The sequence below is a fragment of the Cherax quadricarinatus genome, chromosome 27 (genome assembly GCF_038502225.1).
Source record: "Cherax quadricarinatus isolate ZL_2023a chromosome 27, ASM3850222v1, whole genome shotgun sequence".
Taxonomy (NCBI): Eukaryota; Metazoa; Arthropoda; class Malacostraca; order Decapoda; family Parastacidae; genus Cherax; species Cherax quadricarinatus.
This window is the reverse complement of record NC_091318.1, coordinates 16,506,068-16,578,156: the sequence shown is the minus strand read 5'-3', so window position 1 is coordinate 16,578,156 and position 72,089 is coordinate 16,506,068. Positions and strand designations below refer to the sequence as shown.

General features: G+C 42.2%; 1 protein-coding gene across 1 annotated transcript; it reads left to right on the top strand.

Moving 5' to 3' along the window:
• The first annotated feature begins 12,094 nt into the window (after nucleotides 1–12,094).
• Nucleotides 12,095–56,961, top strand: LOC128691201 (U5 small nuclear ribonucleoprotein 40 kDa protein). The gene is made up of 9 exons (XM_070089040.1): nucleotides 12,095–12,111; nucleotides 12,235–12,511; nucleotides 13,473–13,602; nucleotides 20,048–20,221; nucleotides 23,578–23,717; nucleotides 35,080–35,148; nucleotides 40,444–40,647; nucleotides 45,708–45,873; nucleotides 56,326–56,961. The coding sequence occupies exons 2-9, from the start codon at nucleotides 12,404–12,406 to the stop codon at nucleotides 56,373–56,375; spliced, it is 1,041 nt and encodes a 346-aa protein (XP_069945141.1). The 5' UTR covers nucleotides 12,095–12,111; nucleotides 12,235–12,403; the 3' UTR covers nucleotides 56,376–56,961.
• The last annotated feature ends 15,128 nt before the right edge of the window (nucleotides 56,962–72,089 follow it).

Below are 72,089 nucleotides of genomic sequence, written 5' to 3'. Positions count from 1 at the left end.
TCCTTTTCTGTTACAATAGGTACATTTAACTTTCTTCTTCTCGATATCAGATTTCTGTCTAACCACAGAGACAGATTCAGGATTGTGAGTTTTCCTGGTAAAGGTATGAGAAGTTACAGTAGCAGGTACATCAGGCCGGCAATGAGCAGCTGATTTAGGTTGCCAACTTCTAGGACAATTTTTAGTTACCTTGTTTTTCTGTTTTTAGTACGTACAAGTTTGTGAGAAATCTCGTAATTGTCTGCTAATGCTGCAGTTTCCAGAATATCCGAGGTAGTATGATCGATCAGATATTCTTGTATGTCAGCAGGCATACAGTTAAACTCTTCGTGTAGTAACAACTGAACAAGGCTGTCGTAGTTGTTACACTTGGCAGCTCTAGACCATCTCTCAAATGCAACTTTTTTCTCACGAGCAAACTCTACACAAGTCTGATCTTGTTGTCGTTGTAACATACGAAATGCTCTTTGATAACTTACAGGTAACAAGTTATATGTCTCTAGAATAGTTTGCTTGACAGCGTCATAACTAATGTACTTAGCAAATGGTAAAGCAGCAGAACAAGTTTGAGCTCTTTCTGTCAAAGCTGTATGCAACAAGGTTGCCCAGTGCTTACGTGGCCAGTTCATAGCATGTGCCTGGTTCTCAAACACATCAAAATAGGCGTCTAAGTCACTCTCAAAAAACTTAGGAACCATGGATGCAGCTTTCTGCACATTAAATGGGTCCTGTGATCTATCAGTCTGTTGTCTTCCCAGACGAACATTTTCTCTTTGGAAATCATCTTCGTTCAATTTCCTCTGTGCCTCTATTTGTGCAGTCTGCAACATAATGAGGCGTTCCAACCTCTCAAACTGTTCCTGAGAGATAGGACCAGTGGGTAATGGAGGAGTAAGGAAATTAACATGTCTTTCTGGACTGTCCTTTGGTCGGAAACTTCGTCCAGCCGTCCCTAGAGAGTCTAGATCTGGTCTAGGATAAGTAGATACAGGTGTAGCATACATTGTACTAGTATGTGGCTGCGTCAAGCTAACAGGAGGGAAGGCGTGAGCGAGAACTGAGCTACACTAGGCTCAGACACAGGCTCACTTCTGCCTTAGTTGCTCTTTCTTCATCAAATAGTCATACTTCCTAATTGTGACACTAGGCTTTCTGAATCTGAATCATATCAGACATTTCTGTATGAGCAGGAAACAATATTAACGCTCTTGACAGTTTCTGTGGTGTAATTCCTGTTATACGTCACACCGAGATATTTGGCTACTCGCCAACACGTCTGAAGTTTTAATGTACTCATCAACTCAGACAAAGTCAGAGTATCAATTAACTGTTTCACTTTGGCATACATCACGAAAATAAATGTACTACGAGAGAGTGATTATTGGAAACTATAATCCTAATAGGAATTTTAGTGTTGGTTGTCTTAGAGCTAGAACTCATAAACAGTATTTCCATCTCCTTGGATCAAGAGACTCAGGTACATACATCCACCTGGCATGTTGTACAAGACTAAACTCAAAGTCTTCAGATTAGGAAAGTACTCAGAGTGTTTGATCATAGAGTTACTAGTATGTCAAACTGGACAATTTCTCCAACACCTTGGATCAAGAGCCTCCTGGACAGTTTCTCCAACACCTTGGATCCAGAGCCTCCCGGACAGGCCCCCATTTGTTACAAAAAATGCGATTCTAAAATCTTAGAGATCTCCAGTGAATACTAGAAAGGACTGCCCTTCTAGCATCCAGCCTGTTACTGGGTTTTCATAACAAGTAGTCAGTATCCTTGTCCAATTATCCATTAGAATTCAGTATGATTCAATAGTGCTTCAGGATTACAACTGGTAGGCTACTAACTAGAGAAATTAAAATTTAATAAATTTATTAAGTCTAGAGGTATATTATCAAATTAAATTAATCACAGTAATCAAAATAATATCACTTCTCTCGTTTACAATATTATTGAGCTGAAGGCACATATCACATTTATAATTCTTAAGTACCGTCTGGTACATTAACATTTAAAAAGATATTACAAATATGTACAAGTGTGTGTATGCGTGTAAGTGCTCCAAGTAGTTCGCTATGTCTTATGACTCGACTAGACTTAAACAAGTGACTGACAAAGTCCTCTAATAAACTAACTTCTTGACCGACTGGCAACCAGAACAGTCTGCTTGAACAACAAAAAGAATGCTAAACCCAATAGCAATACAACAAGCAACTGCGACACAGAATCAGGAACAAGGAGATAATATAACGACACTAAGTAGGGACCATCAGCAGATCCTCCACGAAAGTTACAAAACTCCCATACTTCTGAATCTAAGTTCAGCATAAGAAAATCCCCGACTGTGATAATACACAGAAACCAGTACAAATTAGATCAGAAGCTATAGCTCAGGACCTGAGATGCTCAGAGTGTCTATGAGAGACACAACCTCAGTACAACGTCGAAAATCACTAAGTCTATACAATGTTCTGTGAACAGAGTTCTACAGAACTAACAAGAATAATGAGACAGACAATCTGTCCAACCACCAAGCGAGTCTAGAGCAGACTGAATACTTCAGGCGAGGTGAGGACACCCCCCCCTCGATCACGTGATAGCTCCGTGGACAACTGCAGCTCAGAAGCCGGCAGAGTAACGAGCAAGGAGCGATAATTACAGTAGTTAGACAATCAAGACTTGAACTGAGCACATAATATGTTACATCCTACCTAACAAAGGAAGCTACGTCAAATAACAATATAAAGCAATACATTTACGATTTAGCTATTATCGCAAATATAAGCAATATAAAATTAAATGAAAAGGTAATAATTATATACATAATCATTGCAACCCATTCAGGGGTTGCAACAAGGGTGCATCTGGTCAATGCGATCAGCAGGCGGCACTAAACGAGCCCCCATCGGCCATAGCACAATGCAGGCACTCCTTATTCGGCACAGGCGCTTTGCAGGCTCAACTGGCACCTCGCCAGCAGATCCCGGCTACCCAACCTGGTATGCAGCAACAGACCACGGTGCATACAATAAAGAAATCCAACCCTCAGCAGTCCCTACAGACCACAACAGCCCAGATAATATCCACTGTTTCGAACCCAACTCCAAAGCAGGCCCTCACCAGGGAGGATCTCGTAGCACTCATCAAGGTGTTCACGGATCTTATTTGCAACACAATCAACTCCACGGAACAACAGAGCGCATTCCGGCAGATGGTCAGTACGCTCCTGAGAGTGTGCTTTCTGACCGAAGAGGAGACAGTGGATGCCATGAATTTGCAGGTTCTCAGAGCGGGCAGGATTCAGTCTCCAGCTCAGGAAACAACAGCGATGGAATAACCTCAGTACCAAATCACACCCTCAAGGTCCTACAATGGAACATTCAGGGCCTGAGAGGCAAACAGCACCTCTTGCTGGAGGCAGTAATTCGGGATCGGGTTGACATCATCTTGCTACAAGAAACTCTGACTGTCCCGACTATGTGCCCAAGACTACCCGGTTTTGCTGGGTATTTTCGGCACGTGGACCCGGGCGTTCACTGCAGAGGCACAGCTGTATTTGTATCCAATACAATACCTCACGAGGTTATAGCCAACCCTGTGGACTGTGGGGAGGATGTCGAGGTACAGGCCATCCTTGTGCACATACCTGGGGCGCCCATTACCATCTATAACATCTACAAGAGCCCAAGACACACCCTCGACATTGCAGAGCTCCTTGCACTAGCACGCACTGAGTGTTTTATTGTGGGTGGAGATTTCAATGCACATCACCCAATGCTGCACTCTCTCTCAGCAACCAATGCTGCTGGCAGACACATAGCAATGCTCCTACACGATATTCCAGAGGTAAAGTTGCTAAACAATGGAGACCCCACACACCTGTTGGGTGGCTGCCTCGACCTTACCTTCGGGTCAAGACAACTCGCAGCAGGAGCCACATGGGAAACTCATCCTCACCTTGTCAGTGACCACTTTGCAGTGATCACCACCTTCAACATCAACAGGCCTCCCACAGTTGTGCTGCCTCCTAGATGGGACGTAAAGAGGGCCAACTGGAAGGTGTTCCAGGATTATCTTCATGACTGGTGGTCCACATACTATCTGAAGACTGTGATAGGGCTGAACAGGAGCTAATCACTGTTCTCATCCAGGCAGCAGAGTGCGCAATTCCAAAGAAGTCCGCAGGACACTCACAAAAGAGACTGGTGGCTCTACAATGACAAGGTGTGGGAGCAGAACCACCGCATCAACTCTTTTAGGAAGCTATACAGGCGTAACCCTATGGCAGAGAACAGGAATACTCTGAGAGCCATTGTGCAGCATGCCCACAGAGTCTCTCTCAGAATAAAAACTGAGAAATGGCTGGAGTGGTGCTCAACATTCGGGCATCACACCACCTTATCTGAGATATGGGGCAAGCTCAACATAGCAACTGGCAAGAGCAAGCCGAGGCCACCAGCACACCCAAACCCATCCCAGGAAGCTGAGTGGAGCTTTTCACTTCCAGGGGAGCCTCCACTCAGCTCCCACAGGACATCCAGAATATACAGACTGATCTTCTGCCACAGCACCAGCTAACAATACAAGCTGCATGTGAGTCGGAAGATGTGACTGATGAAGACCTCACGGACTTGGAACTCCGACGTGCCATTAAGTAAGTTTATTCAGGTATACACAAATACAGTTACATAGAATTATCATACATAGGCTGGGCAGAGTGGATGGGAGGCCATACTAGACGTCATTAACAAGTCGTGGAGGGCCGGGACACTCCCAGCAGCATGGAAGAAAGCTACCATCGTACCAATTCCAAAGCCCAAGGACCCAGGCAGTATGAGACCCATATCACTGACCAGCTGCTTAGCCAAGACTGCTGAGAGGATGGTGTTAAACCGCCTCCTATGGAAACTTGGACCCTCTCATCATCACATATTTGGCTTCACCAAAGGAGTGGGTACAGCAGAGTGCATAACCACTCTACTAAGCCATTGCTGATAGTAACAAAAAACCTAGTATCGTCGTCTACCTCGACCTTGAGAAGACATTTGAGCTAGCCAGCCCCACAGCAATTCTAGCAATACTAGCTCGGAAGGGAATCAAAGGATGCCTCCTGGCCTGGATAGAGTCCTACCTTAGGGGCAGGCAGGCCTGTGTCAGCTTTCAGGGACACTACTCTTCCTTTAAAACCCTGGAAAACGGCACCCCACAAGGAGGTGTGCTCAGTCCTACCCTGTTTAACGTCCTTATGCAGGAACTTATGAGCCTTCCCTTTCATAGTGGTACACAGCTCCTCAGCTATGCTGATGATCTTGCACTCGTAGTGAATGGGAAAGGCAATTTAGAGTGACAGGCTCAGAGAGCTTTGGACCTAATTACGCAGTCTTGCAAGGAACTAGGCCTCAAGATCTCTGCCGAGAAATCTCTTGCAATGATGTTCAAGGGACGAGATCCTGTGAATAGATTACGTATTCAGGATATAGAACTTGAGTGGACAGGCTCCTACCTGTACTTGGGAATCTACATTGATAAAAAGCTGACCTTTCAGAAACAGGCCGAGTATGTCAGGTCACGTGCTCTACTCAGACTCAACGCCATGAGAGCCATGACGAGGCACCTTGCAGGGGCAAGCAAAAATGTACTTCGCTTGTACTATATACAAGCTACATGCTTGCTCATTGACTACGGTGCACCGGCGTTAGCTCATCTCTTCCCGCAGAGTAGGCAAAGGGTGGAGGTCGTACAAAATCAGGCGATAAGAACTATGCTTGGGGCCCCCATCTGGACCAACACAGTATGTCTCAGATCTGAGGCCCGGCTTCCTTCCTTGGCTGACAGAGTAAGTTACATAAACGCCTGCAAAGTGGCCACGATTCTGCACAGGCAGCAAGGTACCCCACTAAGGAGACGGATATTGACAACCATGGCACAAGATCCCACACTCTTCACGGACGACTACTGGATTCGTTCGTTTTGTGCTGCTGGGCGGAAGCTGCTGCCTATACAACTACTACTTGAGAAGAGTTGTGACCTTCCTGTTGCTGGGTACCATCCACCACCTCCCTGGCGCCCAGATCCAGCCGATGTTTGCATCATGCAGCTACCCATCTCTAAGCGTCTCTGCAGTCAAGACACTCTCAGCAATCATGCTGAGACAAGCATGGCACTGGCAGAGGGAGGCACATGTGCAGTGTATTTCACAGATGGTTCTGTCGACCCTGACAGGAAGAGAGCAGCAGCTGGACTGTACCACAATGGTCACACACAAGGCTGGCGACTTCCTGACCACTGCACGATCCTTCAAGCTGAGCTGGTGGCGATTCAGCAGGCATTGTCACATGCCCTACGACATCGACTCCGACCTGTCATACATGTTGATTCCACCTCTGCAATCAATGCCCTCTCCCATCCTCAACCACAGGACAATATTCACCTCATCACATCGATCCTGAGCATAATGACAGCCTTAGAAGTTCAGGGTTGCAGCCAAGGCAGCAACAGACTATCCACATGTTGGGATTACTGTCCCAATCAGCCTACAACAGACCAAACTGGTGGCTGCCAGAGCCATGAAACTTATGGGGGAGGTCTTAGGTGATACCCCATCTCAACAGTGGAACCGAGCAGCGACTCAGGGAGAATCCCCTCCATATGATAGAAGCTGGTCCAGAGCGCAGTGTACCACCATCCATCGGCTTCGTTTGGGCTTTCCCACAGCCAAGATGATGGTAGACAAGGCTGAGGAGGAGATGTGCCAGTACTGTCAGCACGTTGTCCAGCGGCCCCTAACACACCATCTTCTGGAGTGCGAAGTTACTGAGACACTCTGCAGGCAACTAGGAGTGATATTCCCTCCCAAAGAGGAACCAGGATGACTGCGGCCACACTAGTGTACCATGGAGTCAACGAACCAGACAAGCTGTTACCTGTGATAACGACATATCCTCCTCCTCGCTAGTGTCCATAGTTAGGAGTACATACGGTGTTGTCGCTTATGAGATGCACCAGTTGAACTGACCAGAAGAGTGCTTGAACAGCATATGTCGCATCATTGTAGAAACCTTTCTCCCTCGGGAGCCAGAGACGGGTCATCGCAAGATTGAGACCCGTGCCAGGACTACGGTCTTGGCGAACATTATACACATACACGCCTCTGCTTCACAACATTGCACTGCTAACCTTGCTACTGGCAAGACACAGTCACTCCTCAAGAAGTATTCCTTCGATCCCCGTCGGGGAGGGGAACCTATAACCATCGTATCATCGTCTGTTACTCCACGATGTCAGCTAATCGTGTAAGGATTGAACCTAATAGTGGAGTAATAAACGACTCTACTAAACTTGCCCTTGCTGTTGCTGTAAGGACCTGCCTGCAGGTCAAATTTACATCGATACTCTCGACAAATGACTCATTCATCGTCGTCTGTACAGACGATTATGAAGCCTCCAAAGTAATGGCCGACACCTCTACCAAAACTCTCAATGACCGACAGTTCACCATCACCCCTTCACCTTCCCTGCTGGCGAAATGTTCCGTTTTCGTTAAACGGCTGGACAAACTCATCACTTCTCTATCGAATGAAGATCTCAAAACCTCAATCGAAGAACAAAATACCTGGGCAACGATTGAACACATCACCCGAATCCCAAACGCCTCAACCATGATCAAGATAGCCTTCACAAACATCGATATGGCCACTAGAGCACTGTCAGATGGTCTGGCAATCTCATACTATCATATCCACCCCAGCCACGTAGAACCGGAACGTTTCACCCACATCTCGCCATGCTGGACTTGCTACTCCTACCACCACTCAACACCTGACTGTCCCATGAAAGGGAAAAAATATTGCACAAACTGTTGTAAAGACAGGCATAACTACAAGGAATGTTCCACCACCAATACCTCTCCTACCTGCCTCAACTGCAAAGGTTCTCACCACACCCTTGCAGCCAAGTGCCCTCTTCGTAAAGAAGTCCTGTCCAAGAAAATTATCGCTGAAACCAAGAAAAACAACTACAAATCACCATCATATGCAGCTATTGCCAAAATTCAGTCTGGCACAACAAAAATCCTTCAAGCTACAGGGGAGTAGGAAATGAATGGTTGTCTAGGGCAATTGATGTAAATTGCTGGCTAGACAGATACTGCAAGGAACTTGCAATCCCATTCATTGACAACTGGAACAACTTTTATGGCAAACATGATATGTATGCAAGGGATGGGGTACATCTCTCTGGGGCTGGGGTGGTAGCACTTGCAGACTCGATTGAGAAGGCCATTGGTGAAATGCCTATGATTTTAAACTGATGGAAGATAGAGGTATGGGTGTGTGTGGGAAACAAGCAGGTTGCAACACTAGGGTTGGAAACAGTAAATGTATAAAAGGCATTCAGCATGAAGTTATAAATAAAAACAATAGATCAGGTCAGCAAACAGAGGGGGACAGCAGAGGGCAGCAAGGGACTAGCTCCCTTAAGGTTTACTATACTAATAGCAGGAGTGTAAGAAATAAGATAGATGAGCTAAGATTAATTGCAAGTACAAGAAACATAGATATTATTGCTATAACAGAGACCTGGCTCAATCTGAAAGATAGAGAGATGCCCTCTGAATGTCACATACAAGGCTATAAATTATTCCACACTGACAGGGTCAACAAGAAAGGTGGTGGAGTAGCGATGTATGTCAGAGACAATTTAAATTGTTGTGTTAGACAAGACATTAAATTAGAAGCGTCAGCCACTGAATCTGTTTGGTTACAGCTTCTCGAGGGCCGAGAAAAACTAATTTTGGGTGTGATTTACAGGGCCCCAAATCTTGATAGGGAGTGCAGTAAACTTCTATGGGACGCAATTCGTAAGGCATCTACATACGAAAATGTTGTGCTAATGGGAGATTTCAACTATAGACAGATTGACTGGAGCAATTTGACAGGAAATTTAGAGTCAGGTGACTTTCTTGATACGATCCAGGATTGTTTTTTAAAACAGTTTGTGACAGAGCCAACTAGGGGAAATAACCTCCTTGACTTGGTTCTTGCCAGTAAGGAAACACTAATTAATAATCTTGAGGTTAATGATGAGCTTGGGGAAAGTGATCACAAATCACTCAGTTTTAATATATCATGGAATTCCCCTAATAATGGCAATCAAGTCTCTGTCCCTGACTTCCGCTTGGCTGATTTCATAGGACTGAAAAATTACTTAGGTGGGCTGAACTGGAATGACCTAACTAAGGGTCAGGTAGGTGGTGATGGTTGCTGATATGACGCTTTCCAGGGCATAGTTCTAGCTGCTCAGTCAAATTATGTTCCAAATCAGATGAAACAAAAATGATCCTAAATGGATGAACAATAGATTAAAATATCTAATTGGTCAAAAGAGAGGCATATATAGGCAAATCAAAAGAGGAGAGGGGCAATTAAGAAATCGATATATTCAGTTAAAGAGAAAAATAAAAAAAGGAATTAGAAAAGCAAAAAGAGATTATGAGGTTAAAGTTGCAAGAGATTCGAAGACTAACCCGAAAGGATTCTTTCAGGTATACAGAAGTAAGATTCAAAGTTTATTCTCTATAAAGATTACAATGTTGAATTTACAGAATTTGATTGTTGTGTGGTTTACATGTAGTTAAATAATGATTACAGAGTGTACCACTAGAACGCCTAGCATGGCTAGGCATTTCGGGCAGACTTAGTTTAATTCTTTATTTTAAAATATTACAAATTATGAGGTAAGTTGGTATTATGGCTAAGTGACTAAATACTAGTTTGTGAGTTTAGCAATGTGAATGCTTTTGTTTTGGCACAGTACATAGTTTCAGTATTGGAGTATCACAGGATTCATTATTTTAAGATTGAGATTAATATTTCTGTTTATGGTCAAATGGGTGAGTGAGTGTAAGTGTGAACCACCAGGTGGTATTCGTGTAGTTAGTTGATGGGGTGTATCAGGGAGATAAGATGTTTTCTAATGGTAGTTTTGAAGGTGATGAATGTGTCTGCAGTTCTAGAGTTCTCAGGTAGGGTGTTCCAGATTTTAGGGCCTTTGACATACATTGAATTTTTGTAAAGGTTTAGTCGGACACGGGGAATGTCATAGAGATGTTTGTGTCTGGTGTTATGCCTGTGGGTTCTGTCACAACTATCAAGAAAGCGTTTTAGGTCAAGGTTGATATTGGAGTTTAAGGTCCTGTAGATGTAGATTGCACAGTAGTAAGTGTGGATGTTCTGAACAGGGAGTAAGTTTAGATCTATGAAGAGTGGGGGGGGGTGTTGCCAGGGATGGGATTTAGTGATTATTCTTACTGCAGCTTTTTGTTGGGTTATTATTGGCTTTAGGTGTGTTGCTGCAGTTGATCCCCAAGCACAAATAGCATAGGTGAGGTATGGATAAATAAGTGAGTGGTATAGTGTGAGAAGGGCATTTTGCGGCACGTAGTATCGTATCTTGGAGAGGATCCCAACCGTTTTGGATACTTTTTTGGTTATGTGTTGGATATGGGTGCTGAAATTCAGGTTGTTGTCAAGGTATAGGCCTAGGAATTTGCCCTCATTATGTCTGGTAATTAGAGTGTTGTCGATCTTAATGTTAATTTGTGCATCTCCTGCTCTGCTACCAAACATAATATAGTAGGTTTTGTCAGTGTTAAGCGTAAGTTTATTGGCTGTCATCCAAGTCGATATTTTGATCAGCTCCTCGTTAACAATGGTGTTGAGGGTGGCAAGATTAGGGTGACAGATGACATAAGTCGTGTCGTCAGCAAAGAGAATGGGTTTCAGGTGCTGGGATACGTTTGGAAGATCATTGATGTATATGAGGAAGACTATGGAACTGAACTTCTCCAGGCTGAGGGACTGACAACCTCAAGTCTACGATTTCAAGTGTGAGGGACTGATTACATCGTCTTCACATCTCTACTGTTCCTGCCTACTTTCTGTACTCGATTGAAGAAGCCTACTGTGTAGGCGAAACGTTTCGGAATAAAGTTGCCTAACTGTTGCCTATGTGTCTTACCTACCAACTAATGAGGGGAGACATGATCGAAGTGTGTAAGTTGAAGACGTAGCTTATATACCATAGGTAGGAGAGGTGCAGCAGTTGTAGGTGGTATCACATTTGTCCAATGTGGAAGTAGGTGATGCCCAAAGGTTAGACATCGACTCAAGGCTGAGGTACTGATTACTTCAAACTCCAGACGTTTGATAAAAACAGAACGTTTCGCCAGCAAGGAAGGTGAAGGAGAGACGGTGAGCTGTCACTAAGAGTCCTCATATCGGTGTCGTCATTAAGTTTGGAGGTTTCAAGATTGTCATTACAGACGATAATGAAGGAGTCTTTCAATGAGAGTATGGCTGTAAATTTAACCTGTAGGCAGGTCTTTACAGCGGCGGCAAGGGCAAGTTTGGTGGAGACATATTGAACATAAGAATGGAGGAACGCTGCAGAAGGTCTACTGGCCTCGATAACCCCACTGGCTCCCTTGCCGTCGCTCTTCTGTTGTGATTTGTTAAATGGTTCAAAATGGACCTAATCACTGTCATAAGCTTCTTTCTCCTATGTACAAGTTTGTGTGTGTTGTCGCGGTCACGGTATTGTGCTTTTTTTTTATTCTTTAAAAGAAGAAAATGCGGCGTACGACTTCTGCGCCAGCCTTCGTCGAGTGTGGACAAATTTCCCCCGCTCTCTGGGATGCTTGTTTTAATCTCCTTTGCCGGCTGGGCACGTTACAGGAGGGACATCTCTCATCGGCTTAATTTTAGCCAACTCCATTTTTTTCCGTTCTGAGGATAATTCTTCAACGGTTTTGGTGGGGAGCCGGTTGGTGAACTTAGGTGGTGGTGTGGGCGTCCCACTCTGCTGGGGGCTAGGCAAGGGGGTCCACCTGATATAATTGGGAACTTCTAGTTTCTATTTTTATTTATAAAGGAACTCTTATTCTTTTTTCTTTCATCACCCGGCTTTGGGCTGGGTACCATCACCGTATATCAGGAAGTCAGGATCGATCCTGCATAAGCTGTTAGTGGCCCTGATATACCCAACAAGAAGAATTCGGTGTACAAACTTCACCGGTGTTGGCGGAGTGAAGATGTGTTTGTTCAGGGAGTAAGGCGCTTGGCTCTGCAGGTGTTTAGACCTGTGGTCCACTTTATATAAGTTAGAAATTTCATATTTCCACTTCTTTTTCCTCAGAAAGGAAACTTTGTTAACATTTTCATTCCCATACAGATTTGGGCAATATTTTTTTTTTTTCACGGACTCCTGGGAGGTAGGACTCATTAAAGCGTCAGCTTTGGTTGCCTTGAATGACACCAACACCACCAAGAATTACTATCAAGAAAACGTTTAACTGTCAGTGGACACAAACTCTAAGAAGGAAAAGAAAAACGTGTATAGGATGGACGGAAAGCGGAAAGCAGAATACTTAACCGTGGCTGTCCAGGCCAAGAAACCTAGACATGAAATGGTCATACACTCCGGAGATAAAGGGAGTCTCGTTCAAAGTGTAAGTCAGTACAAGCAAAAAAATATATTTCTTTGTGCAATATAAAAATGTAGTTTAGATGTAATAAAACATTGTTAAGCACAAAAGAAAGCCACTAGCATGCATGTGCATTTCGGGCAGACTAATCCTAATGCTTACAGACTACCCAAGACGGTATTTTTTATTATAATATTAATGGGTATTGTGTGGCATAATAATAAGTATGCATTATTGCAAAAAAGAGGTAGCAAAAAAGTGCAGATTTAAGTGTATATTAATACTTTACAATGATTCAGTGATCTTGTGTTAATTGGGATTTCTTAAGCAGTTTTTAACGCATTAATGTCAACGACGTCTATATAAGGTTGAATATTAAATTGGTATAAAATACCGACAGGTTGTTAGATAAGACACATATGCAACAGTTAGGTATCTTTATTTCGAAACGTTTCGCCTACACACCCTCAAGGAAGGTTCCTTGATGTTGGTGAGGGGCTCTTGATTTAGGGAATTGGATCTGTGCTCCAGTTCCCCGAATTAAGCCTGAATGCCTTCCACATCCCCCCCCCCAGGCGCTGTATAATCCTCCGGGTTTAGCGCTTCCCCCTTGATTATAATAATAATAATTCGCCTACACAGTAGGCTTCTTCAGTTGAGTACAGAAAAGTTGATAGAAGAGTTTTGAAGAGGATGTAATCAGTCCATCACCCTTTGTTTCATGCTATGGAACAATATTCTTCTCTGTGTTGTGTACTTTGTGGTTTTGACAAGCAATTTTTCGTACATTTTGCATTGTTCAATGCTGAACATATTAAGTTGAATCTTATTATTTATTTGAAACTTAGAGCTTCCCTTGGTCAACATCAATGAAGTTTTTTCTTATATCTTTTTATCTGGCAAAAAATAGCTTGGTAGGTTTATTAGAATGCAAGTGATATCATAGTGATCACTAGTATTCATCTTTTACTTGTGTTTGTCACAGGGACCTCCAAGAACTAGTGGACTTATGTCTCCCATCATGCAGCTTTCTGGCCACCAGGGAGACATTTTGTGTGGTAAATTCCATCCTGAAGGAGAGGTTGTTGCTACTGCTGGCATGGACAGGCAAATACGTAAGTATGGATCATGAATTTAAGCCTAATAAAAAATAATATTGCTTGGTTGCTCTAACAAGATTTTTCTATACCCAGATGTTTTTAATTCTTCATTGCTAACCTGGCATACATCCATGCACTCCTTGCCAGTACATTAGTTGGCTACATATATAACATGTATCCTTCCTTCTTGCAAACTCTTAGGCCTACATATAAACAACAAACTAAACATACAACACACAAAATTTCTAAAAGAGTAGGCAACCAGTGACGATCTGAAATTTTTTGCCAGTGCCAGTACTGATACTTAATTTAAGCGTGTTACTACCATCAAAAGTAACCAGCACCCACTGATACTGATGTGATCAAAATTAGCTCCAGCCTGAAACCTGTTCTCAGTGTCCAAAAAATTAAGTAAAAAAAACTATTTGAGTCCTATCTTGGGCCAATTCCATTGCTCCAGTCGACCATATTGTTAGCTATTTCACTAGGATGCATTCCATTCTGTTGATTGAGCACAAGAAACTGCCCATTCAATTATTTCAGCTACCCTATGAAGTAATCATAATTTGGTAATTTAGCCAGTTTCACACAAAATTCAAAACATGGCAATTTATTAAAGTAGTCCACAATAAACAGTGTAGACATTCCTGGTACTAAAACATTTCCTCAGGCCTGTCCTACATTACATTTGTTTTCCATTTTGAATTCTTATTCACACACAAATAGAATCAACATCTAGTTGTGAGTTAATAATATCTTTATTTACTACAAGTAGGGAGTCACTGGTCAGAGAAATAGCAAACATCGAACTTAAGCTAAAGGAATCTTATAGGAGTCAGGAATCGCGGGAAGAACTAAAAGCCATAAATGAAATAGAAAGAAACCCAAAGTATTTCTTTTCCTATGCCAAATCAAAGTCGAGAATAACGTCCAGTATTGGGCCCCTACTTAAACAAGATGGGTCCTACACAGATGACAGCAAGGAAATGAGTGAGCTACTCAAGTCCCAATATGACTCAGTTTTTAGCAAGCCGCTAACCAGATTGAGAGTCGAAGATCAAAATGAATTTATGAGAGAGCCACAGAATTTGGTTAACACAAGCCTATCTGATGTTATCCTGATGCCAAATGACTTCAGACAGGCGATAAATGACATGCCCATGCACTCTGTCCCAGGGCCAGAACTCATGGAACTCTGTGCTCATCAAGAACTGCAAGAAGCCTCTATCACGAGCTTTTACCATCTTATGGAGAGGTAGCATGGACATGGGGGTCGTCCCACAGCTACTAAAAACAACAGACATAGCCCCACTCCACAAAGGGGGCAGTAAAGCAATAGCAAAGAACTACAGACCGATAGCACTAACATCCCATATCATAAAAATCTTTGAAAGGGTCGTAAGAAGCAAGATCGCCACCCATCTAGAAACTCATCAATTACACAACCCAGGGCAACATGGGTTTAGAGCAGGTCGCTCCTGTCTGTCTCAACTATTAGATCACTACGACAAGGTCCTAGAAGCACTAGAAGACAAAAAGAATGCAGATGTGATATATACAGACTTTGCAAAAGCCTTCGACAAGTGTGACCATGGCGTAATAGCGCACAAAATGCATGCTAAAGGAATAACAGGAAAAGTTGGTAGATGGATCTATAATTTCCTCACAAACAGAACACAGAGTAGTCAACAAAGTCAAGTCCGAGGCGGCTACGGTGAAAAGCTCTGTTCCACAAGGCACAGTACTTGCTCCCATCTTGTTTCTCATCCTTATATCTGACTTAGACAAGGATGTCAGCCACAGCACCGTGTCTTCCTTTGCAGATGACACCCGAATCTGCATGACAGTGTCTTCCATTGCAGACACTGCAAGGCTCCAGGCGGACATCAACCAAATCTTTCAATGGGCTGCAGAAAACAATATGAAATTCAATGATGAGAAATTTCAATTACTCCGATATGGTAGACACTAGGAAATCAAAACTTCATCAGAGTACAAAACAAATTCCGGCCACAAAATAGAGCGAAAAACAAACGTCAAAGACCTGGGAGTGATCATGTCGGAGGATCTCACCTTCAAGGACCATAACATTATATCAATTGCAGTTGCTAGAAAAATGACAGGATGGATAATGAGAACCTTCAAAACTAGGGATGCCAAGCCCATGATGACACTTTTCAAGTCGCTTGTTCTATCTAGGCTGGAATATTGCTGCACACTAAAAGCACCTTTCAAGGCAGGTGAAATTGCTGACCTAGAAAATGTACAGAGAACCTTCACAGCGCGCATAACGGAGATAAAACACCTCAATTACCGGGAGCGCTTGAAGTTCCTGAACCTGTATTCCCTGGAACACAGGCGGGAGAGATACATGATTATATACACCTGGAAAATCCTAGAGGGGCTAGTACCGAACTTGCACGCGAAAATCACTCACAACGAAAGCAAAAGACGCTGCAGACGATGCAACATCCCCCAATGAAAAGCAGGGGTGTCACTAGCACGTTAAGAGACAATACAATAAGTGTCAAGGGCCCAAGACTGTTCAACTGCCTCCCAGCATACATAAAGGGGATTACCAGTAGACCCCTGGCAGTCTTCAAGCAGGCACTGGACAAGCACCTAAAGTTGGTACCTGAGCAGCCGGGCTGTGGCTCGTACGTTGGATTGCGTGCAGCCAGCAGTAACAGCCTGGTTGATCAGGCTCTGATCCACCAGGAGGCCTGGTCACAGACCGGGCCACGGGGGCGTTGACCTCCGGAACTCTCTCCAGCTAAACTCCAGGTACATGTACATGGTATACAGGCCTAGCTGACATCATTGACATACTACTACAATAGGACCCCTGCTTTATGGCATTTCGCTTTACGGCGTTCTGCTAATACAGACACTTCAAATTATGACCAAAACTCACTGTACGGCTCCTCCCACCTGACTTTCTAATACGGTCACTGTGCCCCACCTGCTTTGTTTGCATTCTTCATGAGCTCCGTGAGCACCATGTCTCTACAGTATGTCTGGAAACTTTCCAAAATTTCAAGTGTTTTAAAAGTTATTTCATATTTTATATATATGTACAGTACTCTGATAATTATACTTATGTGTACCTATACCTAAATAAACTTACACACTGTGCTGGCTTGCAGGTACACATTAAAATCAGTAAGAGTGCCTTATGTCTTAAGATGCCATATTAATAATGATAATAATAATCACTGAGGCACATTAAATGTCCTATATTATGTTAACTCTTAAACTGTTTAAACATAGATCTACGCTCTCTCTATCTCTCTCTATCTCTCTCTCTCTCTATATATATATATATATATTATCTATCTATCTATCTATCTATCTATCTATCTATCTCTCTCTCTATCTATCTATCTATCTATCTATCTATCTATCTATCTATCTATCTATCTCTCTCTCTCTCTCTCTCTCTCTCTCTCTCTCTCTCTCTCTCTCTCTCTCTCTCTCTCTATCTCTCTATCTCTCTATCTCTCTCTCTCTATCTCTCTCTCTCTCTCTCTCTATCTCTATCTATCTATCTATCTATCTATCTATCTATCTATCTATCTCTCTATCTATCTCTCTATCTCTCTATCTCTCTATCTATCTCTCTATCTCTCTCTCTATCTCTCTCTCTATCTCTCTATCTCTCTCTCTATCTCTCTATCTCTCTCTCTATCTCTCTCTCTATCTCTCTCTCTATCTCTCTCTCTATCTCTCTATCTCTCTCTCTATCTCTCTCTCTCTATCTCTCTCTCTCTATCTCTCTCTCTCTATCTCTCTCTATCTCTCTCTCTATCTCTCTCTATCTCTCTCTCTCTATCTCTCTCTCTCTATCTCTCTCTCTCTATCTCTCTCTCTCTATCTCTCTCTCTCTCTCTCTCTCTCTCTCTCTCTCTCTCTCTCTCTCTCTCTCTCTCTCTCTCTCTCTCTCTCTCTCTTTCTTTTTTTTTACACAGGGTTTGACAAGGTTAGGTTAAGGATCCCTAGCTTTATTGACAAGCTATTTACAGGTTAAGGATTCCTAACTTTATTGGCAAGCTAAAAGCTGTTACCTACATCAGCTCATCTGAAAGCATTTTTGTTGTTATGAGACATACAAGTAGGGAACAGGATGAAGTTGGAGCCATCTGTGGGCCAGCATTTTCATTTGATCAACTGACTTTATCTCATTGACATCATTATGCTGTACGAATGTGTTCCATACTCGAGTCATCCTGGGTATATATGATCTCAGATGGAGTGATGTTCTGGAGAAGGGTACAGCCAGAGTGAAGTTGCTGCTTTCTGCCCGTCTTGTGGCATAAAAGCTTGTTTCACGCTGTCCTCGAAGTGGATCCAAGTGTGGTACTTTGACAGTATTGGCCTTGTACATAACAGTAAGGCCAACCACTTCCCTCCTGTGTTGAAGGCTCTGCTGAAATTACAGATCTATCCAGGATGGGTCCAGGCAAGAGATGAGACTTCTTGCTCTATTCTCTACTCTGTCAAGCAGTCGCAGATGAGAGGGGGGGGGGGGCAGGCAACCCAAGAAAGTGGAGCATACTCAAGGTGTGAGTGTATTTGTGCCTCATACAGAATCTTGCAACCCCTACTGTCAAGCAGATGGGAGATACGGCGAAGTGCTGTAAGCTTCCTGGCTGCCTTGTTTGCAAGATTTACAACATGGTTCTTCATAGTTAGTTTGGAGTCAAATTTCACCCCAAGGATATCAACTTCTTCTCCAGGTGCCAACACCCTCCCATTCATCCTTACTACTGCACCAGCATTACCATCATGGTGCCTAGAGACCATCATCATTTGCATTTTCTTAGGTGCAAATGTTACTTACCATCTATTTCCCCAAGCTGATATAGTTCTTAGCTGGTGATTGATGTAGCTTAGAGCAGCTGGCATTTCTTCTCTTGGATAAGTGAATGTCAGTGTACAGTCGTCTGCATATGCATGGGATTCTGGGATGAGATGAAGGTCGTTGAAGTAGACATTGCATAACAATGGTCCCAGCACGCTTCCTTGTGGAACACTTTCAAAGTTTATTCTCTATAAGGATAACAATGCTGAGTTTACAGAAATTTGGTCATTGTTTGGTTTACATGTAGTAAAATTGTGATTACAGAGTGTACCACTAGAATGCTTAGCATGGCTAGGCATTTCGGGCATAGGATGTCTCTCTGATTCCGTTCCATTGAGAACTACCCTTAGAGATCTACCATGAAGGTAATCACTGAGGAGACATAGCATAGAGCCTGCAATTCCCAGTGCTTGAAGTTTTGTTAAGAGGCCCTGGTGCCACACCCGGTCGAAAGCACCAGGAATGTCCAGTGCTGCCACACAGCTGACTTTGGATTCATCCAGTGACTGGTGCCACTTAGTGGAGAGGTTTAACAACAGATCAGCAGCAGAGTAACCTTTCCTGAAGCCATATTGACGATCACAAAGTAGTGAGTGGTAGTCAAAAAACTCTGTCATTTGTCTTGAGATTATTGTCTCAATGATCTTACCAGTGATTGACAGGAGTGACACTGGTCTGTAGTTGCTGATTTCTGCTCTGCTCTTCTTTTTGTGAACAGGGACTACATTTGCCTCTTTCCACAGAGGGGGCCATTTACACTGTACTAGGCAGTACTGAAAGATGCGAGTTAGAGATGCTGCTAGCTGGTCTGCACATCTTCTCAGCAATCTTGGGCTCAACTTGTCTGGGCCCACAGCCTTTTCTTGGTCAAGTGATTTAAGAAGAAAATGTGCCTCCTCCTGCCTTATTGTCACCACTGACAGTTTTGACACAGTTCTTGCAGCTAGCCAAGGAGGGTCCCTTGCTGGATCAAGATGTGACCCACACCAGTCAACTAACACCCAGGTACCCATTTTATACTGATGGGTGAACATGGATGGCAGGTGTCTTACAGAAACATGTCCCTAATGTTTTCCAGCTGTACTTGAGGAGATTCGAACTCCGGACCACAGTGTGTGAGCTGGGTGCGCTAGCAATTGAGCTATGGGACACCTTAATCAAATTGTTCTGTGAATTAGTCAGATTTGCCAGTTAATAAGTGGCTACCATGGCTTTGCTCATTCTTTTCTCAATGTATCCTTGTTTTCTTTATTTTCCTTATCACGTGAGCAACTATTTATAGTATAATATTTCAGCTTGTATCAGATTTTTTAGGCATTACTTATACAGGTCCACAACCTTTTATCCAAAATTCTGAAATTAGAAAAGTTCCAAAAACCGAAGTTTTTTCGTGGAGTGTGGAGTGTCAGTCATCTCAATACTGGCCCCAAGGGTTTCGGATAAAGGGATGTGGACCTGTATCATCTTTCTGGACAGTCTAGTACCAAAGCTAATGCTCTAAGTATCTGACAGGAATGCAAGGTCATATGTCACCTTTCACCCAAATTAGCATTGAGAATCTTGTAAAAAGTAATTTACTAATATTTAAGGTCTTTACAGTTTTTTGGAATGTGTATGGAGACTGTGATAATTTTGGAATGCTGACGGGCCACACAAATGCCATCACAGATATGCATTTCTCTACTGATGGAACAGTTCTGTACACAGCATCAGCAGACAAAACAGTCATGTGCTGGGATACTACTAGTGGCACACGAGTTAAGAAGCTGAAAGGTATAGTGTTCATTTTAGTTTTGTCTATACAAATGTTTAGAGATTGGTATTCATTTTTAAATCAAATAATTACTAGAAGAAAAAGTTTTCTTAAGTGACACGGCATCTTTTTTTTTTTTTTCAATCCCTAGGTACCTTCCCCTCTTTCATACATTTATCTTTCTTCTAGAATTGCTCCCAGGTTCAACTGGGTAAGACAGGTATTTTATATATTCATTTAGCATTTTTTGATAGTGTGTTGGGCATATTTTACATACTCTTTTAAACATAGTAATTACTAGTACCATACAGTGGAACCCCGGTTTTCGTATTTAATCGTTCCAGAAGGTCAACCGAAAACCGATTTGTATGAAAAATGAAGTAATGTTTCCCATGATAAATAATGTAAATCCAGTTAATCCGTTCCAGACACCCAAAAATATTAACAAAAGATACATTTTATAGAGAATAACTATAAAAAACAATGAAATAAATATAAAGCCCTAATGAAATGGATAAATAAACATTTAACCCCTTGACTGTCGCAACCCCAAATCTTGAGGTGTCTCCTGGTGTTGCAAATTCCCCCCCCCCTTCCCCCCAAAATTATTTTTTTTCTTATGAAATGATAGAGAATCTTTTCCCGATTGTAATGACACCAAAAGAACAAAATTTGATGGAAAACTGATGGAATTACGCTCTCGCGAAGTTAGTGACGTTGGCGATATTTACAAATTGGCGATTTCGCCCACTTTGAGCCCTATTTTTGGCTAATTCCATTGTTCCAGTCGACCAAACTCATAGCTATTTCTTTAGAACTCCATTTTTTCTATCGATTGAGTACAAGAAACTGCCCATTTACGAATCTCAACTACCCAATAACGTGGTCAGAAATTTGCAAATTGCCCAATTTCATGAAAATTAAAAAATAAGATAATTTCAGATAGGGTCCAGAATGAACAATGCAGACATTCCTGGCTCTAAAATAACATTTTCTTTATTCATCAGTCACGTCTCCAGGGGCCTCTGATATTACTCTTGCTTTCTATTTTTAATTTTTATTCAAACAAAAAAATAGAAGATTTACTGTTATGCAGACTACTGCAATATTGTAATAATTGTATAAATAATGTTAACCCATTCATGACTGCATATTAGAATGGCTACTTGGACATTTATTGGAAAATGACATCATTTGTTTACTTTTGAACTTTGGCAAAAATCAAACATTTCCCCTACTCTTAGCTCCATTTCAAGGTTCTTTTCATAGTAAAACCAATCTAAATCAACTCTATTTCTATAATATGTATTCCATTCTATCAAATGAGACCAAGAGAATGAGAATACAACCATAAACTACCTGAAACAATCCATTAGCTAGTAAGATAAATATGTTTAGCTTCATAATATTAAGTACAATATAATACTTTGTTCAAAAGTCTAGTTGTAGAATCACACACAATCATATGATAACAGGCATTGATCCTGATATCACCCATTTATTAAATGACAAACAGCAACTGTAATTATTATACAGCAGACCAAACAAATACATTACTCAGAGCCAACAATAACATAACTATCTTTAATTACAATGTCAGATCTTTGAGCAAACATTACAATGACATCACAGCATTACTCAATTCCCTGCATAACAGTATGTCAGTCATCACACTCACTGAAACCTGGCTAAAGCCTGGTGCTACAGATGTCTATGTCATTCCTGGTTATACAGCCATACACAATTGTAGGACAGATCAGCAAGGGGGTGAAACAGCCATAAACTACTAAGATCAACTTGAATGTATCAATAATTCTTGCAAAAGGGACGAATATGGAGAATATATTATGGCTAAATTTAAATCAAAAGACCTGCAAAAACCCCTCACAGTCATAAACATCTACAGAATACCACAGTCAAACATTTACCATTTTAGTGAAAAATTAGGAAACATTATAACTGATGCACACATGAACAAATGCCATTTGCTGCTCACAGGAGATTTCAACATAAATCTCCTACATGACCAGGACCCACAAGTAATCGAATTCACAAACACTATGAGCAACTGCTTGTTCCTACCAACAATAACGAAACCTACAAGAATCTCCGAGACCAGTGTCTCCTTATTAGACCACATCTGGACTAACACCATATCCTCTTTAAAATCAGGCATAATCACAGACAACACCACAGACCACTACCCTACGTTTCTCATAACCAACCTAGGTAATTTGCCCCAAGACACTACTAAAGTTGCCTTCAAACTACATAATGAGACAGCAGTTAGTACCTTTATAACAGCTATGATTAACATCGACTGGAATAATGAGCTAGAAACATATACAGATGCTGATGAATGTATTGATAATTTTCTAAAAAAAAAAAAAAAATTACCTCTGTAACAAGCATTGCCCTAAAAAACTAAACAGATCACAGATAAGAGACTGAAGAGTCAATGGCTAACACCCAGCATCCTTAAATCCATTAACACAAAGCAGCTATATGAAAAACAGTATAGAATGGGCCAAATAACCAGAGACTATTCTACATGTTACTCGTCAATCCTTACCAGCCTGATAAGAAGGTCAAAAAAAAATTATTATGAGAACAGATTACATAACATAAAAGGTGATATGAAAAAGACCTGGAAAACCCTATCTGAAATTCTAGGAACTAAAATGATACCCAAAAACAAAACACTCAAATTGACAAAATCAGATGAACCCCTACCCTAGCCGTAGAGTTGATAATAGCGCCATATTTAAGCCTCGACGTTTTGCATACGCCAACAAGATTCTTCAATAAAGACAGAAGTGATATAAATGTTCATTTATCCATTTCATTAGTCATTTAGTTCTTATTGTTTTCTGTATGTAAAACTTTAGTTAATCTTGAAAAAATGTATTTTTTGTTAATATTTTTGGGTGCCTGAAACAGATTACATGTAATTGGATTTACATTAATTCTCATGGGAAATATTTTTTTGATTATTAGCCATTTCACTTTTAGGCCAACCTGGAATGGATTACGGCCAATAACTGAGGGTCCACTGTACTAAAAATTTTATAAATGGTGCAAAGGTGACATTAAAACAATATCTAAAGATGGTTGACACAAACCCACCACCAGTATAGTATGCTTGAAATATCGCTTAATGACCAATTCGCTTACCGACCTACTCTTAGTAATGGATCTCGGTCATTAAGTGAGGAATACCAGTATGTGTTTTGTACAAATCATTAGAAAAATGTAGATTTATAAATTAGTTTTGAGACAACCCGAATATTTACAGTTGATTTTTTGTTATCCAGTGAATTATAGATAGTATTTTATATATGTTTATTTTACACATGTGTTTTTTCAAATCTTTCAGGACACAGCAGTTTTGTTAATTGTGTGCATAGTGCACGACGTGGTCCAAGTCTTGTTGTGAGTGGTGGAGATGACTGTACTGTCTTAATCTGGGATGTGCGAAAAAAACGACCTGCTACAACACTTCAGAACACATTCCAGGTTTGAGCATTTGAAATTTACATTTATTTTGTATTTCATGAGGTTATGACTCTTGGAGGTGGGAAATACACTGCCTGCACTCTGAAGGAAGGGGTTAAAACACATTGTTATTTTCACTTGCCTTTCATACAGATATTCAAATTTATGAAGGGTTTTTACGAGGATAGTGAGGCTCAGATTAGAGTTTATTGGAGAGAGGGAGATTATTTTCCATTCAGGCCAAGATGCTTCTCAGTACCAACAGTAATATAACAGTATTCAATTATAATTCAGGTCATTGAGTAAACACTTTGATGACCTCCTAGCATTACTCAGTTCTCTGCATGCCAGTATGTCATTCGTAACGCTCACTGAAACCTGGCTCAAATGTGACATTGCAAGCATCTTTGATATACAGTAGGGCCCCGCTTTATGGCACTTCACCTTATGGGATTCCACTAATACAGCGATTTCAAATTATGACCAAAATTTGCTATACGGTGAGCGGTCTTTCAGATACGGCATGCCCCACCCGGTTTGTTTACATTCTCTGTGAGCACAACTCTATTATGTCTGGAATTTTTGCAAAATTTCAAGTGTTTTAAAGTTAATGTATATTTTATATGTACTCTGTACCTAAATATGCTTACACACTGTGTTGGCATGCAGGTACACATCAAAATCACCAAGTCTCTGTACTCGACGCCATGTAATCTCTTGGGTTCATTAAATGTCGTATATTACGTTAATATAGACATTTCCATTAGTCCATCTATGATATTTTTTTTTGAATATAGAATAAAGATGCTGCATAACATATAAACATGATACATACACCCAGAGTATAAAAAATTGACATAAATATGAGATTTGTTTACCAAGCGTTTGGTAGGAGAGTTGAAGAATTACACTTTCTCTAGTCAAACACCAGTAACTTAACTAGAAATTTATTCCTTTCTTATTCTTTCACTTTGTCTATAGTGCTAAACCCACAACCCTTGTGGGTTTAGCACTTCTTTTTTATTATGATTATAATAATAATAACTTGTAATAATAATAATATCTTGTAATAATAATTTTTCTTTTCAACAAACCAGCCATATCCCACCAAGGCAGGGTGGCCCAAAAAGAAAAACAAAAGTTTCTCTTTTTAAATTTAGTAATTTATACAGGAGAAGGGGTTACTAGCCCCTTGTACCCGGCATTTAGTCGCGGCTTACAGAGGAAGAATTCTGTTCCACTTCCCCATGGAGGTAAGAGGAAATAAACAAGAACAAGAACTAGAAAGAAAATAGAAGAAAACCCAGAGGGGTGTGTATATATATGCTTGTACATGTATGTGTAGTGTGACCTAAGTGTAAGTAGAAGTAGCAAGACTTACCTGAAAATCTTGCATGTTTATGAGACAGAAAAAAGGACACCAGCAATCCTACCATCATGTAAAACAATTACAGGGTTTCGTTTTACACTCGCTTGGCAGGACGGTAGTACCTCCCTGGGCAGTTGCTGTCTACCAACCTACTACCTAGAATAATAATAATATCTTGTAATAATAATAACAACTTGTAATAATAAATAATAATAATAATAACTTGTAATAATAAATAATAATAATAATAATAATAATAATAATAATAATAATAATAATAATAATAATAATAATTTGTCAAAGCTTCATTCCTTGTAAAAATTACGTGAGAATGGTAGTGTTGGTCTTTATTTATTTGCCTTGTTCTTTAGCAAAAACACAAATGATTCAGTTATACACGTGCTCGAGCTACTATATACGGCGCTGGAGAAAAAAGGAAATTCCACTGGGCCTCTTCATAGACCTATGGAAAGCATTTGATACAGCTGACCACGATCTCTTGCACTTAAAACTTGAACATTACGGGGTCAGAGGACACTCGATTACCTTAAATAATTTCTTAGCCATAGTCACCAGTATGTATACACAAATATTGTTGCCTCCACCACACAACCTGTTCTAGTTGGAGTCTCCCAGGGCAGTGTCCTTGGACCACTTCTCTTTCTTATTTACATCATTGACCTCTCTAATGCCTCCAAACTACCTAAACCTGTTCTTTTTGCAGATGACACTACCTATATCTTCTCTCACCCCAACCAAACCATACATAAAAACACTGTAAACAATGAGCTGCTAAAAATATCCACTTGGATGACCGCCAACAAACTTATTCTATCGACAAAACCTACTACATACTGTTTGATAACAGAGCTGCAAATATTCAGCTAAACATATCGATAAATAGTTCCTCCATTTCAAGACACATTGATGGAAAATTTCCAGGGCTTCACATTGACAGCTGTCTTAAATTTCAGATCCTCTCTAAGATACGGTACTATGTACCTCAAACGGCACTTCTTGCTCTTTACCACTCTCTCATCTACCCTTACCTCACCTATGGAATTTGTGCATGAGGTTTAACCACAGCAAATCACCTTAAACCTTTAATTATACCACAGAAAGCTGCTGTGAGAATGGTTACAAACTCCTGCGCCAGGCAATACACCCCACCACTATTTAAGAGCTTGAGCCTGCTTAACATACAATTTTTTTTTTTTTAACAAGTCAGCCGTCTCCCACCGAGGCAGGGTGACCCAAAAAGAAAGAAAATCCCCAAAAAGAAAATACTTTCATCATCATTCAACACTTTCACCTCACTCACACATAATCACTGTTTTTGCAGAGGTGCTCAGAACACAACAGTTTAGAAGCATATACGTATAAAGATAAACAACATATCCCTCCAAACTGCCAATATCCCGCACCCCTCCTTTAGAGTGCAGGCATTGTACTTCCCATTTCCAGGACTCAAGTCTGGCTATATAAAAATAACCGGTTTCCCTGAATCCCTTCACTAAATATTACCCTGCTTGCACTCCAACAGATTATCAGGTCCCAAATACCATTCGTCTCCATTCACTCCTATCAAACACGCTCATGCACGCCTGCTGGAAGTCCAAGCCCCTCGCCCACAAAACCTCCCTCACCCCTTCCTTCCAACCTTTTCAAGGACGACCCCTACCCCGCCTTCCTTCTCCTACAGATTTAAATGCTCTCCATGTCATTCTACTTTGATCCATTCTCTCTAAATGACCAAACCACCACAGCAACTCCTCTTCAGCCCTCTGACTAATACTTTTATTAACTCCACACCTTCTCCTAATTTCTACACTCCGAATTTTCTGCATAATATTTACACCACACATTGCCATTAGACAGGACATCTCCACTGCCTCCAACCACCCCTTCCTTCCAACCTTTTCAAGGACGACCCCTACCCCGCCTTCCTTCTCCTACAGATTTAAATGCTCTCCATGTCATTCTACTTTGATCCATTCTCTCTAAATGACCAAACCACCACAGCAACTCCTCTTCAGCCCTCTGACTAATACTTTTATTAACTCCACACCTTCTCCTAATTTCTACACTCCGAATTTTCTGCATAATATTTACACCACACATTGCCATTAGACAGGACATCTCCACTGCCTCCAACCACCTCCTCGCTGCTGCATTCACAACCCAAGCTTCACACCCATATAAGAGTGTTGGTACTACTATACTTTCATACATTCCCTTCTTTGCCTCCATAGATAACGTTTTTTGACTCTACATATATCTCAACACACCACTCATCCTTTTTCCTTCATCAATTCTATGATTAACCTCATCCTTCATAAATCCATCTGCCGACACGTCAACTCCCAAGTATCTGATAACATTCACTTCTTCCATACTCCTCCTCCCCAATTTGATATCCAATTTTTCTTTATCTAAATCATTTGATACCCTCATCACCTTACTCTTTTCTATGTTCACTTTCAACTTTCTACCTTTACACACTCCCAAACTCATCCACTAACCTTTGTAATTTTTCTTTAGAATCTCCCATAAGCACAGTATCATCAGCAAAAAGTAACTGTGTCAATTCCCATTTTGTATTTGATTCCTCATAATTTAATCCCACTCCTCTCCCGAACACCCTAGCATTTACTTCTTTTACGACCCCATCTATAAATATATTAAACAACCATGGTGACATTACACATCCCTGTCTAAGACCTACTTTTACTGGGAAGTAGTCTCCCTCTCTTCTACACACCCTAACCTGAGCCTCACTATCCTCATAAAAACTCTTTACAGCATTTAGTAATTTACCACCTATTCCATATACTTGCAACATCTGCCACATTGCTCCCTATCCACTCTATCATATGCCTTTTCTAAATCCATAAATGCAATAAAAACTTCCCTACCTTTATCTAAATACTGTTCACATATATGCTTCAATGTAAACACTTGATCTACACATCCCCTGCCCACTCTGAAACCTCCTTGCTCATCCGCAATCCTACATTCTGTCTTACCCCTAATTCTTTCAATAATAACCCTACCATACACTTTTCCTGGTATGCTCAATAAACTTATTCCTCTGTAATTTTTACAATCGCTTTTGTCCCCCTTCCCTTTATATAAAGGGACTATACATGCTCTCTGCCAATCCCTAGGTACCTTCCCCTCTTTCATACATTTATTAAACAAAAGTACCAACCACTCCAACACTAAAGCTCCCCTGCTTTTAACATTCCTGTCATGATCCCATCAGTTCCAGCTGCTTTACCCCCTTTCATTCTACGTAATGCCTCACGTACCTCCCCCACACTTACATTCTACTCTTCTTCACTCCTAAAAGATGGTATACCTCCCTGGCCAGTGCATGAAATTACCGCCTCTCTTTCTTCCTCAACATTTAAAAGTTCCTCAAAATATTCTCGCCATCTACTTAATACCTCCCTCTTTCCACCTACTAACTCCCCTACTTTGTTTTTAACTGACAAATCCATACGTTCCCTAGGCTTTCTTAACTTGTTCAATTCACTCCAAAATTTTTTCTTATTTTCATTAAAATTTCTTGACAGTGCCTCTCCCACTCTATCATCTTCTCTCCTTTTGCACTCTCTTCACCTTTCTTTTACTCTCCATATACTCTGCTCTTCTTATAACACTTTTGCTTTGTAAAAACCTCTCATAAGCTAACTTTTTCTCTCTTATCACACCCTTTACTTCATCATTCCACCAATCACTCCTCTTTCCTCCTGCCCCCACTCTCCTATAACCACAAACTTCTGCCCCACATTCTAATACTGCATTTTTAAAACTCATCCAACCCTCTTCAACCCCCCCACTACTCATCTTTGCACTAGCCCACCTTTCTGCCAATAGTCACTTATACCTCACCCGAACTTCCTCCTCCCTTAGTTTATACACTTTCACTTCCCTCCTACTTGTTGTTGCCACCTTCCTCTTTTCCCATCTACCTCTTACTCTAACTGTAGCTATAACTAAATAATGATCCGATATATCAGTTGCCCCTCTATAAACATGTACATCCTGGAGCCTGCCCATTAACCTTTTATCCACCAATACATAATCTAACAAACTACTTTCATTACGTGCTACTTCATACCTTGTATATTTATTTATCCTCTTTTTCATAAAATATGTATTACTTATTACCAAATCTCTTTCTACACATAGCTCAATTAAAAGCTCCCCATTTACATTTACCCCTGGCACCCAAATTTACCTACTACTCCCTCCACAACATTTTTACCCACTTTAGCATTGAAATCCCCAATCACAAGTACTCTCACACTTGGTTCAAAACTCCCCATGCATTCACTCAACATTTCCCAAAATCTCTCTCTCTCCTCTACACTTCTCTCTTCTCCAGGTGCATATACACTTACTATAACCCACTTTTCACATCCAACCTTTATTTTACTCCACATAATCCTTGAATTAATACATTTATAGTCCCTCTTTTCCTGCCATATCTTATCCTTCAATGTTATTGCTACTTCTTCTTTAGCTCTAACTCTATTTGAAACCCCTGACCTAATCCCATTTATTCCTCTCCACTGAAACTCTCCCACCCCCTTCAGCTTTGTTTCACTTAAAGCCAGGACATCCAGCTTCTTCTCATTCATAACATCCACAATCATCTCTTTCTTATCATTTGCACAACATCCACGCACATTTAGACTTCCCACTTTGACAATTTTCTTCTTCTTATTCTTTTTAGTAATCTTTACGGGAAAAGGGGTTACTAGCCCATTGTTCCCGGCATTTTAGTTGACTTTTACAACACGCATGGCTTACGGAGGAGAGATTCTTATTCCACTTCCCCATGGATATTAAAGGAAAAGTAATAAGACCAAGAACTATTAAGATAAAATTAAAGAAAACTCAGATGAGTGTGTATAAATAAACGTGTACATGTATGTGTAGTGTGACCTAAGTGTAAGTAGAAGTAGTAAGACATGCCTGTAATCTTGCATATTTATGAGACAGACAAAAAAAAACACCAGCAATCCTACCATCATGTAAAACAATTACAGGCTTTTGTTTTACTTTCACTTGGCAGGACGGTAGTACCTCCCTGGGTGATTGCTGTCTACCAACCTACTACCTATTATTGTGCCTGCTACATACACAGAACATTATTCTCCAGTATAAACCCTCCTCTCAAACTCTTTGAGAATTACAATAGAACACACTTTCATAACACAGGACACAACACACTCCTTGATATCACTCATGTCCATCTCTTCCTGTGCAAAAATGCAGTGCATATAAAGGGCCCTAAGATATGGAATTCATTGCCTGAATATACAAAAGGGCCCCTGCTTGCACACCAATTCAAGGCACTACTTAGAACTCACCTCATCTCCCAAAACTAACAACACAAACGCTATATATTATCGCCACCATCAACCTTAAAGTTGTCAAATTTTATAAGATTATTTCAAAACTAAATTGGTCTCAATCTCATTATGTATAATGTGCTAAAATATTATACTGTAACTTATTATTCAACTGCTTGTTAATTTAATTACTGCTAAACCACTTCTACCTCTGTTGATATATTAAAAACAATGTTCAGTTCAAACCAACTATGTTATATCTGTCTAGTATTAAATAGTCTGTAAAGCATTAGGTTTAGTCTGCCCGAAATGCCTCGGCATGATAGTGGCTTTCTTTGCACTTAGCAAATCAGTATTGTAATTACACATTGTAAACTATGCATGGAAATAAACTCCTTATAACACATCAGTCACACATTTTAAACCATGCAAAGAAATAAAAGTTTGAATTTGAAAAGTAGGCCTTAGACAGGGATGTTTGATGTCACCATTGTTGTTCAATATATTTATAGATGGGGTTGTAAGAGAAGTCAGTGCTTGGATGTTGACAAGAGGCATGAGATGAAAGGATAAGGAATCAAACACAAAGTGGGAACTCACAGTTGCTTTTTGCTGATGACACTGCTTTTAGGAGATTCTGAAGAGAAGTTGCAGATGTTAGTGGATGAGTTTGGTAGGGTATGTAGAAGAAGGAAATTAAAAGTGAACAAAGGAAAGAGTAAGGTGATGAGGATAACAAAAAATTTAAGTAATGAAAGTTTGGATATCAGATTGGAGGGAGGGAGTATGGAGGCAGTGAATGTATTCAGATATTTACGAGTGGACTTGTCAGCAGATGGGTCTATGAAAGACAAGGTGAATCAGAATTGATGAGGGGGAAGAAAGTGAGTGGCGCACTGAGGAGTCTATGGAGACAAAGAACGTTATCCATGGAAGCAAAAATGGAAATGTATGAGAGTATAGTCATTCCATTGCTCTTTTATGGGTGTGAAGCATAGGTGGTGAATGTTGCAGCGAGAAGAAGGCTGGAGGCAGTGGAGTTGTCGTGTCTGAGGGCAGTGTGTGGTGTGAATTTAATGCAAAGAATTCGTTGTTTGGAAATTAGGAGGAGGTACGGGGTTACTAAAAGTATTATCCAGAGGGCTGAGGAGGGGTTGTTGAGGTAATTTGGACATTTAGAGAGGATGGAATGAAATAAAATGTCCTGGAGAGCATATAAATCTATAGTGGAAGGAAGGTGGGGTAGGGGTCGGCCTAGGAAAGGTTGAAGGGAAGGGGTAAAGGATGTTTTGTGTGCGAGGGGCTTGGACTTCCACAAGCATGTGTGAGTGTGTGAGGAGCAAGTGGAGACGAGTGCTTTTTAGGACTTGACGTGCTGTTGGAGTGTCAGCAAGGTAACATTTATGAAAGGATTTAGGGAAACCGGCGGCTAGCAGGACTCGAGTCCTGGAAGTGGGAAGTACAGTGCCTGCACTCTGAAGGAAGGGTGTTGATAAGTTGCAGTTTTATAACTGTAGTGTAGGCACGCCTCTAGCAAGACAGTGATGGAGTGAATGATGATGAGAGTGTTTCTTCTTTTCCAAGTCACCCTGCCTTGGTGGGAAACAGCCGTTTTGTTAATAAAAAAATATCCATAATTACTTTTGTTTTGCGTAAATGTAAATGGGGAGCCTTTAATTGAGCTATGTGTAGAAAGAAATTTGGTAATAAGTAATACATATTTTATGAAAAAGAGGATAAATAAATATACAAGGTATGATGTAGCACGTAATGAAAGTAGTTTATTAGATTATGTATTGGTGGATAAAAGGATGATGGGTAGGCTCCAGGATGTACATGTTTATAGAGGGGCAACTGATATATCGGATCATTATTTAGTTGTAGCTACAGTTAGAGTAAGAGGTAGATGGGAAAAGAGGAAGGTGGCAACAACAAGTAAGAGGGAGGTGAAAGTGTATAAACTAAGGGAGGAGGAAGTTCGGGTGAGATATAAGCGACTATTGGCAGAAAGGTGGGCTAGTGCAAAGATGAGTAGTGGGGGGGTTGAAGAGGGTTGGAATAGTTTTAAAAATGCAGTATTAGAATGTGGGGCAGAAGTTTGTGGTTATAGGAGGGTGGGAGCAGGAGGAAAGAGGAGTGATTGGTGGAATGATGAAGTAAAGGGTGTGATAAAAGAGAAAAAGGTAGCTTATGAGAGGTTTTTACAAAGCAGAAGTGTTATAAGAAGAGCAGAGTATATGGAGAGTAAAAGAAAGGTAAAGAGAGTGGTGAGAGAGTGCAAAAGGAGAGCAGATGATAGAGTGGGAGAGGCACTGTCAAGAAATTTTAATGAAAATAAGAAAAAATTTTGGAGTGAGTTAAACAAGTTAAGAAAGCCTAGGGAAAATATGGATTTGTCAGTTAAAAACAGAGTAGGGGAGTTAGTAGATGGGGAGACGGAGGTATTGGGTAGATGGCGAGAATATTTTGAGGAACTTTTAAATGTTAAGGAAGAAACAGAAGCAGTAATTTCATGCACTGGTCAGGGAGGTATACCATCTTTTAGGAGTGAAGAAGAACAGAATGTAAGTGTGGGGGAGGTACGTGAGGCATTACGTAAAATGAAAGGGGGTAAAGCAGCTGGAACTGATGGGATCATGACAGAAATGTTAAAAGCAGGGGGGGATATAGTGTTGGAGTGGTTGGTACTTTTGTTTCATAAATGTATGAAAGAGGGGAAGGTACCTAGGGATTGGCGGAGAGCATGTATAGTCCCTTTATATAAAGGGAAAGGGGACAAAAGACTGTAAAAATTATAGAGGAATAAGCTTACTGAGTATACCAGGAAAAGTGTACGGTAGGGTTATAATTGAAAGAATTAGAGGTAAGACAGAATGTAGGATTGCGGATGAGCAAGGAGGTTTCAGAGTGGGTAGGGGATGTGTAGATCAAGTGTTTACATTGAAGCATATATGTGAACAGTATTTAGATAAAGGTAGGGAAGTTTTTATTGCATTTATGGATTTAGAAAAGGCATATGATAGAGTGGATAGAGGAGCAATGTGGCAGATGTTGCAAGTATATGGAATAGGTGGTAAGTTATTAAATGCTGTAAAGAGTTTTTATGAGGATAGTGAGGCACAGGTTAGGGTGTGTAGAAGAGAGGGAGACTACTTCCCAGTAAAAGTAGGTCTTAGACAGGGATGTGTAATGTCACCATGGTTGTTTAATATATTTATAGATGGGGTTGTAAAGGAAGTAAATGCTAGGGTGTTCGGGAGAGGGGTGGGATTAAATTTTGGGGAATCAAATTCAAAATGGGAATTGACACAGTTACTTTTTGCTGATGATACTGTGCTTATGGGAGATTCTAAAGAAAAATTGCAAAGGTGTAAAGGTAGAAAGTTGAAAGTGAACATAGAAAAGAGTAAGGTGATGAGGGTATCAAATGATTTAGATAAAGAAAAATTGGATATCAAATTGGGGAGGAGGAGTATGGAAGAAGTGAATGTTTTCAGATACTTGGGAGTTGACGTGTCGGCGGATGGATTTATGAAGGATGAGGTTAATCATAGAATTGATGAGGGATAAAAGGTGAGTGGTGCGTTGAGGTATATGTGGAGTCAAAAAACGTTATCTATGGAGGCAAAGAAGGGAATGTATGAAAGTATAGTAGTACCAACACTCTTATATGGGTGTGAAGCTTGGGTGGTAAATGCAGCAGCGAGGAGACGGTTGGAGGCAGTGGAGATGTCCTGTTTAAGGGCAATGTGTGGTGTAAATGTTATGCAGAAAATTCGGAGTGTGGAAATTAGGAGAAGGTGTGGAGTTAATAAAAGTATTAGTCAGAGGGCAGAAGAGGGGTTGTTGAGGTGGTTTGGTCATTTAGAGAGAATGGATCAAAGTAGAATGACATGGAAAGCATATAAATCTATAGGGGAAGGAAGGCGGGATAGGGGTCGTCCTCGAAAGGGTTGGAGAGAGGGGGTAAAGGAGGTTTTGTGGGCAAGGGGCTTGGACTTCCAGCAAGCGTGCGTGAGCGTGTTAGATAGGAGTGAATGGAGACGAATGGTACTTGGGACCTGACGATCTGTTGGAGTGTGAGCAGGGTAATATTTAGTGAAGGGATTCAGGGAAACCGGTTATTTTCATATAGTCGGACTTGAGTCCTGGAAATGGGAAGTACAATGCCTGCACTTTAAAGGAGGGGTTTGGGATATTGGCAGTTTGGAGGGATATGTTGTGTATCTTTATATGTGTATGCTTCTAGACTGTTGTTTTCTGAGCACCTCTGCAAAAACAGTGATAATGTGCGAGTGTGGTGAAAGTGTTGAATGATGAAAGTATTTTCTTTTTGGGGATTTTCTTTCTTTTTTGGGTCACCCTGCCTCGGTGGGAGACGGCCGACTTGTTGAAAAAAAAAAAAAATTACTTATAACACACACAAATAATCCACACACAGGAGAATGAAACTTATGATAATGTTTCAGTCCAACTTGGACTATTAACTAGTCACATTAGTTAATGGTCCAAGTCAGACCGAAATGTCATAAGTTTCATTCTCTTACGTGCGGGTTATTTGTGTATTGTTCCATTCACGGTAATGTGTTTTTTTTTTTTTCTCCATTACCTATAATTTTGTGATTTAAAGGAGGCAAATTTATTACAGGTAACAGCTGTGACTTTCAATGACACATCAGAGCAAGTCATCTCTGGAGGTATTGATAATGATATGAAGGTGAGTTATTCTTGCCCAGTTTTCAATATTTTACAAATTGCTTCACAAAAGGAAAATATTGTATTTAGAATATACTACATATAAAACCACTTGATTGTGCCTATTTACTCTTCCTGAATTTATATTTTTTCCACTCTTCTTTATTTTAATACATTGATGTGTCAGTAAAAAGTAAGCTAGTGGTAGTGATGAGGCGTGAAAATTTTATCTGAAATTAGGGGAATGAAAAAACACTGGAATCTGTTGGAGAGTTTAAAAATCTGAAATATGACTTGAGTTTTGTGATTAATAAAAGAGGAATTAGTAAGTGAAAAGAATAGAGTAGGGAAGAACAGTGTACAAATGCCCTTAATTGGGAAACATAAGATAGGAAGAAATATAGCAAGAAATGTACATAGTGACTTGATTGTTGTGCTCCTAGTACAGTGTTGTGAAATATTGGCCCAGCAGGAATAAGAGCTATGTGTAGAGATAAAAAAAACATGCTTTCAGAATGCTTTCAGAAAGGGAGGGCAGACACAAAATTATCTAAATTTTCCAGTTAAACAACCTCAAAAATTAAGAAATTTCCAAAGCAGTTAATATAATTATATATATTTCACAGATACAGAAGGGAAACATTAAACATCAATACACTGATGAAACAATAAGTAAGCACAGAATATATATACTGTGAAGGGTATGTCTCTTTGTGTGTGTGAGAGAGAGAGAGAGAGACAGATATCTTGGGGTAAGCATTATAATGAACATGTCCCCTGAGGCACACATCAATCACATAACTGCTGCAGCATATAGGCTCTTGGCAAACTTGAGAATAGCATTTCAACATCTGAGTAAGGAATCATTCATGACATTGTACACCGTGTATGTCAGATCCATACTGGAGTATGCAGCACCATTATGGAACCCACACTTAGTCAAACACATCAAGAAACTGGAGAAAGTGCAAAAGTTTGCAACATGAGATTTCAGGAAGTATTTACAGTGGAGGCAGAAGGAACACTGGGAAGACAAAACAGTGGGGTACACCAACAAGGGATATACCAACAAGTGTTGGATGAAATATACACAACCAAGGAGGAGGTAAAGAAGCTCCTAAGTGACCTTGATACCTTAAAGGCGGTGGAACAACCTCTCTCCATGGGTCCTTAGAGAGGGAGCAGAGACACTATGTGTGCCACTAACCACAATCTTCAACACATCCCTTGAAACTGGGCAACTACCTGAGGTATGGAAGACGGCAAATGTAGTCCCCATCTTCAAAAAAAGGAGACAGAAACGAAGCACTAAACTATAGACCTGTGTCACTGACGTGTATAGTATGCAAAGTCATAGAGAAGATTATCAGGAGGAGAGTCGTGGAGCACCTGGAATGGAACAAGGTTATAAACGGCAGCCAGCACAGATTCATGGAAGGCAAATCCTGTGTCACAAACCTACTGAAGTTTTATGACAAGGTAACTGAAGTAAGACATGAGAGGGAGTGGTGGGTTGATTGCATTTTCTTGGACTGCAAGAAGGCCTTTGACACAGTTCCTTACAAGAGATTAATGCAGAAGCTAGAGGATCAGGCACATATAACAGGAAGGGCACTGCACTGGATCAGATAATACCAGACAGGGAGTCAACAGTGAGTCATGGTACGTGATGAGGTATCACAGTGGGCGCCAGTGACGAGCAGGGTTCCACATGGGTCAGTCCTGGGACCAGTGCTATTCTTGGTATATGTGAATGACATGATGGAAGGGATAGACTCAGAAGTGTCCCTGTTTGCAGATGATGTGAAGTTAACGAGGAGAATTAAATCAGATGCAGATCAGACAGGTCTACAAAGAAAACTGGACAGGCTGGACACATGGTCCAGCAACTGGCTTCTAGAATTTAACCCTGCCAAATGCAAAGTCATGAAGATCGGCGAAGGGCAAAGAAGACTGCAGACAGAGTATAGGCTAGGAGGTCAAAGACTGCAAACTTCACTCATGGAGAAAGATCTAGGGGTGAGTATAATACTGAGCATGTCGCCGAAAGCACACATTAACCAGAAAACTGCTGTGGCATATAGGCGCCTGGCAAACCTGAGAATAGCGTTCCAATACATCAGTAAGGAATTGTTCAAGACTCTATACACTGTGTACGTCAGGCCCATACTGGAGTATGTGGCACCAGTTTCTAACTCACACCTGGTCAAGCACATCAAGAAATTGGAGAAAGTGCAAATGTTTGCAACAAGGCTGGTTCCAGAGCTAAGGGGAATGTCCTACAAAGAAAGGTTAAGGGAAATCGGTCTAACGACACTGGAGGACAGGAGGGTCAGGGGTGACATGATAATGACATACAAAATACTGCGTGGAATAGATAAGGTGGACAGAGAGAGGATGTTCCAGAGATGGGACACAGAACCAAGGGGTCACAGTTGGAAGTTGACTCAGATGAGTCAAAGGGATGTTATGAAGTATTTCTTCAGCCACAGAGTTGTTAGGAAATGGAATAGTCTGGCAAGTGATGTAATGGAAGCAGGAACCATACATAGTTTCAAGACAAGGTATGATAAAGCTCATGAAGCAGGGAGAGGGAGGACCCAGTTGCGGTCAGTGAAGAGAAAGGGCCAGGAGCTGAGTCTTGACCCCTGCAACCACAATTAGGTGAGTACATGCACACACACATGTGCACACATGCATGTGCACACATGCACACATGCACACACATGCACACATGCACACATGCACACACATGCACACACACCTATGTGCACACACACGTGCACACACACCCATGTGCACACACATGCGCACACACAGGCCTAGTGTCTAATCGACATGTGCCTAGGACAAAATGGTAACTAACATGCGCGCACACACACACATACTCATATACAACAGGCCTAGTGTCTAATCGACATGTGCCTAGGACAAAATGGTAACTAACACACACACACACACACACACACACACACACACACACACACACACACACACACACACACACACACACACACACACACACACACACACACACACACACATACAACAGGCCTCGTGTCTAATCGACACTGCCGTCAACATGACTCAAGAAATCGTAATGACACGATTGCAAATAAACCATACCCCCGGCCGGGGTATGGTTTATTCGTCTGTAAAAACTTGCATTTGTGGTCACAGAGGTGCCTGTGCTAACTTTCCTATGGTGTAGAAATATACCTAGTTGGATGAATCTTATTGTGGCTAGCTGGTCTAGTGGCTAATGCGACGGGCTGGAGTTTTGAGACTATGACCGCGGGTTCAATCCCGGCCGGGGGTATGGTTTATTTGCAATCGTGTCATTACGATTTCTTGAGACACAGTTGGAAGCTGAAGACACAGATGAATCACAGGGATGTTATGAAGTATTTCTTCAGCCACAGAGTAGTCAGTAAGTGGAATAGTTTGGGAAGCGATGTAGTGGAGGCAGGATCCATACATAGCAATAAGCAGAGGTACGATAAAGCTCATGGTTCAGGGAGAGTGACCTAGTAGCGACCAGTGAAGAGGCTGGGCCAGGAGCTTGGACTCGACCCCTGCAACCTCAACTAGGTGAGTACGTACACACACACACACACACACACATGCACACACATGCACACACATGCACACACATGCACACACATGCACCCTCACAGGCCCCCCAAACCACAGTGTTGGAAAGGAAACTGAAGGTATGGCACACAAACGCTGATGGAATAACAAATAAGTGGGAGGAGTGGCACGAAAGAGGCAAAGAGGCGTCACCGGACATCATAGCTCTCACAGAAACCAAGCTCATCAAGAAGTTGATGAGAAGAATTCATTCGATCGAAGACCAGGCAGAACTACAAAGGTATCTGGACAGGCTGCAGACCTGGTCCAGCAATTGGCTCCTGGAGTTCAGTCCCACCAAGTGCAAAGTCATGAAGATTGGGGAAGGGCAAAGAAGACCGCAGGCGGAGTAGAGTCTACAGAGACTACAAACCTCACTCAAGGAAAAAGATCTTGGGGTGAGTATAACACCAGGCACATCTCCTGAAGCGCACATCAACCAAATAACTGCTGCAGCATATGGGCGCCTGGCAAACCTCAGAACAGCATTCCGACATCTTAATAAGGAATCGTTCAGGACCCTGTACACCGTGTACATTAGGCTCGTATTGGAATATGCAGCACCAGTTTGGAACCCACACCTAGCCAAGCATGTAAAGAAACTAGAGAAAGTGCAAAGGTTTGCAACAAGACTAGTTCCAGAGCTAAGAGGTATGTCCTACGAGGAGAGGTTAAGGGAAATCAACCTGACGACACTGGAGGACAGGAGAGATGGGGGGACATAATAATGACAAAAAATACTGAGAGGAATTGACAAGGTGGACAAAGACAAGATGTTCCAGAGATGGGACACAACAACAAGGGAACACAGTTGGAAGTTGAAGACACAGATGAATCACAGGGATGTTAGGAAGTATTTCTTCAGCCACACAGTAGTCAGGAAGTGGAATAGTTTGGGAAGCGATGTAGTGGAGGCAAGATCTATACATAGCTTTAAGCAGAGGTATGATAAAGCTCATGGTTCAGGGGAGTGTGACCTAGTAGCGACCAGTGAAGAGGCGGGGCCAGAAGCTTGGACTCGACCCCTGCAACCTCAACTAGGTGAATACACACACAAGAAATTACTTTGATCTCCACTTCAGGACTAAAATATGCTTGACTAGAGGCCAACAAGTTACATACAGCCTTAATGACGCTCATTAATGGGCTTTAGCCCCAGTGATCAGTCAAAAAGATAATATGCATCTACAAGTGTATGTATACTGAGACTTTTATTTTAATCCCTGTATTAAGTATCAAAGGATTCTTTACTAGTGATGAACAGGTGACATACAGCCTTTAACACCCAAAACTTTCAGTTGTTTTCATAAAATGGGAAATCAGATCACCAGTTCTTTATTTAGTGATAATGCTCTATAAAGCATATGTCAACAGAGAGATGTTGGTACAGTATATTATTTATAAAGTATAATTTTTGTTGTAACCCACGTTTACAAAAAATAGAGCATTAAAAAATTTTAGTTTCATTCTTGCCCAAAATGATGATCTGCAAGGAGCTTCTCAGTTGTCATTACTGTACTTTAAATAATTTACTCATGTAGAACTTCACCATTCTTAAATGAATTTTTAATAATTATATGCAGTTTGTGATTTTTGTGTATTATTACACTGTATATTGATTTTATATTTGAATGTAATACTACTGAGTTGTTTTTAATCTTCTAATATATAATTCTGTTCTTAGGTGTGGGATTTGCGGAAAAATGGTTTGCTATACCGGATGCGTGGACATAATGATACTGTGACTGGGCTCAGTCTTTCTCCAGATGGCTCTTATGTTCTTTCTAATGCCATGGACAATACTGTCAGAATATGGGATGTACGGCCATTTGCTCCACAGGAACGCTGTGTCAAGATCTTTCAAGGGCACCAGCACAACTTTGAAAATGTAAGATACTTTGTCTTTATGATTGTTATCAATTTGGTAAGAGTCTTTTTGAGTGTAATGGTTTCATGTACATACCACAGTGCTTGTATCTTTTGAAGTGCCACAGTGGTTATACTGTTCAGTTTAGTACTTAATTCCATGTATACTGGAATAAAAATTGACCTTTTCTAGCTTCTTAAAATGCACCCCATGTTATGCCCTTGGACTTATAATTGAGATAAAATATTGTCAGCAGGTTACTGGATTAGCAATTTCTTTGAGAATTAAACAACTAGTTGTCAAAGGCACCACAGTAACAATGGCAACCAACAGTTGCCATTGTTACTGTGGTGGTACACTGCAGTGGGTGGTGGTACACTCCAGAAAGATATTGATGTGCAGTAGACCGTCAGATAACATGGTAGTCACATTCCTGAAAATAGTGTGTAATCAAAAATATGCATATAAACTGAACTGAAGAACAAACGGGAAAAATAGGGTTATTTTCAATAAACTCCCAAAAAGCCAACTGATTTTTTTTATAGATCTCAGAATTGTAAAATACAAAGATAATAATGTAATTGTGGGTCAGTGTGGTGATGTGCATTAGTCAAAGATCCCACAGCCACATCTCTGCTAGCAGACAGAGATACCTTATTCTTTTGTTATCCTACTTGTTGCAACTATACTTGGGTTTTAAAGAAGGGGTTAGAATGGTTGGGGTGTACACAGAAAGGGTTAGAGCAGTTGGGGTGAATGGGTTTGGTGTAGGGGTGGGGGGACTGCTCTTGTGGGAGGTTAAGACTGAAGGGTGGAGGGGGGGCAGGAGCTGGAGGCTGGTTTGGGGAGGCAGAGGATACTGGGCAGTGGAGAGTTGTGAGGGGTGGAGGCTGGAAACAACTCTGTAGTTTAACCCTTTGACTGTCGCAACCCCCAATCCTGAGGTCTCCTGGTGTCGCAAAATTTCAAAAAAAAAAAAGAAAATATTTTTTCTTATGAAATGATAGAGAATCTTTTCCCGATTGTAATGACACCAAAAAAACGAAATTTGATGGAAAACTGACGTAATTATGCTCTCGCGAAGTTAGCGACCTCGGCGCTGTTTACAAATCGGCGATTTCGCCCACTTTGAGCCCTATTTTCGGCTAATTCCATTGTTCCAGTCGCCCAAACTCATAGCTATTTCTTTAGAACTCCATTTTTTCTATCGATTGAGTACAAGAAACTGCCCATTTACCAATTTCAACTGCCTAATAATGTGGTCAGAAATTTGCAATTTGGCCAATATCACAAAAACTAAAAAATATGACAATTTCAAAATAAGATCCAGAATGAACAATGCAGACATTCCTGTCTCTAAAATAACATTTTCTTTGCTCATCAGTCATGTCTCCAGGCCCCTCTGATATTACTCTTGCTTTCTATTTTGAATTTTTATTCAAACAAAAAATAGAAGACCTACTATTAAGCAGACTACTGCAATACTGTAATAACTGTATAAATAACATCAACCCATTCATGACTGCATATTAGAATGGCTAGTTGGACATTTATTGGGCAATGGCATCATTTGTTTACTTTTGAACATTGGCAAAAATCAAACATTTCCCCTACTTTGAGCTCCATTTCTAGGCTCTTTTTATAGTAAAATCAATCAAAATCACCTCTACTTCTATGGTATGTTTTTCATTCTATCAAATGAGACCAAGAAAACGAGAATACAACCATAAATACTATACGAAAATAGACCACAAAGTCGGCATTTTAATTAAAAAAAATGGTCGGAGTTTTTTTTTTCTCATTATGCACTGCATGCTCCAGGATTTTTTTTATATGGTGCACACTGACCACACAGACCCATTCTCTCACATGTGGGCCTACCAGCTTTCTCCTGCTTGATTTGAAGCCGCTAGAATTTATGAGTATATATATACGTCAAACATGGTACCTCGTAAGACGTATATATACGGCCGCGACAGTCAAAGGGTTAATGGTGACTGTGTGGGTGGCAGTGTTGGTGACATGGTGGGGAGAGGAGTACAGGTGGTGAGAAGGGGACAGATGGTGGTGTAGGTGCTGAGTGTGCAGTTGGTGATGTAGGTGGTGAGCGAGTGAGTGTGCAATTGATGGTGTAGGTGGTAATGAGGGTGGTGGGTGGCCCTGTGACAAGGTGTGTGGGGCATAAAAATATGGGTAAGGTGTGGAAGTGGGGCCATGTGGGCTTGAAGCTGTGAGGGAGTGGTGTGAGTGAAAGCATGGGTCAGGTATGGAAGTGGGGCCATGTGGGCTTGAATCTGTGGGAGCAATGAATGAAATCATGGGTAAGGTGCAGGAGTGGGGTCATGTGGGCTTGAAGCTGTGGGGGAGTGGTGTGAGTGAAAGGCGTGGTTATCAGTGGCCTGGTGTGAAAGGTGACTGGATGATGTAGATGAGCACAGTTGGCAATACAGGCAGTAATTAAGGTGGTGGGTGACTGAGTGATTATTTGGAGGGCATTGTTAGGGTGAAAGTCAGGTAAGGTTTTTGCATGAGATCATGGGGAAATTGTATGTGTGAGGATGTGGAGCTGGGCAACATGTAGTCTTGTGGTAGTGGGGAAATATGGCCCTGGGGGAATGGTGTAGGTGTAGGCATGTGGCCATGGGGAGAATTGTATGAGGTTGTGTGGGTGTAGATTGTTGGTCAGGATGGCATGGGTGAAGGCATGTGGCCTTGGGGAGTTGTATGGGTGAAGGTGTGTGGCCTTGGGGATTTGTGTGGGTGGTGGTATGGATGGGAGGAGGTATGGGTGGGTTTGAGGCATGGTATGGGTGAAAGTGTGTAGTCATGGGGGGTTCATAGGGGCAGGTAGTATAGTTAGGGGTTGTGGGCAGTATGGGCAGATTTGCTGGGTTTGCAGTGAGGTTGCTGGGTGTACAGCGAGGGCATGCGGTAAGAGGGAGGAGGGGGTAGAATGAGCAGTTGTGTGAGCTTTGTGGTGTGTGACTGAGGTATGGTACTGGACACATTAATGGTGCATGAGGTATGGTATTAGGTGCATATGAATGGAGCCCAGAGCCTCAGTGCATAGCCTCACTCTCAGATAGAAGAAAAACTGACAGGCACCCTAAACTTCATCCACCACACCCACCATACCCACCATAACCCATTTTTCACACCCCTCTGCCCATACATTCTAGTTCTCATCCATCCACCTTCACCCATCCCCTCACCTACTTTCATCCATCCCTTCACCCACCTTCAGAGGTCCTCTCACCCACCTTTACCCATCCCTTAAACACATGCCCTCAACTTCCTACCCATATGTTGGAGGGCAGGGTGGCTGTGGACCAATGCCTTCATCCAACATCAGGCCCCCACCTTCACCCATCTCCCACAGTGTCTGAATGATTGACAGTGAAACTGTTTTCTTCTTTGTTGGGTCACCTTACCTCAGTTGGAGAAGGTAGGAGTGCTAAAAAAATAAAACTCTAAAAGAAAGATATTAAAAGTGAATGTTGAAAAGAGAAAGAGTGATGAGGGTAGCATAAAATCTAGGGAATTAAAGATTGAATATCAGATTGGAAGTAGGGAGTATGGATGAAGTGGCTGTATTTAGACATTTGGGAGTGGACATGGCATTAGGTGAGTCTGTAAAAGATAAGGTGGTGTGTTGAGGTATCTGTGGAAAGACAGAAGTTTATCTATGGAGGCAATAAAGGGAATGTACAAGAGTATAGTGGTACCAACATTTATATGGGTATGAGGCATGAGCTCTGAACCTTGCAGTGAGGAGGCTAAAGGCAGTGGAGATGTTATGTTTGAGAGCAATTTTTTTTTTTAACAAGTCGGCTATCTCCCACCGAGACAGGATGACCCAAAAAAGAAAGAAAATCCCCAAAAAGAAAATACTTCCATCATCATTCAACACTTTCACCTCACTCACACATAATCACTGTTTTTGCATAGGTGCTCAGAATACAACAGTTTAGAAGCATATATGTATAAAGATACACAACATATCCCTCCAAATTGCCAATATCCCAAACCCTTCCTTTAAAGTGCAGGCATTGTACTTCCCATTTCTAAGACTCAAGTCCAGCTATATAAAAATAACTGGTTTCCCTGAATCCCTTCACTAAATATTACCATGCTCACACTCCAACAGCTCATCAGGTCCCAAATACCATTTGCCTCCATTCACTCCTATCTAACACACTCACGCATGCTTGCTGGAAGTCCAAGCCCCTCACCCACAAAACCACCCAGGGAGGTACTACCGTCCTGCCAAGTGAATGTAAAATGAAAGCCTGTAATTGTTTTACATGATGATAGGATTGCTGGTGTCTTTTGTCTGTCTCATAAATATGCAAGATTACAGATACGTCTTGCTACTTCTACTTACACTTAGGTCACACTACACATACATGTACACGTTTATTTATACACACTCATCTGAGTTTTCTTTGATTTTATCTTAATAGTTCTTGTTCTTATTACTTTTCCTTTTATATCCATGGGGCAGTGGAATAAGAATCTTTCCTTCGTAAGCCATGCGTGTTGTAAAAGTCAACTAAAATGCCAGGAATAGTGGGCTAGTAACCCCTTTTCCTGTAATAATTACTAAAAAAATAAGAAGAAAATTGTCAATTGAAAGCAATGTGTGGTGTGAAAATTATATAATATGGGATCACCGTGAGTATTATTCAGAGGGCTGAGGTAGTTCAAGTATTTAGAGGAGGGAGTGGAATAGGATGACGAAGGTGTATAAATCTGTGGTAGAAGGTAGAAGGGGTACAGGCATCCCAGAAATAGTTGGATTGAGAGTGCTTTGAATTGATCATCTGGCAGTCGTGTGTGAACATGTAAGATGGGCTGTTAGTGTGTGATCAAGGTAACATTTATGAAAGAATTCAGTAATTTATGAAAGAATTCAGTAATGTTTGCAGAATCCTATCTTTCAATTGTTAGTATTTTTAGAATTTTCAGAATTTTAATTAGGGTTTGGTAAAAGGAATATCAGAATCATAGAATATTGAGATTTTAGAATTATATTATAACTAGATTTACTATACTGCACATTATGCAATTTATTCCCAAAGATCTTACTACGCTGTTCTTGGTCACCTGATGGACGTCGTGTGGCAGCTGGATCCTCTGATCGCCATGCTTACATATGGGATACCACTACCAGGCATATACTTTACAAGCTACCAGGACACAATGGATCAGTTAATACTGTCGAATTTCATCCCAAAGAACCAATAAGTAAGTATGATTTAAATTTTGCTGTTTTGCTAACAATTTATATACATACATACTATACAGTCAACCATTGATTAGCTAAACTAGTTGTGAGCACAAATTTTTGTTTGGCTTATGTACTTTAAAAATTCTTTAATAAAATTGTACAAGAACTTTACTTGCATCATACACACAACTATTACATCCTAGCTCTCTTTCTGCTCATATCTGAGAAAACATGTTTTCCAATCAGCTACATCGGTGTTATAGCTCTCAACCAGCATTTCTTTCTTAGTGTACTTTCAGTGCTGTACTGGCAATGTTAATTAAATTCCAGTACAGTGGACCCTCGAGTTTCAGCAGCCTCGACTTTCGTGAAATTCGACCTTCGGCGAGTTTTTTTGGAAAAATTTGGCCTCGAGTTTCAGGAAAAAACTCATGTTTCGGCGACCGTCCGGTACCTGTCCGCCCGTCACCGCACACACAAGCCAGTCTCCCATGCCATTCACGCTCAGTGTGCCATTGTTTACCAACACGTGACCATCACCCTGCGGGTTCATAAGTAATAATCCATTGTTTTTTGTGATTACAACTGCTAAATAAGTCACCATGAGCCCAAGGAAAGCTAGTGCAAGCCCTTTGGTAAAGAAAATGAGGAACACGATCGAATTCAAGAAGGAAATCATTGAAAAATATGAGAGTGGAGTGCGTGTTACAGAGCTTGCCAGGATGTATGGCAAGCCCCATTCAGCCATCACTTCGATCATGGCGAAAGGAAAGGAAATAAAGTGTGCTGTTGTTGCAAAAGGGGTGGATATGCTGACAAAAAGGAGATCACAAATCCTCGAAGAAGTGGAGAGGTTATTGTTGGTGTGGATTACCGAAAAACAGTTAGCAGGAGATAGTGTTACGCAGTCGATAATATGCGAAAAGGCAAGGCAGTTGCATGATGATCTCGTAAAGAACATGCCTGCAACAAGGGGTGATGCTTGTGATTTTAAGGCCAGCAAAGGTTGGTTTGAGAGATTTAAGAAGCGTAGTGGCATTCACAGTGTGATAAGGCATGGTGAGGCTGCCAGTTCTGACAAAAAAGCAGCTGAGACGTTTGTACAGGAGTTTAAGGAGTGCATAGGCACTGGAGAATTCAAACCCCAGCAAGTGTTTAATTGTGACGAAACAGGCCTCTTCTGGAAGAAAATGCCAAAGAGGACCTACATCACACAGGAGGAAATGGCACTCCCAGGACACAAACCTATGAAAGACAGGCTTACTCTCATGTTTTGTAGTAATGCTAGTGGGGATTTTAAAGTGAAGCCTTTACTGGTGTATCACTCTGAAAATCCCAGAGTGTTCAAGAAATACAGTGTCTCCTAGAGTAACTTGAGTGTGATGTGGAAGGCTAATAGTAAGGCATGGGTCACAAGGGGAATTTTCCTATACTGGTTTAATGAAGTGTTTGACCCCAGTGTGAAGAAATACCTCCTGGAAAATAAATTGCCACTCAAGTGCCTCCTGGTAATGGACAGTGCTCCTGCTCATCCTCCAGACTTGGAAGAGCAAATAGTGGAGGAGTTTAGTTTCATCACGGTGAAGTTCTTGCCCCCTAATACAACTCCTCTCCTCCAGCCCATGGACCAGCAGGTCGTTTCAAACTTCAAAAAACTCTACACAAAAGCAGTGTTTCAGAAGTGCTTTGAAGTGACCTCAGACACTGAATTGACCCTAAGAGAGTTCTGGAAAGATCACTTTAATATCCTCCATTGCATAAACCTTATAGGTAAGTCCTGGGAGGGAGTGACTTCCAGGACTTTGAACTCTGCTTGGAGAAATTTGTGGCCAGATTGTGTACAAGAGAGGGATTTTGAAGGGTTTGTGGCTGACCCTAAGGAACCTATACCAGTTGTGGAAACTATTGTGGCATTGGGGATGTCCCTGGGGTTGGAGGTGAGTGGTGAGGATGTGGAAGAGTTGGTGGAGGACCACAGGGAAGAGCTAACCACTGAAGAGCTGCAAGAGCTTCATCTGCAACAGCAACAGATCACAGCTCAGGAAACTGCTGCAGAGGAGGAGGAGGAGGAAGAGAGATGGAGGAAGGTGCCTTCTTCAAAGATTAAGGACATTTGTGCAAAGTGGACTGAAGTGCAAACATTTATGGATGAACTTCACCCTAACAAAGCTGTTGCAGGCCATATTGGCAACATGTACAATGACAGTGTTGTGTCCCACTTCAGGGAAATCTTAAAGAAACGCCAGAAACAGACCTCTCTGGACAGATATTTTGTGCGACAGGGGTTCAGTGACTCTCAAGCTGGTCCCAGTGGCATTAAAAGAAGAAGGGAAGTAACCTCAGATAAGGACTTCATACCTGAAGTCCTAATGTAAGGAGATTCTCCTTCCAAAAACAGTGTACACCTTCCTCCTATCCCCTCCTCCCGTCTTCCATCCATGCAGAAGTCTTCAGTAAAGGTAAGTGTAATGTTATTATTATTTATTTTAAATGCATGTACTTGATTTCTGATTGTTTTCATTATGTAAATCTTTATTTAATTTGAAAAAAAAAATTATTTTAATATTTTTAGGTGTCTGGAACGGATTAATTTTATTTCCATTATTTCTTTTGGGGAAAATGGTTTCGAGTTTCGTGAATTTCGACCTTCGGCGGGCTCTCTGGAGCGGATTAATCACGAAACTCGGGGGGTCCACTGTATTTCTCTATTTCTGCATTTAGTGGTGACTTTAAATATTTGGGATATAAATGACAAAGAGGCAGCTAAAATGCCAGGAGCAAGGGGCTAGTAACCCCTTCTCCTGTATATATTACTAAATGTAAAAGGAGAAACTTTCGTTTTTCCTTTTTGGGCCACCCTGCCTCGGTGAGATACGGCCGGTTTGTTGAAAGAAAAGATAAATGACAAAATGAGAATTGGCACTAGTTAGGTTAAGAATAGAATAAATGAGGCAGGGAAACAGGTAGTGCAATAATGGAGTATATGATTAGGATAACAGAATTAGGTTGCGAAAAACTGGATATCAGATTAGAGGGAGAGAGTATGGAGGAGTTGAATGTATTCAGATATTTAGGAGTAGACGTGCCAGCAGATGGGTCTATGAAAGATGAGGTGAATCATAGAATTGACAAGGAAAAAAAGGTGAGTGGTGCACTGAGGAGTCTGTGGAGACAAAGAACTTTGTCCATCGAGGCAAAGAGGGGAATGTACGAGAGTATAGTTATACCAACTCTCTTATATGGGTGCAAAGCATGGGTGGTGAATATTGCAACAAGGAGAAGACTGGAAGCAGTGGAGATGTTGTGTCAGAGGACAATGTGTGGTGTGAATATAATGCAGAGAATTCATAGTTTGGAAATTAGGAGGAAGTGCGGGATTACCAAAACTTTTATCGAGAGGGCTGAGGAGGAGTTAAGGTGGTTCGGACATGTAGAGAGGATGGAACAAAATAGAATGACTTCGAGAGTGTGTAAATCTGTAGTGGAGGGAAGGTGGGGTAGAGGTTGGCCTAGGAAAGGTTGGAGGGAGGGGGTAATGGAGGTTTTGTGTGCGAGGGGCTTGGATTTCCAGCAAGCATGCGGGAGCGTGTTAGATAGGCGTGAATGGAGACAAATGGTTTTTAGGACTTGACGTGCTTTTGGAGTGTGAGCAAGGTAATATTTTTGAAGGGATTCAGGGAAACTGGCAGGCCAGATTTGAGTCCTGGAAATGGGAAGTACAGTGCCTGCACTCTGTAGGAGGGGTGTTAATGTTGCAGTTTTATAACTGTAGTGTAAACACGCCTCTGGGAAGACAGTGATGGAGTCAATGATGGTGAAAGTTTTTCTTTTTCAGGCCACCCTACCTTAGTGGGAAACAGCCGATGTGTTAATACAATACACCATTATATTACACGGTAGTTAGATTTCTGAAAACGTCGTGCTGGGTAAAACCGTGTTAGATAAACTGAAGAACTAATGGGAAAAATAGGGTTACGTTCCTGGGAGCCCCCAAGAAGCCACACAACTTTTTTTTAGATCTTATAAAAATAAAAGTGATTGTATAATCGTAGTTCATTGCCATGATATAGTTTGTTTTTACTGCTTAAGACTACAGATGCAACAGAAATAATAGTATTTCTTATCTTAAATTGTGGGTGCTGGTGTGTGTCATTGACTGTGAAGACAGCAGAGATGCATGGTTTGGCCCAACTAGGCTGAGATGGATGGTTGTTGGTTGTCGGCAGAAGTGAATGGTAGAGGCTGTGGTACTAAAGTCAATGGTTTAGGGGTGTGCATAAATTCTATAATGGATCTCGGGGCTCTTTTACCCTGCAGTACATTATATAGCTGACGGTAAGGCATCATCAGCTGGTCTAGACCCCATTTTAAAGCACTGCTTCTAGATTTGTCAGGGTCCTCTTCAATGAAAAAGTCTGCAGCTTTACAAATAATATGGAAATGCTTAAGTAACTGCTGCAATGTTAACTGTTTTTCTTCAGGTTTTCTTAATCTTCTGTTATGTGGCTCCTTTGTATCTGTGCATCAAGCTCTGCCAATATTTCCTTTGGACTCCTGTCTTCATCATCATCATCTTCATTCATATCTTCATCATCATCTTCATTCATATCTTCAAAACCATCACCTGGTAATCTCCTTGCAAGCTGAACAATTTCCTGAACCCGACTCTCAAGCAAGGTCTGACTCTCACTCAAGGCCATAACTTTCTCCAGCCTGCATTTAATGTTGATTGGGGCACTTCATTCCATGCACTTCTAGCAGTAGCAAGCTTATTCCTGAAGCTTGTTACTGCCAGGTTGGAGTCAGAGTCCACTTATGCAACTAGTGTTTTTTTTTTTTTTTTTTTTTTTTTTTTTTTTTTTTTTTTTGGGTGTGTGTGTGTGTGTGTGTGTGTGTGTGTGTGTGTGTGTGTGTGTGTGTGTGTGTGTGTGTGTGTGTGTGTGTAGTTACACTTGAATGACTTAATAACTCCCTGATGCAGTGGTTGTATTAACCCTTTGACTGTTTTGGTCGTATATATACATCTTACGAACCAGTGTTTCGGACATATATATGTATACTCAATAATTCTAGCGGCTTCGAATCAAGCAGAAGAAAGCTGGTAGGCCTACATGTGAGAGAATGGGTCTGTGTGGCCAGTGTGCACTACATAAAAAAAATCTGCAGCACGCAGTGCATAATGAAAAAAAAAAACTGACCGTTTTTTTTTGGATTAAAATGCCAACTTTGACGTGTATTTTCATATAGTATTTATAGTTGTATTCTCATTTTCATGGTCTCATGTGATAAAATGCAAAACACATTGCAGAAATAGAGATGATTTTGATTAGTTTCATGATGAAAACGACCTTGAAATTGAGCTCAAAGTAGCGGAAATGTTCGATTTTTACCCATGTTCAAGAGTAAGCAAATCACACCACACGTCCAATGCACATCAACTGGTGAGGCTGATATTCTTTCACTAGTGCACAGATATTTTACCGTTTTTACAATAATGCAGTAATCTGCATAACAGTAAATTTTGTATTTTTTGTATGAATAAAAAGTCAAAATAGAAAGCAATAGTAATACAAGAGGGGCCTAGAGATGTGACTAATGAACAGAGGATGTGTTATTTTAATGCCGAGAATGTCTACATTGTTTGTTCTGGACCCTATTTTGAAATTGGCATCTTTTTTAATTTGAATGAAATTGGCCAAATTGCCAATTTCTGACCACTTTATTGGGTAGTTCAAATCAGTAAGTGGGCGGTTTCTTGTACTCAGTTGATAGAAAAAATGGAGTTCTAAAGAAATAGCTATGAGTTTGGTCAACTGGAACAATGGAATTGGCCAAAAAGAGGGCTCAAATTTGGCAAAATCGCCGATGAGTATATGTTGCCAAGACCGCTAACTTCACAGGAGTGTAGTTCCATGAGTTTTAGACCAAATTTCATACTTTTGGTGTCATTACCATCGAGAAAAGATTCTCTATCATTTCAAAAGAGAAAATAATTTTTTTTTTTTTTTCCAAAAATTTTGTGACATAGAATGACAGTTTCAGAAAGGGGCTTGCGACAGTCAAAGGGTTAATGATGTTGTATTTGGAGGTAAAAATGCAACTTTTACATGTGGGGTCACATCCAGCAAAGCTTGTGGATGAGTACGGAAATTTTCAAGAATGAAGACAGCCTTGAATGCAACATTCTTGCTGTGCAGGTAAAACTTGACTTCAAGAATAAAGTGACGCTTAAACCAGTCAATAAATATTTCTTCTGTCATCCATGCTGACTGGTTTAACCTCCAAATTACTGGTAAGGTGTTTTTATCTACACCTTTCAAAGCACAAGGATTATTAGAGCGATAAATAACCATGGGGTTACATGTGAAATCACCTGATGCATTACCGCAAAGGAGCAAGTTGAAGCGATCCTTTGCTGTTTTGAAGCCTGGTGCACTTTTCTCTTGCTGACTGATATAAGTTCTTGTTGGCATTTTCTTCCAAAAAACATGTGTCTCATCAGCATCAAACACTTGATGTGGCTCATAGCTACCCTCAGAAATAATTTCCTGAAATTCAACAGGGAAACTACTTACTGCTGTATGATCAGCTGAAGCATTTTCACCAGAAAACATAATATTATGTAACTTATTGCACAACTTAAAGTTGTGGAACCAGCCTGTGGTAAACATGCACTATTTTTCAGGCCTTCCTTAACACACACTGCTTTAAACATCAGTAAGGCCTTTTCCCTAATTAAGATGAAATTAAGTGGTGCACCTTCCTTTGTTTTTTGTCCGATCTACTCAAGCAACAAGTTTCAGTTTTATTTACTTATGATCTACGTGTCATTCTTTTCATGAGATGACATCCTGGATTATTCATTACACAAGCTCATATATTCATCTCATCCTTTTTAATTGTACGAACTGACTCTTCATTAAGGCCCTCGCTACATCCACCACCCGTGAGCCACTCTTAAGTTTGTCTAATATCTCAGTTTTCTTCGTAACTGCTAAACTGCTTAAACCTTTTCTTGCCATTTTCAGCAACACTTGTATGCAGACTGGGTGCCATGATTGTTTGGCAGATACGAGATATGGCAAATAAAAGGTTTAAACTCAATCCACAAACATAATAAACACAGCTAGCTCCTAGCAGAGAATGGTCCTACACACGTATGAACCAAAAGCTGGGTGGGGGTGGCAACAAATGGCGGTAGGTCTTCCCCGTTAACTCAGTGGTCTAACCCACAGCCAGAGTATATCCCGCAGGTGATGCTGAAAATTATTTCCCCTCCCGCAAACCGAACTGCGTTAAGTTAATTTTACGAAGTGTTGTATAAAATTGTGCTGCAGTTTTTCAGTAGTGCAGTAACCAAAATGTGCCAAATAAAACCGTGTACTATAATGGTCTACTGTCATAAAAAATAATAATAATAAAAAATGATTATTTGATACGTTCATATTTTTAAGTAGAAATCAGTCTAGCATTAAGAATACCTTTTATTGTTTGTTTTGGGATAAAATGCAATGATACTTGGTATTCACAATTACATGATCTATCAGACTTGCTAACAATAATAAACTTCCATAAATTCAGTTTCATCAAACGGAAATTTTGCTTTAGTTCAAGCTAAGAGCTTTTTCACTGTATTCAGTTGAATAATGGAGATAGGAGGAGGAGGAGGAGGATAGAAAAATCCAAAAAATGGGCGGATACATGTGTACAGTGGACCCCCCAAGTTTCGTGATTAATCCGTTCCAGAGAGTCTGCCGAAAGTCGAAATTACGAAACATGAGAAGCCTATCCTTCGTAGGCTTGTGTCCTGGGAGTGCCGTTTCCTCTTGTGTGATGTAGGTCCTCTTTGGCATTTTCTTCCAAAAGAGGCCTGTTTCGTCACAATTAAACACTTGTTGGGGTTTGAATTCTCCAGTGTCTATGCACTCCTTAAACTCATGTACAAACTTCTTAGATGCAATTTTGTCAGAACTGGGAGCCTCACCATGCCTTATCACACTGTGAATGCCACTATGCTTCTTAAATCTCTCAAACCAACCTTTGCTGGCCTTAAAATCACAAGCATCACCACTTGTTGCAGGCATTTTCTTTACGAGATCGTCATGCAACTGCCTTGCCTTTTCACATATTATCGACTACGTAACACTATCTCCTGCTAACTGTTTTTCGGTAATCCACACCAACAATAACTTCTCCACTTCTTCGAGGATTTGTGATCTCCTTTTTGTCAGCATATCTACCCCTTTTGCAACAACAGCACACTTTATTTCCTTTCCTTTCGCCACGATCGAAGTGATGGTTGAATGGGGTTTGCCATACATCCTGGCAAGCTCTGTAACATGCACTCCACTCTCATATTTTTCAATGATTTCCTTCTTGAATTCGATCATGTTCCTCACTTTCTTTACCAAAGGGTTTCCACTAGCTTTCCTTGGGCCCATGGTGACCTATTTAGCAGTTGCAATCACAAAAAACAATGGATTATTACTTATGAACCCGCAGGGTGATGGTCACGTGTTTGTAAACAATGGCACACTGAGTGTGAATGGCGTGGGAGACTGGCTTTGTGTGCGCGGTGACAGGCGGACGGATACTGGACAGTCGCCGAATCACGAGTCCAATCACGAACTGCGAGGCCAAATTTTTCCAAAAAAAACTCGCCGAAAGTCGGATTTCACGAAAGTCGATGCTGCCGAAACTCGAGGGTTCACTGTATGTTTTTTTTTTTTTTCAATAAGCCAGCCGTATCCCGCCTAGGCAGGGTGGTCCAAAAAAGAAAAACAAAAGTTTCTCTTAAAATTTAGTAATTTATACAGGAGAAGGGGTTACTAGCCCCTTGCTCCTGGCATTTTAGTTGCCTTTTACAACGCGCATGGGTTACGGAGGAAGAATTCTGTTCCACTTCCCCATGGAGATAAGAGGAAATAAACAAGAACAAGAACTATAAAGAAAATAGAAGAAAATCCAGAGGGGTGTGTATATACTATATGCTTGTACATGTATGTGTAATGTGACCTAAGTGTAAGTAGAAGTAGCAAGATGTACCTGAAATCTTGCGACAGAAAAAAGACATCAGCAATCCTACCATCATATAAAACAATTACAGGTTTCCATTTTACACTCATTTGGCAGGACGGTAGTACCTCCCTGGGTGGTTGCTGTCTACCAACCTACTACCTATAATACATGTATATATAGTAAGAAAATATGATATATTTATGTCCAAAAAAGTGGTAGTAAGTAGATCTGAGTGGTAACACTAAAGTGAGATATATAGGCTTGACATGGAAACAAGCTAGAAAAAGCCCAAATAGTCCCTACAGGTAAAATTTATGAGTCATGAAAACAGGCTAAAAGTATTTAGCATTCCCTCACTGGCTGATAGAAGAATAAATGTAGACATGATATCCATACAAAAGATTATATAAGGATTTGAAAAAACTAATTAGGAAGATTTTTTAATACTCAGCTTGTAGAATAAAAGGCCATAATAGCTATAAATGGAAAAAAGATGCCCAAAGGGTAGTACATGTAGTGTTCATTTTCATAAAGAAGTTGTGGCAATATGAGCTTCACTTCGTTAGTATAGCTGCAAATAAATAATAACAAATAGGTAATAACAGTCTGCAAAATGGCTTCGATATTGCTGAAGTTTATATCCCATGATGGTAACTAGGTTAAGGTGGATAATAGTAAGAATGAATAATGCTAAGAAAGGATTTTCATACTTTAAAAGTTAAATTTTAGCTAGCGATAACAAAGAAAGGCACAATACCGTGACTGGAACGATACACAAATAACCCGCACATAGAAGAGAGGAGCTTACAACAACGTTTCAGTCCGACTTTACAAAGACTTTGTAAATGGTCCAGGTCGGACTGAAACGTCGTCATAAGCTCCTCTCTTCTATGTGTGGGTTATTTGTGTATTTGTTAAATTGTAGCTTTCTGAATGTTGTTTTTCTTTGAGTTTTTTGTCATTTATTACATTTTTTCTCTTTACTGATTATATGTTGTTTCTTGGTGAAAGTAGGAAATATTATTATTATAGTATTTTAGGGAAGCATTACATCCATAGGGGTCATACTGCACATGAATCAGGAATGGGAAGCAATCAGGGTTTATCCAAGGAATTGAAGGGCAGCTTCAATTCCTGGAATCAAGAGTATTTCACTAAATGTTAATGATGATGCTGTTACATTTCATGTGTTTTTAGTGGCAGTTTACCATACAAAATCATTCATAAATTTTATCTCATGTTTTATCCCTAGACATTCCAGTAAGCTGATTTTTCCTTTATTGAAATATTCTCTATTTAGTGAATTTGTAAAATATTATAGTGCCTCATTTTCAACATACTGAGCCATTATATACAGTATTGACAGCTTGTCTAAACATTTTAGTCATCTTTATTGTCATTGCAGGTTTCAAGTAGAGAATACAATACTGATGCATTTTTCTTATTTTCAGTTATGTCTGTATCAAATGACAAACAGATCTTCATAGGAGAAATTGAATAGAACTAGACTTACAATGTCTTGTATGTCAAGATTTGGGTACACCGAGTAAACAGTGTTAGTGAGTAAGAGGTTGAGAAACTGAAGGTCCTATTTCTTAGTTAAAGAGGAGAGGGTGAGAAGCACCCTATTATTTGATAACTGTGTGTGTACATTTTGATATTATGAAAACTAATGAAATTACAATACAAAAACGTTTGTTAAAAATAATGTTTGTTATTGTAGCTAAAATACTAAATTTTCATAGAAAGTATTGAAAAATTATTTACCTTATAAGGTATGGAGTGTTTTGCAGCAGCAACAAAGAACAAACACTACCATGGCCAAAATTCGAGTTAGTGAACGAATTGAATCCTTAATTGAGCTTCATAAGCTCAGTCTCCCAACTATTGCATTTTTCTCAATTCTTCAAATTTAGGCACTTTTTCTTTTCTCTCGTACAGTACTTCATAGAGACATCTGTGGTTATGCAGCATAAATATTCAAAGTACATGTATTGGTAAACACTTGTTCATGATTATTCAGTGGTAGAGAGTGCTTACTATATGCAGTTTTTTTATACAGTGTACAAATAAATTTGAAAATGGAACCTGTCACATTTTCTAAGTCATACTTTATGTAGACTGCCATAAAAAATTAATGACATTAAAGTGTTGTCATGTTTAGTTCAAAAAATTAATTAATTACATTTCAATATATTTTACAAAATAATAACCCCTATAAATAGTTTTCTTCCATGGTGAGGGATTATCCTTTCCTCTGCCTGTGAAAGCCTGAGGAAACATTGCTCTCTCTATTTACCGAGTACAGAGACTTGTATACTATTCCTTCCAATTCTGCTCACAAGAATAATGAATTTGTTCATAGAGCTATGGCACATTGGTGGGCAACACTTCTTTGGTAGTTGAATAAGATGAAAATGGAAGGTTCAGTGTTAGCCCCATGGAGGGGGCATACTCACATCCATGTTTTCCTGGTAGATATCATTTAAGAAGTGTAGATACATATGTGTCTAGGACATGCATATAGTTGGAGGACAGGGAAGGAAGTTGACAGGAGAATCAAATTCCTACACAATAATCTTCAGCACTCTTCCCCACACCATAATGAACTGAACAACATTATGGGTTAGTCTTGAGGATGGGAACTATGGTGTATCTGGCAAATGACAAATGTTATGATCATCTTTTGTCAACAAAAGGTGGGAACTGGGGAGAAGAGAGGGATGGGGACTGCTAGAGTTACACTCACTCACACCTTCCTCTCGAGAGCTTGTGTATATTCCCTCTATACCTAACTGTCATTTACTCTTAACAGTATGAGATATAACAGCATTTCCCAGCAAAACTCGATAAAATACAGTGGTACCTTGACTTATGAGTGCCCCAACTTACGAATTTTCCGAGTTACAAGCCATCGCTTGGTCGATTTTTTGCTTCGAGTTGCAAGCCAAAATCCGAGTTATGAGCGAGCTTCAGATACGCCGCCACTAGTTGGTGGCGTATCTGAAGTCAAATCCAACTCTGTACCCAGAGGAATGTCACGTACTTCATCCTATCCCACATGCTCTTCCAAGACATAACTGGAAGGATAATACTAACACACTAATCCCAGATTGTAGTGAGGCACCTTCTCTCCGGGGAAGAGGTAACCTCCATTTCAACACTCAGAGTTTTTCCAAAAACATTAAGGAAGGCCTCCATGATATTTATCTGCCTCATGGAGGATCCTTCAGTAGGTGGAGTATTGAGAGTGGTGGGTTGAGTAGTGATGGTGGTGGGTGGAGTAGTGGTAGTGGTGGGTGGAGTAGTGATAGTGGTGGGTGAAGTAGTGATAATGGTGGGTGGAGTAGGTATGATGGTGGGTGGAGTAGTGAAGGTGGTGGGTGGAGTAGTGAGGGTGGTGGATGGAGTAGTGGTAATGGTGGGTGGAGTAGAGATGGTGGTGAGTGGAGTAGTGAGGGTGGTGGGTGGAGAAGTGATGGTGGTGGGTGGAGTAGTGAAGGTGGTGGGTGGAGTAGTGTATAGCGTAGCAAGTAAGTTAAGCAATTAAATGATAGAGTTTATAATGAAAATAATTGGGGTAGTGTTTTGGTGGCTGGAATGGATTAATGGCATTTAAATTAATTTCAGTGAGGAAAATTGAATTAATATACAAGCAAATTGAGTTATGAGCCAGGCAGGAAGAAAGGAGGCCTTTTGGCCTCCTTTCTCCCTTTATGCCACCTCCCTTTATGCCTGCCTCTGCCTCCCTTTAAGCCAGCCTCTGCCTCCCTTTAAGCCAGCCTCTGCCTCCCTTTATGCCTGCCTCTGCCTCCCTTTATGCCTGCCTCTGCCTCCCTTTATGCCTGCCTCTACCTCTCTTTATGCCTGCCTCTACCTCTCTTTATGCCTACAACAACCTCCCTTTATGCCTGCCTCAACCTCTCTTTATGCCTGCCTCTATCTCCCTTTATGCCTGCCTCTACCTCCCTTTATGACTGCCCCTACCTCCCTTTATGCCTGCCTCTACCTCCCTTTATTCCTGCCTCTACCTCCCTTTATGCCTACCTCTACCTCCCTTCATGCCTGCCTCTAAATCCCTTTATGCCTGCCTCTACCTCCCTTTATGACTGCCTCTACCTTCCTGTATGCCTGCCTCTGCCTCCCTTTATGCCTGCCTCTACCTCCCTTTATGCCTGCCTCTACCTCCCTTTATGCCTGCCTCTACCTCCCTTTATGCCTGCCTCTACCTCCCTTTATGCCTGCCTCTACCTCCCTTTATGCCTGCCTCTACCTCCCTTTATGCCTGCCTCAACCTCCCTTTATGCCTGCCTCTACATCCCTTTATGCCTGCCTCTACCTCCCTTTATGCCTGCCTCTACCTCCCTTTATGCCTGCCTCAACCTCCCCTTATGCCTCCCTCAACCTCCCTTTATGCCTGCCTCTACCTCCCTTGATGCCTGACTCTACCTCCCTTTATGCCTGCCTCTACCTCCCTTTATGACTGCCTCTACCTCCCTGTATGCCTACCTCTACCTCCCTTCATGCCTGCCTCTAAATCCCTTTATGCCTGCCTCTACCTCCCTTTATGACTGCCTCTACCTTCCTGTATGCCTGCCTCTACCTCCCTTTATGCCTGCCTCTACCTCCCTTTATGCCTGCCTCTGCCTCCCTTTATGCCTGCCTCTACCTCCCTTTATGCCTGCCTCTACCTCCCTTTATGCCTGCCTCTACCTCCCTTTATGCCTGCCTCAACCTCCCTTTATGCCTGCCTCAACCTCCCTTTATGCCTGCCTCAACCTCCCTTTATGCCTGCCTCTTCCTCCCTTTATGCCTGCCTCAACCTCCCTTTATGCCTGCCTCTACCTCCATTTATGACTGCCTCTACCTCCCTTTATGCCTGCCTCAACCTCCCTTTATGCCTGCCTCTACCTTGCTTTATGCCTGCCTCTACCTCCCTTTATGCCTGCCTCTACCTCCCTTTATGCCTGCCTCTACCTCCCTTTATGCCTGCCTCTACCTCCCTTTATGCCTGCCTCTACCTCCCTTTATGCCTGCCTTTACCTCCCTTTATGCCTGCCTCTACCTCCCTTTATGCCTGCCCCTACCTCCCTTCATGCCTGCCTCAACCTCCCTTTATGCCTGCCTCTACCTCCCTTTATGCCTGCCTCTACCTCCCTTTATGACTGCCTCTACCTCCCTTTATGCCTGCCTCTACCTCCCTTTATTCCTGCCTCTACCTCCCTTTATGCCTACCTCTACCTCCCTTCATGCCTGCCTCTAAATCCCTTTATGCCTGCCTCTACCTCCCTTTATGACTGCGTCTACCTTCCTGTATACCTGCCTCTGCCTCCCTTTATGCCTGCCTCTACATCCCTTTATGCCTGCCTCTACCTCCCTTTATGCCTGCCTCTACCTCCCTTTATGACTGCCTCTACCTTCCTTTATGCCTGCCTCTACCTCCATTTATGCCTACCTCAACCTCCCTTTATGACTGCCTCTACCTCCCTTTATGACTGCCTCTACCTTCCTTTATGCCTGCCTCTACCTCCATTTATGCCTGCCTCTGCCTCCCTTTATGACTGCCTCTACCTCCCTTTATGCCTGCCTCTACCTCCTTTTATTCCTGCCTCTACCTCCCTTTATGCCTACCTCTACCTCCCTTCATGCCTGCCTCTAAATCCCTTTATGCCTGCCTCTACCTCCCTTTATGACTGCGTCTACCTTCCTGTATACCTGCCTCTGCCTCCCTTTATGCCTGCCTCTACATCCCTTTATGCCTGCCTCTACCTCCCTTTATGCCTGCCTCTACCTCCCTTTATGCCTGCTTCTACCTCCCTTTATGCCTGCCTCTACCTCCCTTTATGACTGCGTCTACCTTCCTGTATACCTGCCTCTGCCTCCCTTTATGCCTGCCTCTACATCCCTTTATGCCTGCCTCTGCCTCCCTTTATGCCTGCCTCTACCTCCCTTTATGCCTGCCTCTACCTCCCTTTATGCCTGCCTCAACCTCCCTTTATGCCTGCCTCAACCTCCCTTTATGCCTGCCTCAACCTCCCTTTATGCCTGCCTCTTCCTCCCTTTATGCCTGCCTCAACCTCCCTTTATGCCTGCCTCTACCTCCATTTATGACTGCCTCTACCTCCCTTTATGCCTGCCTCAACCTCCCTTTATGCCTGCCTCTACCTTGCTTTATGCCTGCCTCTACCTCCCTTTATGCCTGCCTCTACCTCCCTTTATGCCTGCCTCTACCTCCCTTTATGCCTGCCTCTACCTCCCTTTATGCCTGCCTCTACCTCCCTTTATGCCTGCCTTTACCTCCCTTTATGCCTGCCTCTACCTCCCTTTATGCCTGCCCCTACCTCCCTTCATGCCTGCCTCAACCTCCCTTTATGCCTGCCTCTACCTCCCTTTATGCCTGCCTCTACCTCCCTTTATGACTGCCTCTACCTCCCTTTATGCCTGCCTCTACCTCCCTTTATTCCTGCCTCTACCTCCCTTTATGCCTACCTCTACCTCCCTTCATGCCTGCCTCTAAATCCCTTTATGCCTGCCTCTACCTCCCTTTATGACTGCGTCTACCTTCCTGTATACCTGCCTCTGCCTCCCTTTATGCCTGCCTCTACATCCCTTTATGCCTGCCTCTACCTCCCTTTATGCCTGCCTCTACCTCCCTTTATGACTGCCTCTACCTTCCTTTATGCCTGCCTCTACCTCCATTTATGCCTACCTCAACCTCCCTTTATGACTGCCTCTACCTCCCTTTATGACTGCCTCTACCTTCCTTTATGCCTGCCTCTACCTCCATTTATGCCTGCCTCTGCCTCCCTTTATGACTGCCTCTACCTCCCTTTATGCCTGCCTCTACCTCCCTTTATTCCTGCCTCTACCTCCCTTTATGCCTACCTCTACCTCCCTTCATGCCTGCCTCTAAATCCCTTTATGCCTGCCTCTACCTCCCTTTATGACTGCGTCTACCTTCCTGTATACCTGCCTCTGCCTCCCTTTATGCCTGCCTCTACATCCCTTTATGCCTGCCTCTACCTCCCTTTATGCCTGCCTCTACCTCCCTTTATGCCTGCTTCTACCTCCCTTTATGACTGCCTCTACCTTCCTGTATGCCTGCCTCTGCCTCCCTTTATGCCTGCCTCTACCTCCCTTTATGCCTGCCTCTACTTCCTTTTATGCCTGCCTCTACCTCCCTTTATGCCTGCCTCTACCTCCCTTTATTCCTGCCTCTACCTCGCTTTATGCCTGCCTCTACCTCCCTTTATGCCTGCCCCTACCTTCCTTTATGCCTCCCTCTACCTCCCTTCATGCCTGCCTCTAAATCCCTTTATGCCTGCTTCTACCTCCCTTTATGACTGCCTCTACCTTCCTGTATGCCTGCCTCTGCCTCCCTTTATGCCTGCCTCTACCTCCCTTTATGCCTGCCTCTACCTCCCTTTATGCCTGCCTCTACCTCTCTTTGTGCCTACCTCAACCTCCCTTCATGCCTGCCTCAACCTCCCTTTATGCCTGCCTCTACCTCCCTTTATGCCTGCCTCTACCTCCCTTTATGACTGCCTCTACCTCCCTTTATGCCTGCCTCTACCTCCCTTTATTCCTGCCTCTACCTCCCTTTATGCCTACCTCTACCTCCCTTCATGCCTGCCTCTAAATCCCTTTATGCCTGCCTCTACCTCCCTTTATGACTGCATCTACCTTCCTGTATGCCTGCCTCTGCCTCCCTTTATGCCTGCCTCTACCTCCCTTTATGCCTGCCTCTACCTCCCTTTATACCTGCCTCTACCTCCCTTTATGCCTGCCTCTACCTCCCTGTATGACTGCCTCTACCTCCCTTTATGCCTGCCTCTACCTCCATTTATGCCTACCTTAACCTCCCTTTATGCCTGCCTCTACCTCCATTTATGCCTACCTTAACCTCCCTTTATGTCTGCCTCAACCTCCCTTTATGCCTGCCTCTACCTCCCTTTATGACTGCCTCTACCTCCCTTTATGCCTGCCTCTACCTCCCTTTATGCCTGCCTCTACCTCCCTTTAGTCCTGCCTCTACCTCCCTTTATGCATACCTCTACCTCCCTTCATGCCTGCCTCTAAATCCCTTTATGCCTGCCTCTACCTCCCTTTATGATTGCCTCTACCTTCCTGTATGCCTGCCTCTGCCTCCCTTTATGCCCGCCTCTACCTCCCTTTATGCCTGCCTCTACCTCCCTTTATGCCTGCCTCTACCTACCTTTATGCCTGCCTCTACCTACCTTTATGCCTGCCTCTACCTCCCTTTATGCCTGCCTCTACCTCCCTTTATGCCTGCCTCTACCTCCCTTTATGCCTGCCTCTACCTCCCTTTATGCCTGCCTCTACCTCCCTTTATGCCTGCCTCAACCTCCCCTTATGCCTGCCTCAACCTCCCTTTATGCCTGCCTCTACCTCCCTTCATGCCTGCCTCTACCTCCCTTTATGCCTGCCTCTACCTCCCTTTATGACTGCCTCTACCTCCCTTTATGCCTACCTCTACCTCCCTTCATGCATGCCTCTAAATCCCTTTATGCCTGCCTCTACCTCCCTTTATGCCTGCCTCTACCTCTCTTTATGCCTACCTCAACCTCCCTTCATGCCTGCCTCAACCTCCCTTTATGCCTGCCTCTACCTCCCTTTATGACTGCCTCTACCTTCCTTTATGCCTGCCTCTACCTCCCTTTATTCCTGCTTCTACCTCCCTTCATGCCTACCTCTACCTCCCTTCATGCCTGCCTCTCAATCTCTTTATGCCTACCTCTACCTTCCTTTGTGCCTACCTCTACCTCCCTTTGTGCCTACTTTTACCCCCCTTTATGCCTGCCTCTACCTCCCTTCATGCCTGCCTCTAAATCCCTTTATGCCTACTTTTACCTCCCTTTATGCCTGCCTCCACCTCCCTTGATGCCTGCCTCTACCTCTCTTTATGCCTGCCTCTACCTCCCTTTATGCCTACTTTTACCCCCCTTTATGCCTGCCTCTACCTCCCTTTATGCCTGCCTCTACCTCCCTTTATGCCTGCCTCTACCTCCTTTTATGCCTGCCTCTACCTCCCTTTATGCCTACTTTTACCTCCCTTTATGCCTGCCTCTACCTCCCTTTATGCCTACTTTTACCTCCCTTTATGCCTGCCTCTACCTCCCTTTATGCCTACTTTTACCTCCCTCTATGCCTGCCTCTACCTCCCTTTATGCCTGCCTCTACCTCCCTTTTTGCCTACTTTTACCTCCCTTTATGCCTACTTTTACCTCCCTTTATGCCTGCCTCTACCTCCCTTTATGCCTGCCTCTACCTCCCTTTATGCCTACTTTTACCTCCCTTTATGCCTACTTTTACCTCCCTTTATGCCTGCCTCTACCTCCCTTTATGCCTGCTTTTACCTCCCTTTATGCCTGCCTCTACCTCCCTTTATGCCTACTTTTACCTCCCTTTATGCCTACTTTTACCTCCCTTTATGCCTGCCTCTACCTCCCTTTATGCCTGCCTCTACCTCCCTTTTTGCCTACTTTTACCTCCCTTTATGCCTACTTTTACCTCCCTTTATGCCTGCCTCTACCTCCCTTTATGCCTGCCTCTACCTCCCTTTATGCCTACTTTTACCTCCCATTATGCCTACTTTTACCTCCTTTTGTACCTACCTCTACCTCCCTTTATGCCTGCCTCTACCTCCCTTTATGCCTGCCTCTACCTCCCTTTATGCCTGCCTCTACCTCCCTTTATGCCTGCCTCTACCTCCCTTTATGCCTGCCTCTACCTCCCTTTATGCCTGCCTTTACCTCCCCTTATGCCTGCCTCTACCTCCCTTTATGCCTGCCTCTACCTCCCTTTATGCCTGCCTTTACCTCCCTTTATGCCTGCCTCTACCTCCCTTTATGCCTGCCTCTACCTCCCTTTATGCCTGCCTCAACCTCCCTTTATGCCTGCCTCTACCTCCCTTTATGCCTGCCTCTACCTCCCTTTATGCCTGCCTCTACCTCCCTTTATGCCTGCCTCTACCTCCTTTTATGCCTGCCTATATCTCCCTTTATGCCTGCCTCAACCTCCCTTTATGCCTGCCTCTACCTCCCTTTATGCCTGCCTCTACCTCCCTTTATGCCTGCCTCTACCTCCCTTTATGCCTGCCTCTACCTCCCTTTATGCCTGCCTCTACCTCCTTTTATGCCTGCCTCTACCTCCCTTTATGCCTGCCTCTACCTCCCTTTATGCCTGCCTCTACCTCCTTTTATGCCTGCCTCTACCTCCCTTTATGCCTACCTCTACCTCCCTTTATGCCTGCCTCTACCTCCCTTTATGCCTGCCTCTACCTCCCTTTATGCCTGCCTCTACCTCCCTTTATGCCTGCCTCTACCTCCTTTTATGCCTGCCTATACCTCCCTTTATGCCTGCCTCTACCTCCCTTTATGACTGCCTCTACCTTCCTTTATGTCTACCTCCCTTTATGCCTGTGTCTACCTCCTTTTATTTCTGCCTCTACCTCCCTTTATGCCTACTTTTACCTCTCTTTATGCCTGTTTTTACTTCCCTTTATGCCTACTTTTACCTCCCTTTATGCCTACTTTTACCTCCCTTTATTCCTCCTCCTACCTCCCTTTATGCCTGCCTCTACTTCCCTTTATGACTGTCTCTACCTCCCTTTATGCCTGCATCCACCTCCATTGATGCCTACCTCAACCTCCCTTGATGCCTTCCTGTACCTCCCTTTATGCCTGCCTCTACCTCGCATTATGCCTGCCTCTACCTCGCATTATGCCTGCCTCTACCTCCCTTTATGACTGCCTCTACCTCCCTTTATGACTGCTTCTACCTCCCTCTATGCCTGCCTCTACCTCCCTTTATGACTGCCTCTACCTCCCTTTATGACTGCTTTTACCTCCCTCTATGCCTGCTTCTCGTTCCTTCACAACTTCCCTCGTGTCTCCCTCGTGTGACCCCTGACTTCCCCCCCCCCCTCTCACCCACCACCTCCTACACTCTCCACCATTCCTCCATTTATCACCCTCTATTGTCTCTGGATATTACCATAGGACAATAAGGAATACTAATAATTCTGGGAGTACTAAGAAGAGAAATAAGTCTGACAGTCTAAGTGCATTTATGGAAAAAAAAAAAAAAGCTGTAAAATTACAATAGTCCCTGACGTATTAGTTATGCCCATTTTCTATGGAAGCAATGAACGGTAACTGCATTAAACATCCTTCCCTCAAGTCTAATGTAGTTGTTTATTAATAAGCTTTTAATTGTCTCGTAATTTTGTAAGGACTAAAAGAGGTGCTGGACCATTCACTACCAGGAAATTGGTGTTGTACAACAAGTAACCATCTCAGACCACTAATCACCCAACAAAAGGCTGCAGTTAGAATGATAACAAATTCTCACTATAGGCAGCACACTCCACCAATATTCAATACACTAAACCTACTCACCATACAAAACATCCATACTTATTACTGCACCTATTACATACATAGAACACTTAACTCTGATATTAACCCTCCCCTCAAACATCTCCTTGCCAACCTCAACAGAACACATGACCATAACACAAGGCACAGATCACTCTTTGATGTTCCTCGTGTCCATCTCACACTATGCAAAAACTCAATGCACATAAAAGGCCCTAAAATCTGGAACTCATTACCTGTAAATATAAAAGAAACACTACCTGTTTATAAATTCAAGTCTCTTCTCAAAGATCACTTACTCACCCAAAACCAAATAAATACTGAATAACTGAACCTTATAAATTGTATATCTTAAATGTTTCTCACAATTATATCACATAAATGTTAAACCTAAAACCCAATCTAACTTTATTATTTTTTAAATACACTACCTAACAGAATACTCCATTCTACTGAATGTACAACAATGCATACAACCATATGACCTGTCTTTGTAATACTCACTTGTGCTTTATAGTAATCTGTTTACATTAAAGTTTTATCACTGATGTCATCATTGCTTAGTTCATCTTAAGTTAATTTTAAGCCAGCCCGTAATGCTATGCATAGTATAAGTGGCTTTGGCATGCTGCTCTTATCTGTATTTTTTGTACCTCTGTATGTGTGCTCAAATTTTTAAATAAATAAATAAATAAATAAATAAATAAATAAATAAGCTTCAGGGACCCTAATCCTGGAGTTGCCCCCAGAAGCCACTTTAGTTCACAGTGCTTAAAAGTTTTAGGTCTGCTGTATGAGGTTGTTTAAATGATAATATTAATAATTTAGTGTAATTTAATGCAAAATGATAGTTAAAATAAAAATTAAAAGATTAAAGTAGTATAGTGTAGACTACCCGTTGCTGGTTGCGAAGGGGCCCCAAAAATGTAGGTCCGCCACTGCTTGTATCTATAAATATATGACTGCCAAAAAGCTCCCACCTTATGGAAGTATGTGGCTATCCCTAGAAATCTTTTGCATAATAGTAAATATATACTCAAGAACTTTATCAGGGGACAGCAATGGGTCACATTATGGATAACGACCTCTTCAAGGGGGGCTCCTTGGCATGGTGAAGAGGCTCTTGGTCTGAGGAATTAGACCTGTCGGTCTCCTTCCTCAGACCGAACCTAATTACCCCCCAATCCCCCCCTTCCCTATCCCAACCGCCCCGTTTCCCTTTCCTCCTCCCCCACCCAACCCCTCCCTTTTGCCCTTCCTCTTTTTGGCCTTTGGGATTTTTCCCACAGGCGTGCTAGTTCCTAGGTAGGGGAAAGGGTACCGGGGTCCATCCCATTCCGTTGAGGCTCTTGGCGGTGGCGTAGTTCGCCGTGGAATCTGGATATCCTGGGGATGTCCCGATCCCTCTCCGGTATCCTGGAGAGTGGCTTTGGGTGTTTTTCGGGCGACGGGTGTATCTCTGGAAGCCACCTTTCGGATTCCAGGGGTAGTGGCCGAAGGAGATATGCTTTGTGGCGGATATCCGGCCGCCCTCTCTTTTGTCCACCGAGGTAGCTCGGCAGATGTGAGGTTGCTATCCCGGATTGCTGGTTTACTGGCATGATGGGTAGGGTATGGCACGGGTTCCATGCTGCATCTATGCTACTTGCGGTGCTGAGGTCCTCTTGGGCGCGGAGGGAGATTTCTGGCTCTTTCATTCCTCCTAGGAACTATCCCTCCCCGGTCCCCCCTTTTTTTTATTCTTTTTTTTTTATCTTTGTTTTCTTTTCTTCTTTTTTTTTCTTAAAAACAAAAAGAAAGAAGTAACCTAACCATGGAGAACCCAATCCATGAACCTGGTACCCCCGGGCCCCTTCTTGATACCGCACCCCATTCTGACCCCGCCTCGTCTTTGGACCACTCTTCGGACACTCCTCATGCCTCTGTACCTCTTGCTGGTGCTGTTTCCTCACCCGCTTCAGGTACTGAGGTCTCGACTGACTACTTTGATTTATCTGACCTCTGCTCTTCTTTGACAATGCTTCCGACTTCTCCCTCTACGGTGCGGCAATTTTCGAATTGCCGGCCCATTCCACGTCGGACCAACTCTGGTCCCCCGCCTAAACGCCAACAACAATTACCTGCTGATGATACTTCTCCACCTTCTCGTTCTTCTCAGAAAAGATCGACACGTCCTGCACTCCCTTTCCACGCTCAGTTTCAGACTGCACAATGGACTAAATTCTTCACTTTATGACTGACTTCCTCTACCGCCTATCTTTCCGACCACAGTATTGGCAAGGCACTCCTACGCCATGTTGGTAAAGATATTTCTTTTCATGCTCTTAAGAGCAGTATGTGCATCATCACGGTACAGAATGCTACCCAAGCTCATGATCTTTCTCTTCTTTCCCATATAGATACTGTTCCTGTCACTATTGAAAAACATCATTCCCTCAATTCTTGTAGTGGTACTGTCATTCTGCCCCATACCATAGTTCAACAAAATTTCCAGACATGTGGCAATGACATTCTTGAACAGCTGGAACTCCAAGATCTCCCAATCCTCAAGGTAGACACTTATGTTCTTCCTGCCTGCGGGTGGAGACGATATCCTAGCAATGTGGCTCGTTTAACTTTTGACAGCCGTGAACTCCCATCCTCAGTTTATGTAGCAGGACATCGGTTACAAGTTGGAAAGGTGATCCCTACACCGCAACAGTGTAGAAATTGCTGGCAATTTGGCCATCCAGCGAAATACTGCAGATCCATAGCTGAATGCCCAGTCTGTGGTGCCGATGACAATTCTAATACGTCTTGCAATTGACCTCCCTCTTGCCTTAATTGTCATGAGGCTCACCCTTCGTACTCTCGCCGTTGCCAAGTCTACTTAAATGAGCGGGAAATCCGTTACCTCAAAGAGGCAGAAGTTCTCCCTTATGCCATGGCAGTTTCTCATCTTCGCCTCCGAGGGAGACTACCTCGTGTTTCTTATTCCTGTGTTTCAAAACGTCCCCCCACTTCTGGGGTCCCATCTTCTGCAACCTCTGTGGTTACCTCTCCCATAGTCACTCCTGTATCTAATTCTTTTGCTGTTCTAGGCTCAAACGTCCCTACTTCAATGCCTCAGCCTGTTCTCGCTTCTTCATGTTCTCCCTCACAAGCCTCAGTATCGACGAGACCTCGTACGACACCTACCAATCGTCCCTCTACTTCTCAGAAGTCAAAAAAAGGTCCTTTAACCCCTCCTTCCCTTCCACCTCCTCATTTTACCTTCCCTGTCTCTGTACCGGGTTCTTCCCCTCTCACTGGCTCTGTTACAAGTGTAGAGGTTAACCCTCCTCCTCGTACTATACCTACCTCCCCTGTTCCCTCCCAAGTTTCTTCCTCTTCTGCCACCTCCCAGGTTTCTACCTCTTCTGTCCCCTTCCATGCTTCTTCTCCAGTTCCCTCCACCCTTTTGCCCCCCCCTTTTGCCCCCCCCCTACCTTGGTACAGTCCATTACAGTTCCAATCTTTACTCATCCTCCCCTTACCATCTCCAATATTGTCTCCCATACGACGTCTCTGAATTCCGAAACACTTGAAGCAATCTCTGAATATATTGCAGAGACCAAACCATCAATGGACACTGATCCACCCTCTGTTCCTTCTCTCTCCTCTCCTCCATCTGCGCAACTCCTTTCTTCACAGCACACCATTCCTTCGCTGCTTGAACGTTTTCCACTGCCTCCGCATGTGGACTTTTCTAACCCCTCTAGTCCGTAGGAACCCTTACCTGCAGATTTCAAGTATCTTTATCATTGCCAATCATGGCCTATTTACAGTGGAATATACGCGGTTTCAGGGGTAATCGGGGTTAGCTTCAGATGTTACTCTCCCAGTTTTCCCCTGTTGGTGTTTGCTTACAGGAACCAAAATTACACTCTGCTGTTATCTCTCCCATCTCAGGCTATAATTTATTGTATTCTTCAGATCCTTTTCCTGATGGGACCTTTAATGAAAGTGCCCTTCTTCTACACACTGATATTCCGTACCATCAGCTATTTGTTCGTACTTCGCTGCATTACACAGCAACCCGTATCCACTTGCATAGGTGGTATACGCTCTGTTCTTTATATCTCTCTCCTTCTTGGGCATTATCTATTCCGGATATTGCCTTTCTTGTTTTGTCATTACCACCACTGATTCTGTTACCTGGCGATTTTAATGCCCATCATTTCCTCTGGGGGGTCTCACTGTGATTCCCATGGCATTCAGTTAGAGGCTTTTCTTGCCACCCACCCCCTCCATGTTTTAAATACAGGTACTCACACCCATTTTGATCCTCGGACTCACACTCTCTCTTGCATCGATCTCTCAGTCTGCTCTTCCTCCGTCGCATTAGACTTCACCTGGTCTGTTCTCCCGGATTTACATGACAGCAATCATTTCCCAATCATTCTTACTTCCCCATCATTTTCACCACCTCTTCGTATCCCACGCTGGCAATTTGATCAGGCAAATTGGAACCTTGACTCACAACTAATTGTTTTTAGTGAGGTTCCTTCTTCGTCCTCCATTGATGAGCTTTTACACCTCTTCTCGTCCTCCATTGATGAGCTTTTACACCTCTTCTCGTCCTCCATTTTAACAGCAGCTTCTCATTCTATACCCCAAACTTCGGGCAGGCATTCTCAGAAATGCGTGCCTTGGTGGTCTGCTTGTGCTCGTGCAGTACATTTGAAACGCGCTACATGGGGCAGGTACTGGTACAATAGAAGCATGGAGAGACTTCTTGATTTTAAGCAGAAGCATGCGATCACTCGCCGTGTCATCCGTGATGCTAAACGCACTTGCTGGCGAGATTATGTCTCCACTATCACCTCTGCTTCCTCTATGAGTGCAGTCTGGAAAAAAGTACGAAAACTGAGTGGTAAATATTCTCCTGACCCGGCTCCTGTTCTGCGGGTTGCCGGTGTTGATATAGCAAACCCACTAGATGTTGCCAATGAAATTGGCAATCATCTGGTCCGTATTTCTGAGGCTCCATCTATGCCCCTCGTTTCTTTCCTCAAAGTCTGCCAGAGAGTTAGCACCCTTGGACTTTTCTTCTTTCAGAGAAGAACAGTATAATGTGCCTTTTACACTTCAAGAACTGGAGGCAACACTCTCAGCTTGCCGATCATCGGCAGCTGGGCCCGACGACATTCATATTCGTATGCTACAACATTTACATCAGTCAGCCCTTGCAGTCCTATTACGCCTTTTCAATCTTATTTGGTTACAAGGAGTTCTTCCACAGCTGTGGAAATCTGCCATTGTTCTCCCTTTCCACAAACCAGGCACTACAGGACATGAAGCCTCCCACTATCGTCCCATTGTTCTTACCAGTGCAGTTTGCAAAGTGATGGAACGCCTGGTAAATAGACGTTTAGTGTGCTATTTAGAGACACACAACAGTCTCTCCACTCGTCAATATGGCTTTCGTAAGGGACGTTTTACCATAAACCCCTTACTACGCTTGGATACGTATGTTCGTAATGCCTTTGCGAATAACCACTCAGTTATTGCCATATTTTTTGACCTTGAGAAGGCATATGACACAACTTGGAGGTATAATATTTTGGCCCAAGCCCACTCCTTAGGCCTTCGAGGCAATCTACCATCCTTCCTTAAGAACTTTTTAACTGATAGACATATCCGTGTTCGGGTTAATAATGTGATCTCCCCGGACTTTATCCAAGCTGAAGGTGTCCCCCAGGGATGTGTTCTGAGCACAACACTTTTTCTCCTTGCTATTAATGATTTGGCCTCTAGCCTTCCATCAAATATTTGGTCATCACTCTATGTTGATG

Bases quoted from the DNA above. Each gene is read 5' to 3' on its own strand.
- LOC128691201 (XM_070089040.1), top strand. From the start codon at position 12,404: ATGGACGGAAAGCGGAAAGCAGAATACTTAACCGTGGCTGTCCAGGCC. The intron at 13,603-20,047 runs GTAAGTATGGAT...AGGTCTTTACAG, and splicing joins TGGCATGGACAGGCAAATAC to TTTTTTGGAATGTGTATGGA. The intron at 45,874-56,325 runs GTAAGTATGATT...TCTTATTTTCAG, and splicing joins TCATCCCAAAGAACCAATAA to TTATGTCTGTATCAAATGAC.